The sequence below is a fragment of the Ranitomeya imitator genome, chromosome 4 (genome assembly GCF_032444005.1).
Source record: "Ranitomeya imitator isolate aRanImi1 chromosome 4, aRanImi1.pri, whole genome shotgun sequence".
NCBI classification, from domain to species: Eukaryota; Metazoa; Chordata; class Amphibia; order Anura; family Dendrobatidae; genus Ranitomeya; species Ranitomeya imitator.
In genome coordinates, this window is record NC_091285.1 from 455,792,128 (window position 1) to 455,864,216 (window position 72,089).

At 44.5% G+C, this 72,089-nt stretch overlaps 1 protein-coding gene across 2 annotated transcripts; it reads right to left on the bottom strand.

The window, feature by feature from the left end:
• Positions 1–3,710: 3,710 nt before the first annotated feature.
• On the bottom strand, positions 3,711–56,133 carry LOC138676468 (neuronal acetylcholine receptor subunit alpha-5). 2 transcript variants are annotated; one of them, XM_069765798.1, is made up of 7 exons: positions 55,812–56,133; positions 54,181–54,221; positions 32,908–33,065; positions 29,943–29,987; positions 27,745–27,854; positions 22,777–23,608; positions 3,711–4,023 (listed from the first exon to the last, which is right to left on the bottom strand). In XM_069765798.1, the coding sequence occupies exons 4-7, from the start codon at positions 29,967–29,969 to the stop codon at positions 3,850–3,852; spliced, it is 1,143 nt and encodes a 380-aa protein (XP_069621899.1). In that variant the 5' UTR covers positions 29,970–29,987; positions 32,908–33,065; positions 54,181–54,221; positions 55,812–56,133; the 3' UTR covers positions 3,711–3,849. The 2 variants fall into 2 exon arrangements, with proteins under 2 accessions (XP_069621899.1, XP_069621898.1); XM_069765797.1 differs by lacking the exon at positions 54,181–54,221 and having other exon boundaries at positions 55,812–56,116.
• Positions 56,134–72,089: the final 15,956 nt, after the last annotated feature.

Here is a 72,089-nt window from a genome sequence, read left to right on the forward strand (position 1 = left end):
CCAAAATTTGCTTTTGTCAGTGAATGCTCCCTTTGCAGCAATTACAGCATTGCAGACCTTTGTCATTCTAGCAGTTAATTTGCTGAGATAATCTGGAGATATTTCACCCTATGCTGCCAGAAGCCCCTCCTACAAGTTGGTTTGGTTTGATGGGCACTTTTTAAGGTTCAGATCTGGTGATTGCACTGGCCACTCCATTACAGATAGAATACCAACTGCCTGCTTCTTCCCTAAATAGTTCTTGCATAATTTGGAGGTGTGCTTTGGGTCATTGTCCTGTTGTAGGATGAAATTGGCTCCAATCAAGCGCTGTCCACAGGGTATGGCATGGCGTTGCAAAATGGAATGATAGTCTTCCTTATACAAAATCCCTTTTACCTTGTACAAATCTCCCACTTTACCAGCACCAAAGTAACCCCAAACCATCACATTACCTCCACCATGCTTGACAGATGACGTCAGGCACTCTTCCAGCATCTTTTCAGTTGTTCTGCATCTCACAAATGTTCTTCTGTGTGATCCAAACACCTCAAACTTGGATTCGTCTGTCCATAACACTTTTTTCCATTCTTCCTCTGTCCAATGTCTGTGTTCTTTTGCCCATATTAATATTTTTCTTTTATTAGCCAGTCTCAGATGCGGCTTTTTCTTTGCCACTCTGCCCTGAAGGCCAGCATCCCGGAGTTGCCTCTTCACTGTAGACGTTGACACTGGCGTTTTGTGTGTATTATTTAATGAAGCTGCCAAATGAGGACCTGTGAGGCGTCGATTTCTCAAACTACAGACTCTAATGTACTTGTCTTGTTCCTCAGTTGTGCAGCGGGGCCTCCCACTTCTCTTTCTACTCTGGTTAGAGCCTGTTTGTGCTCTCCTCTGAAGGGAGTAGTACACACTGTTGCAGGAAATCTTCAGTTTCTCACATGGAATAGCCTTCATTTCTAAGAACAAGAATAGACTGTCGAGTTTCACATGAAAGTTATTTTTTTCTGGCCATTTTGAAAGTTTAACCCCTTTATGACCTTGGGATTTTTCGTTTTTCCGTGTTAATTTTTCACTCCCCTCCTTCCCAGAGCCATAACTTTTTTATTTTTCCGTCAATTTGGCAATGTTAGGGCTTATTTTTTGCGGGATGAGTTGTACTTTTGAACAACATCATTGGTTTTAGCATGTCATGTACTAGAAAACGGGAAAAAAATTCCAAGTGCGGTGAAATTGCAAAAAAAGGGCAGTCCCACACAGTTTTTTGTTTGGCTTTTTTGCTAGGTTCACTAAATGTTAAAACTGACCTGACATTATGATTCTCCAGGTCAGTATGAGTTCATAGACACCTAACATGACCAGGTTGTTTTTTACCTAAGTGGTGAAAAAAATTTCCAAACTTTGCTAAAAAAAAAAAAAAAATGCGCCATTTTCCGATACTTGTAGCGTCTCCATTTTTCATGATCTGGGGTCGCTTGAGGGCTTATTTTTTTGTGTGCCAAGATGACATTTTTAATGATAGCATTTTGGTGCAGATATGTTCTTTTTATCGCCCGTTATTGCATTTTAATGCAATGTCGCGGCAACCAAAAAACGTAATTCTGGCTTTTCGAATTTTTTTCTCACTACGCCGTTTAGCGATCAGGTTAATGCTTTTGTTTAATTGATAGATCGGGCGATTCTGAACGCGGCGATACCAAATATGTGTAGATTTGATTTTTTTTTAATTGACTTATTTTGATTGGAGCAAAAGGGGGGTCATTTAAACTTTTATATATTTTTTATTTCTTTCACATTTTTTTAACTTTTTTTTTTTACTTTTGCCATGCTTCAATAGCCTCCATGGGAGGCTAGAAGCAGGCACAGCACGATCGGCTCTGCTACATAGCAGCGATCTGCTGTTCGCCGCTATGTAGCAGAAAATCAGGTGTGCTGTGAGCACCGACCACAGGGTGGCGCTCACAGCTGCCGGGGATCAGTAACCATAGAGGTCTCAAGGACCTCTATGGTTACAATACTGAAGCATCGCCGTCCTCCGATCATGTGACGGGGGTCGGCGATGCCGTCATTTCCGGCCGCCCGGCCGGATGCGTTAGTTAAATGCTGCTGTCTGTGTTTGACAGCGGTATTTAACTTGTTAATAGGCGCGGGCAGATCACGATTCTGCCCGCGCCTATTATGGGCACATGTCAGCTGTTCAAAACAGCTGACATGTCCCGGCTTTGATGCGGGCTCACCGCCGGAGCCCGCATCAAAGCGAGGCTTCTGACCTCGGACGTACTATCCCGTCCGAGGTCAGAAAGGGGTTAATGGAACCAACAATTGTAATGCTCCAGGTTCTGAACAAGCTCAAAGGAAGGTCAGGTTTATAGGTTCTCTAATCAGCCAAACTGTTTTCAGCTGTGCTAACATACTTGCTCAAGGGTTTTCAAGGGTATTCTAACCATCCATTAGACTTCTTACAGTTAGCAAACTCAAAGTAATATAAGAACACTGGAGTGATGGTTATTGGAAATGGGCCTCTATACACCTATGAAGATATTGCATTACAAACCAGACGTTTACAGCTGGAATAGTCATTAACCACATTAACAATGTATAGAGTGTATTTCTGAATTATTTAATGTTAGCTTAATTGGAAAAAAAACTGTGGTTTCTATAAAAAATAAGGAAATTTCGAAGTGACCCTTGGAACGGTAGTGCAAGTCCATGTATAAGATAGAAGACAGCAAAAATGAGACTAAATGTGGGGAGTCCGCGTTCCTATAACCTGAGGTAAAGTAATATGGCATTAATTGTTTGAAATTTAACTCCCTCCACCATGAGAGGGTTCAAGTCTTGGCTGTGGAGATTGTCATTCTTAGTACATTCACAGTGGCAGAATTATGATTATGTCTGATGATTCATGATTTACATGAGGGGGTTTATATTGAAATTTTTGGATGAGATTTAGGATTTATATCACTACTCTCCCCCCTTGTTTACCAATTATTTTTCTTAATTACATTTCATTTATATTACTAGGTACCAAAATATGTGATTATATTTTGATTTGAAGTGCCATTATTATGATTTGGTGGACATTTTTATGTTAATTTATCCTTACAGATGTTGTCCTTGGTGGGATTTGAACCTAGGACCCCAGCGCTGAAAAGCAACAATGCTACCCACTGAGCCAGGTTGAGCTAAATTTAATTTAATCTACATGGTGGCCTTAAACCTTACACACCAAGACATTCACAGACTCTCAGACTCTCTTCTACCCCTGTCCTCCATATCTTCACTCCACAGCACGGATAGTGGCTCCTGTGCAACGAGCTGTTTTATGCCAATACCCTGCCATACAGGCTTTGAGCTCATTATACTACTTTCTTCAACCAATACCTGTGGTCAGTGTCGGACTGGGGTGCCAAGGGCCCAGCAGTAACCAAATCCAGGCCCCGATTTTTCAGGTTGATGCAAATGTGACATTATCCTCTATCGCAGATTTATATAACAATGAGCATCCTTTAGTAAAGAAGTAGTCACTTATGGTGGGATTGTCCCCCACTGACAGATGGCCATGGAAGTTCACATGCTAGGACAACAAACAGAGTCCTTGAAAGCAGTGAGGAATTATTAGACAAAAAATATTACAACTGACTTTTCTTTTTTCCTACCATCTCAAAGTTAAGCATTATGTAAATGTGCGAACGTTCCCCTATAATGAAACAGATATTTACAAAACAGTTGCAGCAAAATTGTAATAATTTTATTCAGGCTATCGAAATAAAAATATTTTCTTTCAAAGCATTCATTTTCAAAATATTCAATACAGCAGCAAATGAGACATACACATTCAATATTTTCAGATTTTTGCATTAAAATAGTCTATGTAGTCCTGTCCCCATGCATATTGCCAATATGTATAGGCACGATAATATTTGCCCACTTGTGTATAACAGGGATAAATAGAAATATAGACCCAATCACTGAAACTAGAAGAAAGGTCCATAAAAACATCCGGTCCAGAACCTGAGCAACAAACTTCCAGTCTTCAACAACCTGAAAAATTAACAAAAGCAATTGATGTGGTAAGCAGCTACATTATACAATTTACTAATATGTAAAAGGGTAAAATGCTGTTTGGATTTTGATATGAGTATATAAATTTATTGTGATGTTTCCATTCTGTTCTCTACCATTTAAAGCTTAAAAAGTTTCCCATCTCCAATATCATATCCCAAACCTGTAGTAGGTGTAGTAATATTAGCAAATATTTCATAGTATAGTTCTTCTAATTCACTATGCCGCTTACACCATGTATGGCATTGCAGTAGCTTAGGTATCCATGGTTAAGAAGACCACTTGTATAGTGACAGATAGTTGTTAGTGGTCGTAACCATGGATATCTAAGCTGCTGCAATGCCCTGCACATGGGATAAGCTATATAGCTAGTCAGAAGAGCTATACTACATTTCTATTTGGAGATATTTGCTAATATTATTATTATTACACCTACTGCATACTGTGATAAGATCTTGGAGATGTGAATACCCCTTTAAATAACATATATATGTACATTATTAACCTACCACGATCTATAAACTGGAGTACGAGTATGCAGTATTACATGCCATGTTGCAAGGCGATTCTCTCTAATGATACAAACAGTATCTATGACAGAAGACAAAACATAAAAGAAATATTCTCACTTTGTTAAAGGGGTTGTCCAGGCATGGGTATTTGATGACCTACAGTATGTGCAGGGTACGTCATCAATAGCAGTTCAGTGTAGGTCCAACACCTGCCTTTTCCACCAATCAGCGGTTTTTGTTCTGGTAGCCACTGGATGTAAACACTTTAAAGGGAACCTGTCACCAGGTTTGACCATTATGAGATACAGCCACCACCATTCAGACCTGATATATAGCATTCTATAATGCTGTATATTTGCCCTCAACCCGACCTGAAAGACAACAAAAATAGCTTTTAGTTTACTCACCTGGAGGGCAGTTGTATCCAAGGGGTGTTGCTGGTGTTGGTCTGGTGTCTCTCTTCTTCTTGTGATGCCATCCTTCTTATTCCTTCATGTGGATGACGCGTCAATAGGTCATCCACAATGCAAGAGGGACTGTGTGGATGACGTAGGGATGTGTCATCCACACAAAGCAAGAAGGAGGATGGCATCGCAAGAACAAGGGAGGCGCCGGACCAAGACGAGCGACACCCATCAGACCGGACCGCCCTCCAGGTGAGTATAATAAAAGCTGTTTTTCTTGTCTTTCAGGTCAAGTTGGGGGCAGATAGACAGCATTACAGAATGCTACATATCAGCCCTAAAAGGTGGTGGCCGTATCTCATATTTGTGAAATCTGTTGACAGGTTCTCTTTAAATGAAGCTGTTGAGCGCAGCTCCTTTTGTGGCAGTCGCTGCCAGCTGCTGCAGTACAGTTTCTATTCAAATGAACAACAGCAGTGTTGCAGAAGCCGGTAGTAACTGGCAGTGGCCGCTAACAGCTCCATTCAAAAAACAGTTGATCAATGGGGTTGCGGGGTGTTGAACCCCCAATGATCTTTTATTGATAATGTATCCTGTATATAGCAAGACAGCCCATTTAAGTTATGTAAAGTATGTCTATGGGGATTATGGAGAGACCCAGCTTAAGTATGCCCTAAACTGCCCTCAACATATTGGGAAACTATCATTCCAATTCTAAATACTCCTTCTGTCAGAAAACATGAAAAGGGGAAATTAGAATTAGAGAAACTTATCAGTCTCAGACAAAATGACAAAAGCTTAGCAAATATGAAAGACCAAGCAAAACAGACAAAAGATAGGATGTCATAAGGTTGTAGATAGTGATGAGCAAACTTGCATGGATAGGGTGTTATAGCAGCATGCCCATGTGCTAACCAAGTGTTATCGGTGTGCTCGAATAATATGATCAAGTCCCCACGCCTGCATGTCTTGTGACTGTTTGACAGTCATGACACATGCCGGGATTGCCGAACAAACAGCCTATCCCTGCATGTGTTGTGTCTGTTGAACAGCTGTGACACATGCAGCAGTGGGGACGCAAACATATTTTTCGAGCACGCAAAAGACACTTGATTAGCACGTGAGCATGTTGTTAACACCTTATCCAAGTATGTTCTCTCATCACTAGCTGTAGGCAAACAGAGAGGTTAATGGGATATCCGAGACTGTGAAAAACAAAAAATGTGCCTAACTACTAACAGGTAGGTCGTTGCCCCTTACCTGCCTGTTGTGCCCGTCGGCATTCATCATCGGCAAAGAGCGTATTCAGCTGCCTCTGCCGACGTCACGTGGGCAAAGCGGCAGCTTCTTTTCCGCTATGCTATGTTGACAGGGCGGGACTTCAACATCATTCTGATTGACAGATGAATTTCCACTGTCTAACTCGGGGAGCAGACTGTCAATCAGAATGACGTTGGAAGCCACGACCCCTTGACAGAGCAGGGTGGAAAAGAAGCCGCCGCTCTGACAACATGACGTCAGCAGAGGCAGCTTAATCTCTGGCAGGGGCAGTCTCTGACCACTCTATGCAGAAGAAGAACGGTGCCAGGCACAATAGGCAGGTAAGTAACAACTATCTGACTGTTAGTGCTTAGGCATAATTTTTGTTTTTCACAAAACAGGATAAACTGTAATATGAATGTATTATAAGTAGTGTTGAGCGATACCTTCCGATATCGGAAAGTATCGGTATCGGATAGGATCGGCCGATATTCAAAAAATATCGGATATCGCCGATACCGATACCCGATCCCAATGCAAGTCAATGGGACCAAAATATCGGAATTAAAATAAACCCTTTCTTTCCTTGTAGGTTCATTCTACTTGAAGGAAAACAACTAAGAATAATGCAGGACGTATTTGGGGAGGTGGCGGAGACATTAAAGTCATAGAGGTTTAGCCCAATCAAATAGAATAGCATGTTTTTTTTGTTTTTTTTTAAAGACGTTCGGAGTGACAAAGATATTGACTATGTAAATTTTTTTTTTATTTTGTCAGATATTGATGTTTCACTATTCCATGCCCTTCCCCTTCTTTTTTTTTACTTTTCCCACACTTTCATCTTCATCATCATCAGCATCTTTGACATCAACTTCTTCTTCACCTTATTCATCTTCTTCTTCATCCTTTACCTTTTTTTTTTTTATTACATTCTTCATATTCATTTTATTCAACTATTATTATTCTTCCTATTCTACATATTCATTTTATTCAACTGTTATTATTCTTCCTATTCTACTTCTTTATCATATTCCCATTTGTGACAGGCATTCCCGTAGTTGTTATCTATAAAAGTTGGAAGATTACACCTTCCGTTCTGCCAGTCACAAAAGTAACATTTGGTGTTCAGTTTGGCCTGCAGCATCAGGCTTTATCCAGGGGCACCACGAGGAGGAACGGACTCACCCCCATACACTGCTTAGTCTTCTTCTGCATATAATTTAGATAATATCTTTTGCTCTGATATTAAGTGTTATGCTTAATGTTCTTCTGCTCTTTGTTCTGCAGCCTCTTGTTCTTCTGCTTCTCGGTCTTCCATGTCGTCGTCTCCAGGGTCGTCGTCTCCAGTGTCGTCGTCTCCGCCGTCGTCGTCGTCCTCGGGGTGGTCTTTCTGGTCGTCGACGTTAGGGTCTTCAACTTGGAAATGTAGCAGAAGGTACAAGAAGGCTGAGAAAATGCCAAGAACCAGCTGATGGAACTAGAACTCGGATGGCTACCCGAAGGTTCAAGAGCCTATGGAACTACCGAGGACCAGCTGACGTTACTGGAACCTGGTTACTAAGCAGGAGGTACCCGTGCTAAAAAGCACTACCAAGGACCGCCTGACGTTGGCGGAACTCGGATACCCAGAAGGAGGCACCTAAGCCAAAGGCTCTGCCCGGAACCAGCTGACGGTACTGGAACCAGGATGGGGAGCAGAAGGTACAAGAGCAAAAGACACTGCCGAGAACCAGCTGACGGTACTGGAACCCGGATGGGTAGCCGAAGGTCCAAGAGCCAATGGAACTACCGAGGACCAGCTGACGTTACTGGAACCCGGTTACTAAGCAGGAGGTACCCGTGCCTGAAAGCACTACCAAGGACCACCTGATGTTGGTGGAACTTGGATACCCAGAAGGAGGCACCTAAGCCAAAGGCTCTGTCCGGAACCAGCTGACGGTACTGGAACCAGGATTGGGAGCAGAAGGTACAAGAGCAAAAGACACTGCCGAGAACCAGCTGACGGTGCTGGAACCAGGTGGTGGACCCGAAGGCCCACAGGAGAGGAGAGAACAGCTAGGCCGCGAGGCAGCCGCAGTTACCGAACCCCAACAGTCCTACAGGGGGAGCTGGGCCTACTGGCACTACAGAACCAGCCTTGACTACCAATTCATGCAGCCCACATAGGAAGCTCCTAAACTGGAGGCACCCTGGAGTTGGCTAACCCGACCGCAACACGACGGGGCAAGCATAGGCGTCTCAGCGAGTTTGACACAACCCGGAAACAGCTGACGGTGCTGAAACCAGGTTTGGCACGAGGGAGTACCTGTGACAAAAACACTGCCGAGAACCAGCTGGCGGTGCTGGAACCCGGATGCGTTGCCCCAGTGTGCAAGAGCCAATGGCACGACCGAGGACCAGCTGACGGTGCTGGAACCCGGTTACTAAGCTGTAGGTGCCCGCACTTAAAAGCACTACCGAGGACCGCCAGGCGTTGGCGGAACTCGGATACCCAGGAGGAGGCACCTAAGCCAAAGGGTCGGCCCGGAACCAGCTGACAGTGCTGGAACCAGGTGGTGGACCCGAAGGCCCACAGGAGAGGAGAGAACAGCTAGGCCGCGAGGCAGCCACAGTTACCGAACCCCAACAGTCCTACAGGGGGAGCTGGGCCTACTGGCACTACAGAACCAGCCTTGACTACCAATTCATGCAGCCCACATAGGAAGCTCCTAAACTGGAGGCACCCTGGAGTTGGCTAACCCGACTGCAACACGACGGGGCAAGCATAGGCGTCTCAGCGAGTTTGACACAACCCGGAAACAGCTGACGGTGCTGAAAGCAGGTTTGGCACGATGGAGTACCTGTGACAAAAAACTGCCGAGAACCAGCTGGCGGTGCTGGAACCCAGATGCGTTGCGTATTAAAGATTGTCTTCCTAGAGCCCCAACTAGCGGTGCTGGAGCAAAGGGTAAGCAGGGGGAGCAGAGTGTAGGCCGAAGCCTGCACTGGTGTCAGCTTTGTGTCTGCGTTGCGTTTGCAGGCAGGGCGGACGTACAGGCGCAACAAGCCAACCAATGATGTCAGAAGACGGGAAGCGCTACCAAGGGGGGTGCTGCGTATCATTAGAAAGGAAAGTCACACCTCAGGGACAGTGGAATGGTCTCAATGAGACACATTTTGTACGTGTTGAGTTCCACGTGGGCAAGTAGAAAAAGTCAGCCACCTTGTACAAATGCAGCATTACTGCTGTACAAGGTGGCTGTTATACATAGAAACACCTGGGGGTGGGGGACAGGCTCCCTTCAATTTCAGTTCATGTGCCTGTGTGGCGTTTGCAGGTCACGTTGCCGGCTACACAGCAGGGGAACAGCTGGCGGTGCTGAACCCCACTAACACATTGGCTGGTGTTTTTCTCTGTGCAGCTAGCAGTTCCGGGCAAAAACTAGCGGTGTTTGAGCCCAGGGGCAGCAGGAGGAGGAGAGGAGCAGAGTGTAGGCCGAAGCCTGCACTGGTGTCAGCTTTTGGTCAGTTGTGCCAGCGTGGCTTGTGCTGGACACGATGCCGGCTACACAGCAGGGGAACAGCTGGCGGTGCTGAACCCAACTAACACATTGGCGGGTGTTTTTCTCTGTGCAGCTAGCACTTCCAGGCTACAACTGGCGGTGTTATAGCCCAGGGTCAGCAGGAGGAGGAGAGGAGCAGAGTGTAGGCCGAAGCCTAGTTGAACCAATTTCAAAGGTAACCTTTAACCCCCCCTCAGGTGTTGCAAGGTACAAGAGCCACACCTTGTGCAGCATATATGCTTCACAAGTAAAAGGTTGCTCTATTACTTTTGCTCCTTGCACACGCTGAATAAAACACGTACACTATTTAGCCCATTATACTGTCAAACAGTAGTGGAGGCGTGACTTGTCTTTTTAAGGAGACGCAGCACAGGTGTCAAAATTTACACCTAGGTGCTGGGCGCAGCTTCCTGAGCGTTGTTATTTGCTGTACAGGAGTCTGCGCTCTTGTTATCCCTTGGCCATGCGCTGTGAGCGCTTCCTGTCTTCTGACCTCATTTCATGTCGGCCGTTGCGGTTAGCGATGGACATGAATCCCAGACCCACAGTGTGTTTTCAAAAAATCACACTGCGTGGCTGGGATTTGTGGCCTTGTGCAGTAAATATGTTTGCCGCTCACACATGTCCTTACACCTGCTTCAGACTGGGCGGCCTCATCTGATCCCTTATCGCATGCCGCGGCCATGAGGCCACCCAGTCTGAAGAAGGCGGAAGGAGTTGAGTGAACACAGGCAAACATATGCACTGCACATGCCCATCAATCACACCCTCGCTGTCCTAAAAAATAAGACACCGAGGGGCGTTGTTTCGAGCAGGGCAGACGCACAGGCGCAGCCAGCTAACCAATGATGTTAAAAGACGGGCAGCGCTACCAAGGGTGGTGCTGCGTATCATTAGAAAGGAAAGTCACACCTCAGGGACAGTGGAATGGTCTCAATGAGACACATTTAGTACGTGTTTATTTAAACGTGGGCAAGGAGAAAAAGTCAGCCACCTTGTACAAATGCAGCAGTACTGCTGTACAAGGTGGCTGTTATACATAGAAACACCTGGGGGGTGGGGGCTGGTTCCCTTTAATTTCAGTTCAGGTGCCTGCATGGCGTTTGCAGGACACGTTGCCAGCTACACAGCAGGGGAACAGCTGGCGGTGCTGAACCCCACTGACACATTGACTGGTGTTTTTCTCTGAGCAGCTAGCATGTCCGGGCAAAAACTGGCGGTGTTAGAGCCCAGGGTCAGCAGGAGGAGGAGAGGAGCAAAGTGTAGGCCGAAGCCTGCACTGGTGGCAGCTTTTGGTCTGTTGTGCCAGCGTGGCTTGTGCTGGACACGACGCCGGCTACACAGCAGGGGAACAGCTGGCGGTGCTGAACCCCACTAACACATTAGCTGTTGTTTTTCTCTGTGCAGCTAGCACTTCCAGGCTACAACTGGCGGTGTTATAGCCCAGGGTCAGCAGGAGGAGGAGAGGAGCAGAGTGTAGGCCGAAGCCTGCACTGGTGGCAGCTTTTGGTCTGTTGTGCCAGCATGGCTTGTGCTGGACACGATGCCGGCTACACAGCAGGGGAACAGCTGGCGGTGCTGAACCCCACTGACACAATGGTGGGTGTTTTTCTCTGTGCAGCCAGCACTTCCGGGCCCCAACTGGCGTAGTTAGAGCCCAGGGTCTGCAGGAGGAGCAGAGTGTAGGCTGAAGCCTAAATGAACCAATTTCAAAGGTAACCTTTAACCCACCCTCAGGTGTTACAATGTTGAAGAGCCACACCTTGTGCAGCAGTAAAACTACACAAGTTAAAGGTTGCTCTTTAAGTTTTGCTCATTGCACACGCAGAATGAAAGACGTACACAATTTAGCCCATTGAACAGTAGAACTGTATTGGAGGCGTGACTTGTCTTTTTAAGGAGACGCAGCACAGGTGCACATAAATAACGCCTTGGTGCTGGGCGCAGCCTCCTGAGCGTTGTTATTTGCTGTACAGGAGTCTGCGCTATTGTGATCCCTTGGCCATGCGCTGTGAGCGCTGCCTGTCTTCTCACCTCATTTCATGTTGGCCGGTGCGGTTAGCAATGGCCATGAATCCCAGACCCGCAGTGTGTTTTCAAAAAACCACACTGCGTGGCTGGGATTCGTGCCCTTGTGCAGTAAATATGTTTGCCACTCACACATGTCCTTACACCTGCTTCAGACTGGGCGGCCTCAGCTGATCCCTTATCGCCTACCACGGCCATGAGGCCGCACAGTCTGAAGAAGGCGGAAGGAGATGAGTTAAAACAGGTGAACATATGCACTGCACATGCCCATCAATCACACCCTCGCAGCCAAAATATATGAGACAACGAGGGGGGTTGTGTCGGGCAGGGCGGACGCACAGGCACAGGCAGCCAACCAATGATGTCAGAAGACGGGCAGCGCTACCAAGGGTGGTGCTGCGTACCATTAGAAAGGAAAGTCACACCTCAGGGACAGTGGAATGGTCTCAATGAGACACATTTTGTACGTGTTAAGTTCCACGTTGGCAATGAGAAAAAGTCAGCCACCTTGTACAAATACAGCATTACTGCTGTACAAGGTAGCTGTTATACATAGAAACACCTTGGGGTGGGTGGCAGGGTCCCTTTAATTTCAGTTCATGTGCCTGCGTGGCGTTTGCAGGTCACGTTGCCGGCTACACAGCAGGGGAACAGCTGGCGGTGCTGAACCCCACTAACACATTGGCTGGTGTTTTTCTCTGTGCAGCTAGCACTTCCGGGCAAAAACTAGCGGTGTTTGAGCCCAGGGGCAGCAGGAGGAGAAGAGGAGCAGAGTGTAGGCCGAAGCCTGCACTGGTGGCAGCTTTTGTTCTGTTGTGTCAGCGTGGCTTGTGCTGGACACGTTGCCGACTACACAGCAGGGGAACAGCTGGCGGTGCTGAACCCCACTGACACATCAGCTAGTGTTTTTTCTGTGTAGACAACACTTCCAGGTGGCATCTGACAGTGTTGAAACCCAGGGAATCAAAGAGGAGCAGAGTGTAGGCCGAAGCCTGCAGTGGAGCAAGTTGAAAGGGAACCTTTAACCCCCCCCCCCCCAGGCATTTGTTGCTGAAAGAGCCATCTTGTACAGCAGTAATACTGCACATGGAAAATCGTGGCTCCGAAAATTATGCTCCTTGCAAACGCTGAAGTACACACTCATATAATGTGTCCCCTCACACCGTCAAACCGTCCCGGAAGTGGGACTTTCCTTTGTAATGTGACACAGCACAGCCGTCATTCCAACCCCCTTGGTGCCGTGCGCCACCTCCTCAACGTTGTTTGGTTCTGTCAGGGAGCCCGCGCTGTAATGTTATCCCTTGGCCATGCACAGTTAGCGGTGCCCGTCTTCTGACATTTAGGTGTCAGGCTGGCAGTGCCTGTGCGTCTAAGCTGCCCGAGATCCAACCTCGCAGTGTCATCTAATGTAATCCCACTGCGGGCCTGGGATCCATGGGCATGCGCAGTGCATATCATCGCCTCTCACTCACCTCCTTCCTGCTTCTTCAGACCGTGGCATGCTATTAGGGATCAGCTGACGCCGCCTAGTCTGAAGAAGCGTGAAGAAGGGGAGTGAGAGGCTAGTATATGCACTGCGCATGGCCATGGATACCAGGCCCACTGTGGGATCACATTAGACGACACTGCGAGGTGGGATTTCGGGCAGCGTGGACGCACAGGCGCAGCCAGGACGACAACAAATGATGTCAGAGGACGGGCAGCGCAAACTGTGCATGGCCAAGGGATAACATAACAGCGCAGGGTCCAGGACGGAATCAAACAACGCTAAGGAGGCAGCGCACGGTGCCAAGGGGGTAGCAATGACGGCTGTGCTGCGTCACATTACAAAGGAAAGTCCCACCTCAGGGACAGTTTGACGGTGTGAGGGGACACATTACATGAGTGTGTAGTTCAGCGTTTGCAAGGAGCATAATTTCAAGAGCGACCTTTTCCTTGTGCAGTATTAGTGCTGCACAAGGTGGCTCTTTCAGTAACAAACGCCATGGGGGGGGGGACAGGTCCCCTTACATTTTAGTTGTGCCAGCGTGGCGGTCGCATGACACGTTGCCGGATACACAGCTGGGGATCAGCTGACGTTACTGAACCCCAATAACAGAGGAGCGACTGTTGACTGTGCAGACAGCACTTCCAGGCACCAACTGGCGGTGTTAGAGCCCAGGGACAGCAGGAGGAGCAGATTGGAGGTATTGCCGCACACACAGCTGGGGATCAGCTGACGTTACTGAACCCCAATAACAGAGGAGCGACTGTTGACTGTGCAGACAGCACTTCCAGGCACCAACTGGCGGTGTTAGAGCCCAGGGACAGCAGGAGGAGCAGAGGAACAGAGTGTAGGCCGAAGCCTGATTGGAGTAAGTTGAAAGGGAACCTTTAACCCCCCCCCCCAAGACGTTTGTAGCTGAAAGAGCCATCTTGTGCAGCACTAAGGATGCAAAAGGAAAAGGTTGCTCTTTTAATTATGCTCCTTGCAAACACAGAAGTAAACACTAAAAATGTGTCCCCTTATACCGTAAAACCGTCACGGAGGTGCGAATTTCCTTCGTAATGGGACACAGCACAGCTGTCATTCCTATCCCCTTGGTGCCATGCGCTCCCTCCTCAGCGTTGTTTTAAGCTGTCACGGAGCCTGCGCTGTTCTGTTATCCCTTGGCCATGCCCAATTAGCGCTGCCTGTCTTCTGACATAATTTGGTGTCAGGCTGTCAGTGCCTGTGCGTCCACGCTGCTCCAGATCCCACCTCGCAGTGTCGTCTAACGTAATCCCACTGCGGGCCTTGGATCCATGGGCATGCACAGTGCATATCCTCGACTCTCACTCCCCTCCTTCCCTCTTCTTCAGACTGTGCGGTGTCACGGCCATGGCATGCTATTAGGGATCAGCTGACGGTGCACAGTATAAAGAAGGCAGAGGGAGATGAGCGAGAGCCCGAGGGGAAGATATGCACTGCGCATGCCCATGGATCCAAGGCCCGCAGTGTGATTCAATCAGAAGACACTGCGAGGCGGGATCTCGGGCAGCGCGGCCGCACAGGCGCAGCCAGCCTGACACCGAATTATGTCAGAAGACAGGCAGCGCAGATAGGGCATGGCCAAGGGATAACAGAACAGCGCAGGCTCCGTGACAGCTTAAAACAACGTTGAGGAGGCAGCGCATGGCACCAAGGGGGTAGGAATGACGGCTGTGCTGCGTCACATTACGAAGCAAAGTCCCAGCTCCGGGACGGTATAACGGTATCAGTGAACACATTTTATAAGTGTTAAGTTCTGCGTGTGCAAGAAGCTAAAATAAAAGAGCTACCTTTTCCTTGTGCAGCATTACTGCTGCACAAGATGGCTCTTTCAGTAACAAACGCCGGGGGAAGGAGGGGGACAGGTTCCCTTACATTTAGGTTGTTGTGCCAGCGTGGCGGTCGCAGGACACATTGCCGGCTACACAGCTGGGGATCAGCAGACGTTACTGAAACCCAATAACACTGGGTCGTACGTTTTTACTGTGCAGCCTGCACTTCTGAGCCGCAACTGGCGGTGTTGGAGTCCAGGAATAGCAGTTCAGGTGGTAGAAAGATGAACACATCAGGAGACCTGGATGACACCCAATTACTTAATCAGGCAGAGGAGTGGCAAATTCCTGCGAGATCCAGGCCTGGTTCATTTTCAGGAAAGTAAGCCGGTCAACGTTATCGGAGGATAGTCGCATGCGACGGTCTGTTAGTACACCACCTGCGGCACTAAAGACACGTTCCGATAAGACACTAGCCGCAGGGCAAGCCAGCACCTCCAATGCATACTGGCTTAGCTCTGGCCATGTATCCAGCTTAGAGACCCAAAACTTGAACAGGGAAGAGCCGTCTGGGAGTACAGTAAGAGGGCAAGCCATGTAGTCTGTCACCATCTGACGGAACCGTTGCCTCCTGCTGACTGGAGCCGCCGGTGATGGTGTAGACATTTGGGGCGGGCACACAAAAGTGTGCCAGAGTTGTGCCATACTGGGCTTGCCTTGGGCAGAGGCACTGCTTCTGCTCCCTCTTTGGGCAGAGCCTCCCCCACTGCCTCGACGCACTGAGCTGCTTTGTAAAGCACTAGCAGCACTCCTCTCAGTTGGACTGGAGAAGATGATGGAATTCACCAGTGTGTCGTGGTACTCCCGCAATTTACGCTCCCGGGTCAACGCTGGGATGAGGTTTTGGACGTTGTCCCGGTAGCGAGGATCGAGGAGGGTGAACACCCAATAATCAGGCATGTTGAGAATGTGGTCGATGCGGTGGTCGTTTCTCAGGCACTGCAGCATGAAATCCACCATGTGCTGCAGACTGCCAACTGGCCCAGAAACGCTGTCCCCTGCTTGAGACATGATCTCTGCCCGCTCGTCATCACCCCACCCTCGCTGTACACACTGACCACTGGACAATTGTGTCGCTCCCTCCTCTGGACGGAGCTCTTCCTCCTCCATTGACTCCTCCTCATCCTCCTCACAAAGTGGCCCCTGCGTACCCCTTTGTGAGGAACCACGTGGCGCTGACTCTCCAGAAGCTGATGGAAAAGGTGACTCCTCATCCTCCACCTCTTCCACAACATCATCCCTTAACGCTTGCAAAGTTTGCTGAAGCAGGCAGATAAGGGGGACAGTCATGCTGACTAGTGCATCATCTGCACTTGCCATCCGCGTGGAATAATCAAAAGGACGCAAAACCTGGCAGACGTCCTTCATAGTGGCCCACTCTGTGGTTGTGAAGTCTGATCGGCGCTGACTGCGACTTCTTTGCGCCTGATGCAGCTGGTACTCCATAACTGCTTGCTGCTGCTCACACAACCGCTCCAACATATGTAACGTGGAATTCCACCGGATAGGTAGGTCACATATGATGCGGTGTTCCGGAAGGCGGAATCGGCGCTGCAGAGCAGCAATGCGGGATCTTGCCAAGCTGGAACGCCGCAAGTGAGCACACTCTAGGCGGACCTTGTGCAGCAGGGCATCAAGATCCGGATAGTCCCTCAGAAAACTCTGCACAATCAAATTGAGCACATGTGCCAGACATGGGATGTGAGTGAGGTTGCCAAGGGCCAAAGCTGCCACCAGATTTCGGCCATTGTCACACACTACCATGCCTGGCTGGAGATTCGCTGGCAGTAACCACACATCGTTCTCCTGCTTGATGGCATTCCAGAGCTCCTGCGCTGTGTGGCTTCAATTCCCCAATGAAACTAGTTTCAAGACGGCCTGCTGACGTTTGGCCACGGCTGTGCTCATGTCGGTCATAGGTAAACGTTCACGGGTCCATGTGGAGGTGGACTGTGACGGATCCTGCAGAGATAATTCTGAGGAACTTGTGTAAGAGGAGGAGTCAGTGCGTACAGACTGGATTCCTGCAATCCTTGGAGTGGGCAGGACACGTCCTGCGCCACTCGCACGATCTGTACCTGGCTCAACAACATTAACCTAATGGGCAGTGAGGGAAACGTATTGCCCCTGTCCATGCTGACTGGTCCACGCATCAGTGGTGAGGTGGACCTTGCTACTGACGGCGTTCAGTAGCGCATGTTTTATGTTTCCCTCAACATGCCTGTGCAGGGCAGGGACAGCTTGCCTGCTGAAGTAAAAGTGACTGGGCACCTTGTACTGTGGGACTGCCAATGCCATCAAGTCACGGAAGCTGTCAGTCTCCACCAGCCTGAATGAGAGCATTTCCAGGGACAACAGTTTGGCAATGCCTGCATTCAGAGCCTGTGCTCGGGGGTGGTTGGCCGAGAATGCCCGCCTTTTCTCCCATGCCTGTACAACCGATGGCTGTAGAGTAGACTGGGAGTGTGAGGATGACTGGGAAGGTGGTGCTGTGGGTGGAATTACACAAGGTCTCTGGACAACAGTGCCAGAGGTTCTTCCATGGCGATCCTGGGAGGAAGCCAAACCAGCTGTGCGTGAGCTGGAGGAAGAGGCAACACGAGCTGAAGAGGTGGTAGCTGCCGCTGTTGGTTGGCCTACATCTTCAGTGTGTTTCTGTAACTCCACCGCGTGCCTGGTCCGCACATGTTTCCACATATTTGTGGTATTGAGGTTGCTGACATTTTTCCCTCTTTTTACTTTCTGATGACACAGCTTGCATTTGACAAAACAAATGTCATCTGCAACTGTGTCAAAAAAGGACCAGGCACTGCAAGTCTTGGGAGCGCCCTTTTTGGCTTTGGAAAGAGACAGGCTCCTAACGGGTGCCAAAGTGGAGGCTACAGGCTCCGCAGTCTTCCCCCTCCCTCTCCCTCTTTGGCCCGTAAGGGGAATCTCTTCCTCAGAGCTGCTCCCACCACCTTCCTGTTTCTCACGCCACGATGGGTCAACGACCTCATCATCTCCACTACCCTCTGCCACCAACTGCTCCTCCTGGGTAGTCTCGGCAGCACAGTACGCACCAGAAAGCGGCACCTGAGTCTCATCATCAGATGCGTACTGCGCTGTGGTCACCGGAGGCACTGGCCCACCCGCCTCTTCAGAGTCAGAGAGACAAAGCTGTTGGGCATCACTGCACACTGCCTCTTCTTCCATTTCTCCAATGCTGCTTGGCTGGCCCCCTGTTTCCAAGCCAAGAGATTCAGAGAACAGAAGTAGAGACGGCTCCTGTCCTGGGCTCTCTGACTGCCTGGCCAATTTGGCAGGTGGTGAAGAGACAGATGGCTGCTCTCCAGTGCTCTGTGCCTGAGAGGATGTGGCACTAACTGAAGTCGATGCCGAGGCGTTAGCTGCCATCCACCCGACAACGGCTTCAATTTGGTCTACACGCAGCAGCGGTGCACGGCGCTCTCCGACAAAGCTGCGCATGAAGGACTGTTCCCTGCTGAAACTGAGTGACGACGAGTCACCGGTGCCCGCAGCAGGCACAGAATCACCACGTCCTCTCCCTGCTCCTCTCCCTGCTCCGCGCCCACGCCCACGTGCCTTACTCCCTGCCCTCTTCATCTTGGTTGACAGATAAAGATAAGCAGAAAAGTACTAAGGCCTTAGTGTGCTTATTCCTGAAATGCTCCTCCTAACAGGTGTAAGAAACACTAATGTTGTAAAGTGTGGACTAAACTTTATTATTTTTCAAATGTGGCCTACACAAGTGTTAAGTTGTGTTTGGTGAACTTTCCTTTTTTTTTTTTCTGCAGATCGGACTACAGAGCAAGTTTAACTCACACGGGGACCGTGCAGACAGCCGTAAACGGCGCTGCAAGGCCCAAAAAAACCCCTCTAGGTTATCCTATGTAGTGTTTTTCCACAATTTAGCTGGAGACAGGTGGAAAAACACTAATAGGAATTTTTAAAAAAAATTTTTAAACAGGCTGCACTATTTGAAAAAAAGGAAATTTTTTTTCAAGGTATGAGGCAGTAACGCACCCTGAGCTGAATCCAACTGGCTATGGCTGCACACAGACTACAGGGCGAGCTGCGCTCACACAGAGACCGTGCAGACAGCTGTAAACGGCGCTGCAAGGCCCAAAAAAACCCCTCTAGGTTATCCTATGTAGTGTTTTTCCACAATTTAGCTGGAGACGGGTGGAAAAACACTAATAGGAAATTTTTTTTTTAAATTTTAAACAGGCTGCACTATTTGAAAAAAAGGGAAATTTTTTTCAAGGTATGAGGCAGTAACGAACCCTGAGCTGAATCCAACCGGCTATGGCTGCACACAGACTACAGGGCGAGCTGGGCTCACACGGAGACCGTGCAGACAGCCGTAAACGGCGCTGCAAGGCCCAAAAACCCCCCTCTAGGTTATCCTATGTAGTGTTTTTCCACAATTTAGCTGGAGACGGGTGGAAAGACACTAATAGGAAATTTGAGAAAAAATGTGCAGCAGGCTGCACTATGAGCAAAAAAGGACAACTGTGTGAGGCAGTGTGAACCCCCCCTGAGCTGAATATAACTGGGTATATGGCTGCACACAGACTACAGAGTGAGCTGCACACACACACACACACACACACACAGAGACCTTGCAGAACGCTGTTAAAACAGCGCTGCAAGGCAAGAGCAAGGTGAACAGTGAAGAACACACAGCGTTTTGCAAAATTAGCCTTGGGAAAGGAAAATAAAGCAATTAGCTATCTCAACTGGCCCTCAGTTAGAACACAGCGTCCTGTCCCTAACTGAAATCACAGCAGAGTGAGCGCAAAATGGCGGCAGCGTTTTTTATAGTGCAGAGTGACATCATTTCAGCAGCCAATCACAGCCTTGCCAGTACTTACATGCCCACCATGCTAAACAGGATGTGCCCACACTTCCATTCATTCCTCATTGGCTGCTGCGTTCAGTTTGAATTCTGGGAACTTCCGATTCCGGTATCCGATACGCGGGAAGTATCGGAATTCGGTATCGGAATTCCGATACCGCAAATATTGGCCGATACCCGATACTTGCGGTATCGGAATGCTCAACACTAATTATAAGTTCTACAACATTCAAGGCCAATGTCTCTATGTTTTATCATAGATTTTTCAATTAATATTTGATTATCCCCCACAAGGGAGAATTTGTGTCCATAGATGACCTTGAGGGAAAATCGCTGGGTAAACATAAAAAATAATGTACTATACATATGAATATCCTGAACTGTAAGTATTCATACTGAGCTTTTATGCATTTATTTGGCAATGAGTGATTACAGCTAAGAAAGAACAAGGGAAAGTCTGCAGAGGGCATTCTAAAGCCATACATGAGTGCAGGATAGGTCGGCTCTATGTCTACTCGCTCCTCACATGATAAGTCAGTTTGTCTAACAGAAATGCACTGCAGAATATTGTATGATGTAGTAATGTAAAGTAGAGATCCAGTAACGCAGAGAGATCAGGCGGCTGCTAGGGAGAAGAGCCAAATGGAACACTTACAGTGCCTTGTGAAAGTATTCGGCCTCCTGGAACTTTTCAACCTTTTCCCACATATCATGCTTCAAACATAAAGATACCAAATGTAAATTTTTCGTGAAGGCTCAACAACAAATGGAACACAATTGTGAAGTTGAATGAAATGTATTGGTCATTTAAAATTTTTGTAGAAAATCAAAAACTGAAAAGTGGGGCGTGCAATATTATTTGGCCCCTTTACTTTCAGTGCAGCAAACTCACTCCAGAAGTTCATTGTGCATCTCTGAATGATCCAATGTTGCCCTAAATGCCTAATGATGATAAATATAATCCACCTGTGTGTAATCAAGTCTCCGTATAAATGCACCTGCTCTGTGATAGTCTCAGAGTTCTGTTTGAAGCACAGAGAACATCATGAAGACCAAGGAGCACAACAGGCAGATCCGTGATACTGTTGTGGAGAAGTTTAAAGCTGGATTTGGATACAAAATGATTTCCAAAACTTTAAACATCCAAAGGAGCACTGTGCAAGCGATCATATTGAAATGGAAGGAGTATGATACCACTGCTAATCTACCAAGACCTGGCCATCCCTCTAAACTTTAATCTCAAACAAGGAGAGGACTGATCAAAGATGCAGCCAAGAGGCCCATGATCACTCTGGATGAACTGCAGAGATCTACAGCTGAGGTGGGACAGTCTGTCCATAGGACAACAATCAGTCGTACACTGTACAAATCTGGCCTTTATGGAAGAGTGGAGAGAATAAAGCCATTTCTCAAAGATATCCATAAAAAGTATTGTTTAAAGTTTGCAACAAGCCACCTGGGAGACACACCAAACATGTGGTAGAAGGTGCTCTGGCCAGATGAAACCAAAATCGAACTTTTTGGCAAGAATGCCAAATGATGTTTGGTGTAAAGGCAGCACAGCTCATCACCCTGAACTCACCATCCCCACTGTCAAACATGGTAGTGGCAGCATCATGGTTTGGTCCTGCTTTTCTTCAGCAGGGACAGGGAAGTTGGTTAAAATTGATGGGAAGATAGATGAGCCAAATACAGGACCATTCTTGAAGAAAACCTGTTGGAGTCTGCAAAAGACCTGAGACTGGGACGGAGATTTGTCTTCCAACAAGACAATGATCCCAAACATAAAGCAAAATCTACAATGGAATGGTTCAAAAATAAATATATTCAGGTGTTGGAATGGCCAAGTCAAAGTCCAGACCGCAATCCAATCGAGAATCTGTGGAAAGAGCTGAAAACTGCTGTTCACAAACGATCTCCATGAAACCTCACTGAGCTTGAGCTGTTTGCCAAGGAAGAATGGGCAAGAATTTCAGTCTCTCGATGTACAAAACTGATAGATACATACCCCAAGCGACTTGCAGCTGTAATCGCAGCAAAAGGTGGTGCAACAAAGTATTAAGTTAAAGGGGCCGAATAATATTGCACACCGCACTTTTCAGTTTTTGAATTTCCACAAAAATTTAAAATAACCAATAAATTTCGTTCAACTTCACAATTGTGTGCCACTTGTTGATTCTTCACCAACAATTTACATTTGGTATCTTTATGTTTGAAGCATAATATGTGGAAAAAGGTTGAAAAGTTGCAGTGGGCCGAATACTTTCGCAAGGCACTGTATATGGGGAAGGAAGAGCCGTTGTTTGACAATCACACTGTTCACACATTGGTGGTGCATATCTAGACTATATGACATATTAGAGAGGATCTCAGTTTTATAAATCAATCTGAATCTGTTATAATGGATGATTTTATTAAAATGTAAGAAATATTTTCCTTTTTTGTTAAATAAAAAGGTAGGATTTAGTGTGTCTGCTATTTTCCTTTCATTGAATATAGCAAGTCTACAGAGGGCGCATGTACTGTACATTGTGCAGAAACTAAATCTTCAAAAAACAGTGGGAAAAAAGAATAATGGGAATTGTTGGTGATTTTATTCATTTTCATTTATTATATTGCTCTTATAATTGAATAAAAGTGTATCTGGTTAAAAAGAGGGTTGTCTTCGTAAAACATCGCCTTCAACTATTTGTCATTTACAGTCTTCAAACTACTTGTAATCTAGTGACAAAGTGTAAGGTAAGCTGTATAATTTCATATAATTTTATGGAAAGTATACAAACCTCACGCACTTCATGCTCCTTTACTACGTGACGTGTTATATAACGGATAGAATCCAAAGCCGCTTCCAGTGTGTTCCTAGACTTGCCTGGTCCATTCACTATACCGGTGTCTTCATTTCGTGTAAAGTACCTGTCAACATGGCTCCTCATACATAGCAGTTTAGGCAGTTTGTGAAGAAAGATCTTTCGGACCCATGGGGCCATTGCATTATGTGTTGAAGAAGAGCGATTGTGAATATTTATAGCAAAAACTGTTATAACAATTGATAAAGTCACAAATATCATGGTAAACACTAAGTATTCTCCAATTAGTGGGATAACTTTGGAGGATGATGGAATTATTTCTTCAATCACCAAAAGAAAAACAGTCAGAGACACAAGCACAGATGTGCAAAGAGAGATCTTTTCTCCTTCATTGGAAGGAAGATAAAAAACGAGAATTGTTAAAAAGGAAAGTCCAATACAAGGAATTATGAGGAAAAGAGTATAAAATAGAGGCAAACGTTTGATAATAAAAGAGTAGGTGATGAAGGGGTACCAACAGCAGCCATCTGTTCGGTTCCCCTTGTTTCCTGTAGCAGTAACTATTTCCCATTCTCCATTATCAAAGAAGTCTCTCTTGTCTACATGAAAGTCCTCAATGATGATATCGACTTGTGATCCATCATAAGTCCAAGAACCAAACTTCATGGAACAGTTTTGAAGGTCAAATGGGAAAAACGTTACATCAATTGTACAGGAACTTTTATAATTTGCAGGTGGGGTCCAGCTGATTGTGCCATCATATCTCACCACAGCTTTTGTCACAGAGCCTTCAAAACGGCCATCAGCGCTAAAATAGAAGACAAGGATCAACATTTTATTTTTATGCACATTTATCAGTTTTCACCAGTTATTTACTTTACAATTTTTTGCTATTTTTCTTTTCAGTTTTTGGGGGGTTTGTAAGAAGTGTTCTTAAAGCGGCTGTCTGTCAGAAAATCTACCGTATATATATATCGCACAGTTCTACATTTTTTTCAATGCACAGTGGGTAGGAGTTTTCATGAAATTATATCCACTTTGCTGGGACAGATAAATGCAGCAGATTTTGTGCACAAAAAAAACATAGTGGAAAAAAGTGCAGTATTTACATTTTATGTGAACATGGCCTTACAGTTCAATGTACCGTATATACTCGAGTATAAGCAGAGATTTTCAGCCCATTATTTTGGGCTGAAAGTCCCCCTCTCGGCTTATACTCAAGTCATACCCAGGGGTCGGCAGGGGAGGGGGAGCGGGGGCTATCTAAATATACTCACCTACTCCTGGCGCGGTCCCTGCAGGTCCCTGCTTCTTCCAGCGCTGCATATTCTTCATGTACTAAGCGGTCACATGGTACCGCTCATTACAGTAATGAATATGCGGCTCCACCTCCCATAGGGGTGGGGCCGCATATTCATTACTGTAATGAGCAGTAACGGTGACTGCTCAATACAGGAAGAAGCTGTGACGGTGGAAGAAGCAGGAACGTGCAGGGACCGCGCCAGCAGTAGGTGAGTATATGGGGAGGGGAGCGCTGTGGGATATTTACCGCTCCTCGTTCCGGTGCGGCTCCGTCTTCAGCGTCCTCTGGCTGTGACGCTCAGGTCAGTGCGCGCCCTCTGCGTGAACGTCACTGCTGAAGATGGAGCCACACCGGAACGAGGAGCAGGTAAACATTGAAAGTGCTGGGGGTCCTGAGCGCAGAGAGGTGAGTATGTGATTTTTTTTTTATGGGGCCATAACGCTTGTGCAGCACTATATGGGGCAAGTGACTGTATGGAGCATCTTATGGGGCCATAACGCTTGTGCAGCATTATATGGGGCAAGTGGCTGTATGGAGCATCTTATGGGGCCACAACGCTTGTGCAGCATTATATGGGGCAAATATCTCTATGGAGCATCTTATGGGGCCCTTATTACCCTTTATGCAGGATTATATGGGTCATATTTTAATATGGAGCATCTAATGGGGCCCATCAAACTTTATGGAGCATTATATGGGGCTCCTGATTCAATATGGATATTTAAAAACACTTAACCTACTGATGTTTCAATTAATTTTACTTTTATTGGTACCTATTTTTTCTTTTGAAATATACCGGTAGCTGCTGCATTTTCCACCCCAGGCTTATACTCGAGTCATTAAGTTTTCCCAGTTTTTTGTGGCAAAATTAGGGGGGTCGGCTTATACTCGAGTATATACGGTACTTTAATTATCCCGTTGAGGCAATCTGCGTTAACAAGTATAGACTTTTGCCTTGGACTCAATCAATTGGTCACAACAGTGAGAGGCTACAAAAAATAATTATCTTCTTCTGGTGGATATAATGCATCTGATATTCAGTACATTGATTTATCATTCTTCATCCAGAGTTAGCTAGAGTAAAATGTGTCAAATTCATTAAGAGGTGGATGCTTCCTTATTAATTTGCTGCATCTTTCGGCTACCCTGCAGCTTGCAAAAAATATTTTGCAGACTGATAGAATGTCCCACTGCTGGAAGCTTTAGTGATCACATAGGAACATGGTCAATTCATCAAACTGTTTCAAATGTCACAAAACTTTTGCGCAAGTTGTAGTTGCACAAAATTGTTTTGACTTCAGAGGTTATTACGTCAGTTCCAGCTCACTCCACCAACTTTTTGAATTGTGAAATGAGAAAGCCCGGAGAGAGCATAGACGGGTGTAGCCAACAAATTCCTCATAATTTATTCCACAAAAATGTCAAAACTTCAACAGAAAGGTACTCCAGTCCGTTTCTTAAATCTCTTTAAAACACCTTGAAAAGCCACAATTATATAAAAATCTGAAAATTAACTAAACCACAAAACACAGCTTGAAAAAAGGTGCAAGTCATTTGTTGCAAATCAAAATTATTACTGTTTTAGGCAGCCGCCTAATCTAAGAAGCATCATTGTCAGAATCTCCCTGTTCTCTCCAACAGCTACAGGACCTTTTCCCTGCAACCAGAAAAAATGTAAAACCTGTTCATTCATAATAACCATGGACAAGATAAAGATCCCCAACTCACATTAGGACTGCAAGATCTCAGGTACTTTCCACTGCATCATATCTAATGTTGGGTATTTAATTAAATGTACCAAGTGTCCAACTGGGGGTCTGTATGTAGGGGAGACAGGGCAAAAGCTTAGAACAAGGATGAGTTCTCATCGCCACACAAAAAAAGAAAAAATAATAGATCTATCTGTGACCAAACATTTTCATATCCCTGATCGCCGCACCATGGACATGAAATTACTAGTATTAAAAGGTAATTGGGAGTATAAACTTATGACAACCTTTGACACGCTCAGAGGAGGAATGAATGTGTCGAATAGATTTGTCTTTCGACATCAACTAAAGGTACCTTCACACATAACGATATTGTTAACGATATCGTTGCTATTTGTGACGTAGCAACGATATCGTTAATGAAATCGTTATGTGTGACAGCGACCAACGATCAGGCCCCTGCTGGGAGATCGTTGGTCGCTGAATAAAGTACAGAACTTTATTTCGTCGCTGGACTCCCTGGAGACATCGCTGGATCGGCGTGTGTGACACCGATCCAGCGATGTCTTCACTGGTAACCAGGGTAAACATCGGGTAACTAAGCGCAGGGCCGCGCTTAGTAACCCGATGTTTACCCTGGTTACCATGCTAAAAGTAAAAAAAAACAAACACTACATACTTACCTACAGCTGTCTGTCCTCCAGCGCTGTGCTCTGCTCTCCTCCTGTACTGGCTGTGAGCCGGAAAGCAGAGCGGTGACGTCACCGCTCTGCTTTCCGGCTCCCAGACAGTACAGGAGGAGAGCAGAGAAGCAGAGCGCAGCGCTGGAGGACAGACGGCTGTAGGTAAGTATGTACTGTTTGTTTTTTTTTACTTTTAGCATGGTAACCAGGGTAAACATCGGGTTACTAAGCGCGGCCCTGCGCTTAGTTACCCGATGTTTACCCTGGTTACCGGCATCGTTGGTCGCTGGAGAGCGGTCTGTGTGACAGCTCTCCAGCGACCAAACAGCGACGCTGCAGCGATTCGGATCGTTGTCTGTATCGCTGCAGCGTCGCTAAATGTAAAGGGGCCTTAAGGAATGTGCTCTTCAGACCATTTGGGGGCATCATAATCCTGAACCAGAACCCAATCACAGGACAATAAAACTTTCACACTCCTTATCTATCAACTGTTCCAAAATTTACAGCCACAACTGTTTATCCCTCTCCCATAATGATAGTTGTAAGGCTACGTTCACATTTGCGTTGTGCGGGGCTGCGTCGGCGACGCAACGCACAACACAAACAAGAACGCATGCAAAACGCATAGTTTTGCGACGCATGCGTCCTTTTTTTGCCGGATTTTGGAAAAATGCATCTTGCTGCGTCCTCTGCACCCTAACGCTTGCAGCAAAAAAGACGCATGCATCGCAAAACGCATGCAAACGCATGTCCATGTGCCCCCATGTTAAATATAGGGGCACATGGCGCATGCGTCGCCGCGGCTGCGCCCGACGCAGCCCGGCAGAACGCTAATGTGAACCTAGCCTAACTTGTCTTATCTATTGCATTATTTCTGTGCCCTGTTGTACATAAATATGTGACTGTTCAGATTTTGTGTTATTCTATGCCTGATGAAGTGACCTGAGTAGTCTCGAAAGCTTGCAATTTGTTACCATCTTTTCAGTTAGCCATTAATAGGTATCAACCACTGAGGACTCTCAAATCTTATTATCTTTCTTGTAACAAATCAAAAAGTCTAGCGAGGTTAGATAAATGTAATGATGAATTGGGCAAATAAGTGGATATTGTATTTAACATTTGTATTTGTTTTATTATTTTTAGCAGCTAATATCCTACCTGTGATATGGTAATGCTATCAACAAAACTGAAGAGCTGTATTTGTCTTTCTCTTTAATACTATATTTTACACTGTGTTTTATGCACTTACTTATCATAAAGAACAATATCGGGAATCCAGATAGAATCTGATGGCACACGTATTGAAGTTATCCCGGCAAACTCCTTTGGAGCCCATCTTAGTTTAACATCTACCCACTCCTGAAGAGAAAAGAAAGTATAAATATAGGCATCACTTTTATGATTTTATTGTGATATTTCATAATTTCTGGTTCTCTGCCCTCCTTTACATGTCATGATTAGCTTTTTTTTAGGGCTGCTGTAATCATTTACCACTATTGCTACTATTGCTACATGTAGCTCTGAAGGTTTTTTAAAATACCACTCACACAAAGCTGCAGTAATTCCAGGGAATGCAACGTTTTTTGTAAAAAAAACCCCCCAAACGAACAAAAACCCAAACAAAAAAGCAAAAACCAAACATATTTTCTTTCCAATAATGTATATAAACTATTAATATGGCCATACAGGTTGTAATCTGCTGATTAGAGAGATATCTCTATGTCTCATATCAGACGAGTTGTGGATGAATCATATTTTATCACTTTATATAAATGACCTCTTCCAGGCTCTGGGGAGTACTCTGCCTGGAAGATAACTCTGCCCCCAAAGATTATTTTACATGAAGGGGGAGTTACCGGTGTGCTGAGTGATGAATACCAGTGATACCAGTGTGATGTATAATTGCCATTGTCTGCTCTCCTGATCTCGCTGCAGAGCTGTGTGCGATTATAACTGACACATCTGCAGGTTCCTCTCAGCTTCATTCTATGCAGTCTATGGAGGCTTCTACTCATACATTTTATCAGATTTGAACAGCATCTCTAGAATACTGACACATTTTTGACCCATCTGTTTTGACAGAGTATATTCATTTAAAACTGTCCAAACCTGTCCTAAGAGATCCTCCGTGCTCTACAACATGACACGTTCCTATATTTTTCTTTGCTCTAGTTTGAGAGAAAAGTGATTTAACATATGGCATATTGGACTTCTGGGAAACAACTAGCTCAGCTACACACCATTGTTTGTGATGTAAACGTACATTGACTGTTGTAAAAATGTCCTCTCATCCTATTAACGCATCAGTTCTTTTTCTCATCCCCAAAATAAATGGGCTGATTCTAGTCAGTGTGCTAGATCGGTTTTTCAATCATTTTTGGACCTTGCGTCCATTCCTACCATCAGAGTATCAACCATTTGTCTCTTATGAGTAAAAACCTGATAAAGGTTTCCAAAAGTTCTCCTAGTAACCAGCCAGTGAAAAATGGACAATATATGATTTTTTTTTTGTGGCCCAATTTACTTGAATGGACGAGTTTGATCCACAAATCCCATCAAATTTGGACTTGTCTGAAATAGGAGGAGCTATGGAGGAGCTGGGCAGGATGTGGCATGTCCACACTTTCCTGTCCAATTCATTAATGGCGTTTTGTACACCAGAAATGCTACTTCAGTCCTAACAGGAGTCCAATTCTGGTTGCTGTGCATGTAGGCACCCACCACTTATAAGATGCCTCTCTTACATGGTGTGCACCACTTAATGGTTTTGGTGTCTTGTACTCCATGAAGACTGGCATAGTGCGAGTGTGCACCACGTCAGTCTTAATGAATTAGCAACAGAGACAACATTGGTTAAATTTTAAAAATGTAAATCTCACACTGTGAATGAGGTCTTTAAGGCTATGGCCACAAATAGCATTTTTGCTGCTTTTTTATGCAAACTTTAAGCTGTGTTTGACAGTACCAGCAAGCCTATGAGATTTCAGAAATCTCATGCACACACATTTTTTTCTTTTCCTCACTGATTTGAAAAACTGCTGCGTTTTTTAAACTGTCACTTCTTTCAGCGTTTTTTTACCCATAGGAAACAATGGGTAAGTGCAAAAAAACTGAAATGCAGCAAAAAAATACAGGCATCAGGTGCAAAAATCTTAAGGAAGTTGCATCATGCTTTTTGGGGAGGGCACTAAAATTTATCAGCATGCAGAGGAGACAACAAAAACTCAACTTGTAGCAGCTTCGAGCAGGTTTTGCCTGCAGAAAAAAAAGACACCGCAAAAACGCAATATGTGAACACAGCCTAATAAATATAAGCAGATCTAGATTTTTTTTTGGGATAAGGCTTCAAATATGTCTGTAGTGCACATAACGTCCTCACTTGGCCTCACTCCCCACAATAAAATGTAACCAGTTACTTCACATTTCATTGCCAAGATTAATACATACTTGTTTTAGCCAAACATTAGTTGTCATCAGTTGATTTTTCTCATCCTGTAAAGGAAAAGAAACATTGTATTAATTATTTGAAATTAAAATTTTACTATCAATACTGTTTTATTAACATACTAGATGGTGGCCCGATTCTAATGCATCAGTGTTGTGGAATATGTATGTAGATTATTTATGGAGATTTAAGAATAATGCAATGAATACACTGAATTTTCCGGGTAAAATATATTCTCTCCTTCACAGACTGTCCTCCATGTTATTCTCTCCCTCACAGACTGTCCTCCAAGTTATTCTCGCCCTCACAGCCCACGTAGTATATAGCAGAGCCCACATAGTATATAGCAGAGCCCACGTAGTATATAACACAGCCCACGTAGTATTTAACACAGCCACGTAGTATATAACACAGCCACATAGTATATTGCCCAGCCACATAGTATATAGCACAGCACCCGTAGTATATAGCACAGACACATAGTATATTGCCCAGCCACATAGTAAATAGCACAGCCCACATAGTATATTTCCCAGCCATGTAGTATATAGCACAGCCACATAATATATAGCACAGCCACATAGTATATAACAGAGCCCACGTAGTATATAGCAGAGCCACGTAGTATATAACACAGCCACATAGTATATTACCCAGCCACATAGTATATAGCACAGCACCCATAGAATATAGCACAGACACGTAGTATATTACCCAGCCACATAGTAAATAGCACAGCCACGTAGTATATTGCCCAGCCACGTAGTATATAGCACAACCACATAGTAAATAGCACAGCCCACATAGTATATTGCCCAGCCACGTAGTATATAGCACAGCCACGTAGTATATTGCCCAGCCACATAGTATATTGCTCAGCCACGTAGTATATTGCCCAGCCATGTAGTATATTGCTCAGTCACGTAGTATATTGCTCAGCCACGTAGTATATTGCCCAGCCATGTAGTATATTGCTCAGAAATGTAGTATATAGCACAGCCAACGCAGTATCTAACACAGCCCATGTAGTATATAGCAATGTGGGCACCATATCTCTGGTAAAAAAGAATTAAAATGAAACATAGTTATATACTCACATTCCGTCAGCCCCCGGATCCAGCCGAGGTGTTTACCGATGCTCCTCGCAACGTTCCGGTCCCAAGAGTGCATTGCGGTCTCATGAGATGATGACGTAGCGGTCTCGCAAGACCGCTGCGTCATCATCTATTGACACTGCAATGCATGGACCGGTCACCGGAGCATCGCGAGGAGTGGGAAAGGCCTGGGTTGGTTCCAGAAAATGAGTATATAATGATTTTAAATTTTTGTTATTATTTTTAACATTAGATCCCGCGCCAATGTCGCTGATTGGGTGCGACCAATCAGCGAAGCGTGATTTAAATCCCGTGCCAATGTCACTGATTGGTCGCGCTGGCTGGGTGCGAGCAATCAGCGAAGCGGTCTTTAAATCCTGCGGCAATGTCGCTGATTGGTCGCGCCGGCTGGGCGCGTACAATCAGTGAACCGGGATTTAAATCCCACGCCAATGTCGGTGATTGGTCGCGCTAGCTGGGCGCAAGCAATCAGCGAAGTGGGATTTAAATCCCACGCAAATGTCGGTGATTAGTCGCGCCAGCTGAGCACGAGCAACCAGCGAAGCGGGATTTAAATCAGCGAAAAGGTGGGACCGGAGCATCGCGAGCTGCAGGAAAAGCTGCTGTGGAGACGAGGTTAGGTGAGGATTTCACGATTTTTAATTTTTTAATTTTTTTTTAACATTATATCTTTTTACTATTGATGCTGCATAGGCAGCATCAATAGTAAAAAGTTTGTCACATAGGGTTAATAGCATTAACAGACTGCGTTAAACCGCGTTATGCCGTGGTGTAACGTAGTCGGTTTTGCGGACAGCTACAACGGTATGTGGGCGGCGGGCGCTGACTGGGGAGGGAGTATAGAGGGGGCACTGACTGCATGGGGAGTAGGGAGCGGTCAGACTGTGCCTGTCGCTCCCAAGAGTGCATTGCGGTCTCGCGAGACAGCACGTTATCTTCTCGCGAGACCGCAATGCATGGATCGGTCACCAGAGCGTCGCGAGGAGTGGGAAAGGCCTCGGCTGGATCCGGGGGGGCCAACAGAGGGTGAGTATATAATGATTTTTTATTTTTTTTATTATTTTTAACATTAGATATTTTTACTATTGATGCTGCATAGGCAGCATCAATAGTAAAAAGTTGGTCACACAGTGTTAATAGCAGCGTTAACAGAGTGCGTTACACCATGGCATAACGCAGTCGGTTAACGCTGCCATTAACCCTGTTTGAGCGCTGACTGGAGGGGAGTATGGTGCGGGCACTGGCTGTGGGGAGTAAGGAGCGGCCATTTTGCCGCCGGACTGTGCCCCTCGCTGATTGGTCATGGCTGTTTGCCGTGACCAATCAGCGACTTGGGATTTCTGTTACAGACAGATAGAAAGACAGACAGACAGACAGAAAGACAGAAGTGACCCTTAGACAATTATATAGTAGATGAAATGTTTGAGCGCGTGAAAAAAAAAATCTGGATATATATTTAGGTACAGACAAAAGTGTTGACTTTTTTTTAGACTAATGAAAGCAGTAATGATATAAATTCACAAAGTAAAATGTCATTTTAACAACGATAATATACAGCATGAAAGTAAATGGAAGCAATGGATAAATTATTAATGAGGCACGTGTGGCTTTGAAGTGTAAAATACTCCTGTGTTAAATTATTTAAACCAAGTTGCATGTAAGATCTTTAATACAAAGTCAGTGAAGGTGTCTGCTTTATTTTAATATACTCCTCTCTTTCATATCCAGATGATCAAATATTTCAGGGCCATAATTGCATTTGATTAAAATGCAAAAAAAAAGAGGAGAAGAAGAGATATCTGACATGTAATTTTATAAACCGCAATAGTAGAAAGAATATTACTATACATACTACATCCACGAGCTGTGTAATTGCAAGGCCAAACTTTACTTTCACAGTGTCATTTAAGTGCTCAACAGGACGGACCCACTTCTGGTAATCTTGTTGTTGAAATAAATATTTGAATAATCTGTCTTCACTTTTTGCTATGAACGACGGTTCGGAAATTCCTACAAAAAGAGGGAAAGAAAATAATATATGATTGAGAGATACGGTAAGTGTTGAATTGTTAGGCTATTTTCACACTTTGCAGATTCCACTGCGGATTTTTCCGCAGCAGAATTCCAAAATCCGCAGTGAAAACCCTTCGCGGTTTTTACTGCGGATTTATCGCGGTTTTTACTGCGGTTTCTTCTGCGGATTTTCATCTGCAGTTTTCTATTGGAGCAGGTGAAAATCCGCAGAAAAGAAGTGACATGCTGCGGAATGTATTCCGCAGCGTTTCCGCGCGGTTTTTTCCGCAGCATGTGCACTGCGTTTTTTGTTTCCCATAGGTTTACATTGTTCTGTAAACTCATGGTCAAATCCGCTGCGGATCCGCAGCAAAGTCCGCAAAGTGTGAATATAGCCTTACACTGCTATGGCTGCTGAATTTTGCTTGCTTTAGACTCAGCTATACAGCTGGTACAATATTATGGATGGCTCTCTGACTGGCACAATCTGATGGCTGATTATCTGCAGGTATTCTAGAAGGATTGTATGATGTACACTTCTTCATGGGCGTGCGTGCAGTAATAGCTGTAAGGCCACATTCGCACGTTCAGTATTTGGTCAGTATTTTACCTCAGTATTTGTCAGCCAAAACCAGGAGTGGGTGATAAATACAGAAGTGGTGCATATGTTTCTATTATACTTTTCCTCTGATTGTTCCACTCCTGGTTTTGGCTTACACATACTGATGTAAAATACTGACCAAATACTGAAGTGTTCTATACACTTTTACTTTTCCACGGTTGATGCTCCTTAGGGCTCTTTCAGATGTCTGTGAATGCTGGTCCAATCTCTGATGGCAATGCATGGACTGACTGCCCGTTTCTCAACCTGAGCGTGACCGCTTCAAATATTTCAATGAGGTTGTCACGCTCAGTTCGGGAGACATGCTCTCAGTCCGTGCACTGCGTTTCGAGATCGGACTGATGTTCACGAAGATCTGAAAGGGCCCTTACTTCAATTGAAAGCAGTGACACTGCATGGCAGCATTATATGTGCTAAAATGAGTAGGCTAATTCTACAAAATCACCAAAAGAGATATCAAAATAAGGAAGGTCGCAGATGACTTCTATAAACTGCTCCTTAAAGAAACCCTTCCCCAGGGGTTTTATGATTAGTCAAAAAAGACAGAGGGACCTTTTTACTATTTCGGTCTAACAGAGATGAAATAATCAATCCAATGCAAATTTTAGGAATTTGCTAAACCCGGCAAAATGGAACAATTTGCAATTTGATTCATACAAATCGCCAAAAATGGTTGCTTCTATTTTACACATTGCAGAGGACTGCATCAGCCAGAGAAGGCTGTCATACACTTTGGTGAGGGCTTCTGCTTAATGCCTTGTAGTTATTACTTGACATGTAACTGCACAGCCAATCAGAAGGGACTACTACAGCCTGTATAAAAGCAAAGGCAGAGAATACAGCATTGCAGTATCCATTTTTATGTGAATCTACTTAGTGAAAGGATATTATAGCTCACAGCTTAGCCATAGAGAAGGTTATATAAAACACAGTGAATAAAACATTATAGTGTGTGACAGCACAGCAATGGAGAGTGGTTACCTTCTGTTTACCCATAGCCAATATGTCGAGGTCACTTTTACAATACAAAGATAAATCTTGTGTTAGGCTACGTTCACATTTGCATTGTGCGCCGCTGCGTCGGCGACGCAACGCACAACGCAAATAAAATCGCACCAAAACTCACGCAAAAATGCTGCGTTTTGCGACGCATGCGTCGTTTTTTGCCGAAATTTGGACGCAAGAAAAATGCAACTTGTTGCGTTTTCTGTGCCCGACGCTTGTGGCAAAAAAAACGCATGCGTCGCACAACGCAGCACAACGCATGTCCATGCATCCCCCATGTTAAATATAGGGGCGCATGACGCATGCGTCGCCGCTGCGTCGCCCGATGCAAACACGCAAAACGCTAATGTGAACGTAGCCTTAAAGAGCTTGAAAGGGATTGAATGCAGTCATTGCAGACTTCTAAGTGTTGCACACGACTTTTTGAAGGCAATTGGAATACTTGTGATTTGCATCAAATTGTTGCACTGTGAATCAAATTTGGGGGACATTCACAAAGATTCACCCATCTCTAAAGTCTAACACTCAATCTAACATAGTTTGATAGGTTTGGTGAATCCTTGACCTACATTAAACTCAATTTCCAATTTTATACCAGCTCTTGGGTGCTATACTTTAAAACAGTATCCTTTGCCAAAAATCTGGTGCATGTAAGTAAGAAATCTGGTGTCTCTTACAGCTTGAAAAAAATGGTGGCCTCATTCCTAGACACTCTTACAAAGTGATGTATTTCTTTTCAGAGTGTCCATAATGTTGGTGTGTGGCCTGATCTGTGCAAGAACAAAAGACTTGTGTAGGGAGAGAACTGCATAAGCATCTCTATCTAAACCTGACATTGATCAGTTAGCTGAACTAATAGCTGTAGGACAGTCCATGATGTCCCTGTTCTGTGTGCGTGTATACAGTATGTGTGTGTGTGTGTGTGTATGCAGCAGGGATGTGTGTGGCAATGCTGAAGAAGTGTGTGTATGTGTGCAGAATAGTTGTATATGCCTATGTGTGGTTGGGGCAGGATGTATGCAGCTGAGGTGTGTGTGTGAGTGTCACAGGTGGATTATAATGAGGGCAATCTGAACTACCGCCAGGGGGCCAAGGCTCCAAAAGAGCCAATGGCCAGATTGACCTCAATATAATAATTTGTGTGCCACCATCAACAGCGCATATCTCCAGACAGGGAGCTTTCCTGAAGTTACATTGCCAACAATACAAAATGGCAGCGCAGCTCCAGGAGAGCTCTTGTCACCTTTTCTGGGACATGCTTCAGCCTCGCTGACGTGATGACGTGACATGTATTAACTGTATTCATTTTCCACAAGAAAAAGTGTAACTGTAAAAAATTGTATGGAGAGGTAAGTATTAAAAACATATTTTTTCAATAAAATGAGTGAAATAGGGGTGAGACAAAGAAAATGATAATGAATAGAGGTTGGGGGTGGGAGACAGGAAATTATAATGAATTGAGGGTGGGGAAAAGGAGAGAGGATATGACATAATGAACTGGGGGAATGAGGAGAGCAGGACTTGCACAGTGGTTGAGGATTCAGGGCAAGAACTGAATTGGGAGAAAGAGTAAAATGGCTAATTATTGTTAATGGGGAGCACAGTAGTGAATTATCAATTTACATTTGGAATGGTGGCTTGCATAATAAATAATTATATTTTAACCCCTTGATCTTTTTTTTTTGGTTTTGCATTTTCTTTTTTCGCTCCCCTCCATCCCAGAGCCATAAATTGTTTATATTTCTGTCAATTTAGCCATGTGAGGGCTTATTTTTTTCGGGATGAGTTGTACTTTTGAACAACATCATTGCTTTTATCATGTCATACTAGAAAACGGGAAAAAAATTCCAAGTGCAGTGAAATTGAAAAAAAAGTGCAATCCCACACAGGTTTTTTGTTTGGCTCTTTTGCTAGGTTCGCTAAATGCTAAAACTAACCTGCCATTATGATTCTCCAGGTCATTACGAGTTTATAGACACCAAACATGTCTAGGTTCTTTTTTGTCTAAGTAGTGAAAAAAGATTCCAAACTTTGCTCTAAAAAAAAGAGAAAAAAATTCGACAATTTTCCGATACCCGTAGCGTCTCCATTTTTCGTGATCTTGGGTTGGGTGAGGGCTTATTTTTGTGTGCTGAGCTGATGTTTTTAGTGATACCATTTTGGCATAGATATGATCTTTTGATTGCCCGTTATTGCCTTTTAATGCAATGTCGCAGCGACCAAAATACGTAATTCTTGCGTTTTGATTTCTTTTATTGCTACGCCATTTAGCGATCAGGTTAATCCTTTTTTTATTGATAGATTGGGCAATTCTGAACATGTTGATATCAAATATGTTGGTTTGATTTTTTTTTATTGTTTTATCTTGAATGGGGCAAAGGGGGGGGGGTGATTGGAACTTTTATATATTTTTTTCATATTTTTAAAAACATTTTTTTTACTTTTGGCATGCTTCAATAGCCTCCATGGGAGGCTAAAAGCTGCCACAACTTGATCGGCTCATGTACATAGAGGCGATGCTCAGATCGCCTCTATATAGCTGAATTGCTGCGCTGGCCACAGGGTGATGCTCACAGCAATCCGGCATCAACAACCATAGAGGCCTCTGGTTATCATGCCGATGCACCGATGACCCCCTATCACTTGACGGGGGTCACCAGTTCGCGTATTTCCGTCCCGGTGGCCGGAAGCACACATTAAATGCCACTGTCAGAGTTTGACAGCAGCATTTTAATAGTGAATAGTTACTAATAGTTACTATTGAGGGAAGTGGGTGCCTGTCTGTTTTCAGCGGCGCAGTGTGGAGGATTCCTTATTCAGGACACATACGTGTACTTGTATGTGACCTTTTTTATTTTCAGGGTCTTGATGATAAGTGTGGCAAACTCTGCTGTGCAGTGACTGAATCACATCATTAGGATATTGACATGAAGGTTGACAAGATGAAGAAGAAACAGGCAGTAATCAGACAAGACATCAGCGGTAAATTACTGGATGTAACTATTTACCGTATGTGTAATCTACAGAAGTGCACTAGAGCACTGTGCATTAATCACATGACCTATCACATGATCTTTGCAGAAAATAATGTGTCATGTCACATAATACTTCTAGTCCTGGGAGGGTTGCCCTCTAAACTGCCCAAGGCCCTGACAACTCTTCATCTACCTCTGGTGAGTGAGCATCAGTGCTCTGTATGTGTACTTATGCAACATACCAACATACCCTTGCAGCGGTGACAGCCAGGGTTCGCCGGAGGGGTGAGGGGTGTTTTTTATTTTTATTCTTTATTTTTTACATGAATATGGATCCCAGGGCCTGAAGGAGAGTTTCCTCTTCTTCAGACCCTGAGAACCATACGCACCGCACACGCCGAAAATGACTGGGAACTTATAGGAACTTCCGATTCCGATTTCGCAAAAATATCGGAACACGGTATCGGAATTCCGATACAGCAAATATCGGCCGATACCCGATACTTGCAGTATCGGAATGCTCAACACTAGTTGTGTGTATATGTACTTTGCAGAGTTGTCAGTGTATGTGATATGAATGCAATGTGTGTATAACGCACATGTCACATAAAAACGCTAACAGGAGCTTGCTAGTTAATATCTCCCCCATATACTTCTTTAGTGTGCAAGTTAGTGGTATCCTCCACTCCACTTTTGTACTTCACCAGGGGAGTTTTAATTAGAAGACAACATGTTTTTTATTAACTGATATCTAAGTCTGGGCTTCATCTGAATGCAAGTTACATCCTATAATCTAAATTGATACACTGCAGATGTTTTATTTCAGATTCATGGGACAGTTGCAGAACTTTCTACAAAAGAGTGAACTCACTGTAAGGTATCCTCACATGTTGTGTATTTGCTGTGGATTTTGTTGCAGAAAATTCTGCCACTGACCCGTTCATTTAAAAGAACCAAATTCAGATGAACTGAGCCACATTTCATTTATAAAAGTTTCTACAAGAAAATCCACAGCATATATTATTAAATATGTATCTTAAAATTTTGCTACTCATCCCATAAAAATCAAGCCTTCTTACAGCTATGTCATATAGCGAAGGTATGGTATGTGGAATGCAAAGATGAAAAATGGAAAAAAAAAATCGCTGTTAATGGGAAACTGTCAGCAAGTTCATGGTATGTAATCTGAAGACAGCATTGGGTAGAGCCTGAGAGACTGATTTCAGGGTGGTGTCACTTATTAGGCTGTGCACTGTTATTTCAATATAATGAGTGTTTTAGCAGCAGGAGAATATCACTGCATGACTATCTGCCTGCATGCATCCTAGTCTAACTCCACCTCCAGCACTGATTAGCATTTCAATGTCAATATACAATGTACATAATGTAGACAGCCTGGTGTGGGAGGGTTCAGCTTTCGGAGCTCTGCTACATGTTACATCTAAAAACTCTGATAATTCACAAGTGCTACACAGAGTAAACTAATTGACACATCACTGAATTCGGGGTCTCTTTTCCTACTGAGCCCTTCCACCAGCTGCTGACACCTAGAACAGCTGATTGGCAGGGGTGCCGGGTGTCACACTCCCACCAATCAGACATTAATGACCTTATCCTAAGGATAGGTCATCAATGTTAAAGGAGTGGACCACCTCTTTAAACAGTTTTCTTAATAAATTATTATATGTATTGTATCAGCAGTCTGACCTTTTGCCACAGATACAGGGGCTTTTATTAACAGTAAGTGTGGCAAGTATGGCTCAGGTTTTCATAGAATTGAGATCTGGGGAGTTTCCTGGCCGTGGACCCAACGTTTCACAGTTTTGTTTAGCGAGCTACTTAATTATCACTTTTGCCTTGTGTCATGGTTTTCTTATCATGCTGGAAAAAGCATTATTCATAATCAAATTGATTTCTATCATTGGGAGAGGATGCTCTTGGATGATGTTTATTCATTACAGTGTTTTCAGGCAACATTGTGAATGAATCTTTTCCTTTGGATGAAAAGCAACCCCACACATGAATTGTCTCAGGTTGCTTTACTGTTGGCATGACACAGGGCTCATGGTAGCGGTCATTTGTTCTTCTAAGGACAATCATTCTTCCAGATGTCCTAAACAGTCTGTAGGGGGCTTCATCAGGAAAATAACTTTACCTCAGTCCTCTGATGTCCAATCTCTATATTTTCTGTAGAATGCCAGTGTGTTCTTGATGTTTTTTATTAAGAGACATGGCTTCTTTGCTGCCATTCTTGACACCAGGCCTGACTCCAAAAGCTTTCACCTCAATGTACATATCGATGAACTGACACCTGCCTGCTGCCATTCCTGAGCAAGGTCTAAACTAGTGTTGAACCGATCCTGTAGATAAATCATCTTTAGGAGATGGTTCTGGCACTTGCTAGACTTTATCGGGCACCCTGAAGCCTTTTTCACAGCAAATGAATCTCTCTCTTTGAAGGTCTTGATAATCCAATATATGATTTAGGAACAATCATATTAGCGGCAATGTCCTTGCCTGTAAAGCCCCTTCGAAGTAATGCAATGATTGCTGCATGTGCTTCCTTGGCGATAACCATGGTTAGCAAAAGAAAATAATTATTTCAAGCACCAGCCCCCTTTTAAAGCCACTAGTCTACTTTTGTTCAATCAGCATGATATAGTGATATCTGTAGCCATGTCCTCATTAACATTTTCTCCTAAAAAGATTACGGACATCATGGAATCAGGTGACTTTGTGGCAGGGCTAAAAGTCAGCGTAAATGTTTATTTAGTGGTTAAGTTAATCATGGCATAGAATGACTTTGATGAGATGAACTGCCAAAAATTGCACTCTTCAAATCAATCTAGTAGTGGTAAATTGCCACTATAATTTGTGAAAAACAAATTTGTGCCACTCTCAAATCTTTTTGCTATGACTTTACCCTTCAAATCCTTCCAACTGGGGATGTAATTAGTAATTAGTGATTGGCGAGTGTACTCGTTGCTCGGGTTTTCCCGAGCATGCTCGGGTGACCTCGGAGATTTAGTTTTCATCCTGGCAGCTGCATGATTTACAGCTACTAGCCTGCTTGATTACATGTGGGGATTCCGTAGCAACCAGGCAACCTCCACATGTACGTAAGCTGGCTACTAGCTGTAAATCATTCAGCTGCCATGATAAAAACTAATTCTCCTAGCACTAAAAAATACTCGTAGGTCACCCGAGCGTGCTCAGGAAAACCCAAGCAACGAGTACACTCGCTCATCACTACTCGTAATAATAGAAGGCTCAGGGCGCTGGCATTCAAGTGCTAGCTGAGGAAGTTTGCCCTTATTTAGCTGCCAGAATACTGACATGGATACCACATGAGGGTGCTGCTAATGATTTTTCTCAATTCTACTATCTACTTCTATGCCTATAAGTAGTATAACTGTCAATCCCTGTAATTCATTACTGATCTTTACTAGTCAAGCTTTAGATTGCTCCTGTTGTGCCATGATCATCCCTTCCAAATTGTGCCCCTATATTTCTGTGGAAGTATCCATGAAACTCATTCCCCTATGAGAAACTGTAACTGTTATGCGTGCCTTCCTAAGCTGTTCGAGTTTGCTAGCACTAATGTGTAAACTTCAATTTCAAATATAATTTATGTTTTATACTTTTGCTATAAAAAAAAAAACCTTTGCTGGTGAAGGAAAGGAGAGAAATTTAATTTTCTGCAGTCTTTGCAAGGTAAAACTTGTAGAGTAATGACTACAGAGTGCTAAGTTACATTTTAGCAGTTGCTTCGCTATTTCATATTAGCATACATATCTCCAAACCAAAGATATATTTTGAAGGCCACTTCCATGTTTTGTATAAATAATACTGATCAGAGCAGTCAGTTAGGATGGTAATAGCTTCTCATTCTTCAACTCAATTAAGATGCATTTGTGCCTGGCTTAGTAAACAGCACAAGAAATTGAATTAAGACCTGAAGCATAGGCTGCAGATGGACTTTAATAGACTAATTCTGAAATTTCATTTCAATGTCTAGAGTCAAACAAGATGAGAAGAGGAAAAATCGTTAAGGTTTCATCCAGAAAATGCAGATGATTTTTATCCAGTTTTCATCCATCTGTCCGTTTTTCAATGTGTTTATGAAGTCCGTGTGCGATCTGTTTTCATAAATCCACATGAAAAATGAGCATGATCAAATACAGCTTCCTAATAGAAATGTATCCCTAAAAATCAGATGTCACATCCAAGCCTTAGAAGTCAATTTTTTATTTCACGGACATTCGGACCAAGAGAAAAATGGTTTATATGAACAGCACTATTGAATAACATAGTGCATGGACAATACCCTACCCTATCAAAAATTGGACAGTACACATCCAAATTATAAGCTCTTTTGTATGAGCCCTAAAGCATAGTGTTACCAATAACATATAGGAAGAGAAACTATTTTTCTCTCATTTTGCAATGGCCATGATATCCAGCAAAATATTTCCTGCATATTATTAACCCAAAATACACATACTTAAAACTGTTTCAGTGCAAATTTAGTTAAAGTCATATGATAGAGATTTTTCTACTTTAACATTGGAGTTCCATTGGTGGGAAAATAATGTAAATAAGAGCAAATCATTAAAACAAAATCAGAAAATGTTATATTTGACTAATACAAAAATACAAAAAGATACTACTCAAACATCACCTTTTATGATATTAATTACCTTTACATGTAAATCCATACCATACAAAAAGACATATGTATATGTTAATGAAAGCACTAAAGCTAAAATGGAAAAACTTCATAGAGTGCCAAATTGAAAATAAAAGAACCAGTACACAGTACTGTACAAAGGCGTAAAGAAGCACTCCCATCAAAATTGTTATCTTATTAATATCTTGCAATTATCATATCATATTGCACTGTGTACATACAATTGCTAATTTAGCCTTTCTACCCAGTTAATTCTTCTCCTTTCCATTAGGTCTATGACATCACGTAATTAAACACTGATTCTCTGAATCATTCTACACTCTATGTAGAAACAGGAGGTCAATATTCTTGTATGAGTCATAAGTCACTACAAAAGTCCTTGGCAGGAGTGAGGAGCAGAGCAGCTGGGTCAGGAGTTGAAGATGGGAATGATGAATGCAGGGACAAGAGACTTCCTGCTTCTACATGGAGCAAAGAGAACAATTACATAGGTAGAAGGACAAAATGAGCAATTGTAAATACACCGTGCTCTATAATGTGATGAATTCAATATATTGAGAGGACAAAAACTGAAAAGAGTGATTATTTCAGGAATGTATGGAAAAATGCTGCAAAATAATAATGCTTTTAAAAACAGATGTGTAAATAATTTATTTTTATCAAATAATAAAATGCAAAGCGATGAACAAACAAGAAATTCAAATCTAATCAATACTTGATCACTATTTGCCTTCAAAACAGCGTCGATATTCCTAGGTACACTCAAACGCACATTTTAAAGGAACTCAGTAGGAAGTTTCTTCCCTTCTGAAGATCACTACATATTGTACATTGCAGATCTTCCATTTAGCCTGTGTGTTTTTGTCCCATAATACATGGATTTGGTTTCCTTTGGTGCTGAAAAGGTTAATAACTATTTATATGCTGGTCAGAAACATGCCACTCCATTTCAGCTACTTCTTATCTGATGGTTAACTCTTCCTATAAAACATGGTCAGACCCTCTCTTCCTTGCCAGTGAAAGCTCTGCTTCCTTGCTCTTAGGAGAGGTTGTGCTCAATAGGAGTTAATTGTTGCTATTGGAGATTTGTCTTCCTGTGCTTTATGCTTAAGCTAAGTGTTTTGGAGATAAGTTGTTGTATAGGAATTCTGTTGTATATGTGTGTTTATCTCCTGGTCTTAGTTTTTTCCTCTCTGTCCCTATCCTCCTTAATATTGTTGATAGGTGCTTTTGTATGATAGAGGGTTTGTGTTATCCCTATTTTGTCTTGTGTGGCTTGTTCACATTACATTTCTGTCCCAAGATCCATGGGGTTGGGGAGGAAACAACCCAGGGATTAACAGGAGCATAGGGAAGTTGGAAACTCGGGCCTCTCTACCATCAATGGTACCGCTGAGAAGAGGGAAAGTTAGGTTCCCAGATCTAGAGACAATTTGAGGTCCTCCCTCCACTGCCTAAGACTGTTACAGCGTTACCCTTTTGGGACTTCTTAATCTTCCTTATCTTGAAGTTAATTCTTATTGACATAACCTCAATGGTCATTGGATTAATGTCCTGCTGCACAATAAATTTGGAGTCAATCGATGCCTTCCTGATGGAATTGCATAATGGATAAATCTGCCTGTATTTCTCCACATTGAAGACTGTAGTCACAGTTTTCAACCAAGAAAATGTAGAAGATAAAAGACATGCTTATTTTTTTTTTCAAAACAGCTCAGAACTGTCAGTAACCAGTGGGACACAGCTACACCCGTCTACTGTCCAGAAATAGTCTTCATGAAAGGATTGCAGCCAAAAACCTTACCTTTGACATGGAAGCAAAACCCAAGTGACTCAAGTATGACCAAAAATATATGAACAGGGCTGCAGAAAAAAATAGTAAGTCCTCTGGATTGATGGGTCAAAATTGGAAATATTTAACTGCAACAGAAGACAGTTTATTCACTGAATTCATGGAGAGTGCTACAATAATGAATGTCTGCAGGCAACAGTGGATCATGATGGAGATTACTTGCAAATTTGGGGCTGGCTTTCAGTGAATATAGGTGGGGATTTGGTCTGGATTAATGGTATCCTCAATGCTGAGATATAAAGGCAGATAGTTATCTGTCTATACAATATCAAACAATACCATCAGGGAAGCATCTGATGGGCTCCAAATTTATTCAGCAGCGAGACAATTATCACAAACATGCAGCTAATGTCATTAAGAATTGCCTTCAGCATAAAGAAGAACATGGATTCTTGAAAGTGATGATATGATAAGCTGAGAGCACTTATCTCAACATCATATGGTATCTTTGGTATTAAATGAAGAGACAGAAGGAGCTGACTGTATCCACAGAAGATCTGTAGCTCTCCAAGATGTTTGAAAAAATCTCAGATTGTAATCTTGCGTGCAGGACCCTCATTTCTCTTGGTATCTGTTGAACTACACTGTACAGTTGCTCATTTTGCTCTTCTAACAAATTAATTCTTATGCTTTCTATTGAGTTCTATGACCTCATGTGATTAAAAGCTTACTAGCTGAATCCTTCTAAGCTCTATATAGAAACAGGAGGTCAATTTTCTCTGCACAAGTCATCAGTCACTGTAAAAAGTCCCTGGCAGGGGGGAGGAGGGTGCAGCTGGGTCAGGAATTGAGGAGTGGGGATGATTTATGCAGGAACAAGAGCCTTTCTTTTTCTACGTAAATCAGAAAAAAGAGGACAATTAGCTGGGTAGAAAGTGAAAATGAACAATCGTAAGTACACAGTGCTATATAATATGATGATTGCAGTATATTAAGAGGATAAAAACTTTGATTGGAGTGCTGCTTTAACAGCCTTTCTGCCAAGTTCCTTCAAAAACTGTGTGCAGGTATCAGAGAATGAAAAGGAATTCCAGCTCAACGAGGCAGTGAAAAGTAAAAACTTGGTACTTTATTCACTTCATTGATATCATGACTAAGGGTACCTTGTCACCTGAAACGCGTAGATAGTGTGTTTTTTATCTTCATTGTGCTGATGTTTTATCCTCTGCTTCCTATATGAAGTGAATAAAGTACCAAGTTTTTACTTTTCACTGCCTCGTTGAGCTGGAATTCCTTTTCATTTTCTGGTTCTCTCACGCCTTGACACAGCGTTTCCGTGCTCCGAGCCCCCTGGGATCTTCACTATGGTGAGCTGGATTTCTCTTTTTGTTACTGTGCAGGTATCAGAGGCATAGCTGAGGTTTTGGTTCAGGGGGAGGCAAAACTTCTCAGTTGGCTCTAACCAGGTAACCTTAACTACAACTGGGTGACGCACCGTAATAGTGGAGAAGCTCAGCCATATGGTCAGTGGTAGATCACAGTCCTAAGGAACATATAAGAGATTATAGCACAGTTAGATAGTGACTAACAGCTGACATTCTTTCTGATGTAATTGTTCACTTTTCCCATCTTTTCCATCTGGCCCAGATTGACATGATAACTTCTTCCAGCCACAACTCGGCCGCAGAGATTATATGAAAGACAATCGTATACAAGATTTCTCTCGTGCATCACCCTTACTCTGGAACCCTCTACCCCAACATATCAGACGCTCACCTACCATCGAAACCTTCAAAAAGAGCCTGAAGACCCACCTCTCCCGACAAGCCTACAACCTGCAGTAACCACCGATCCACCAAACCGCTGCACGACAAGCTCTATCCTTACCTACTGTATCCTCACCCATCCCTTGTAGATTGTGAGCCCACATGGGCAGCGTCCTCTCTCCTCCTGTACCAGTTATGACTTGTATTGTTTAAGATTATTGTACTTGTTTTTTTTATGCATACCCCTCCCCACATGTAAAGCGCTATGGAATAAATGGCGCTATAATAATAATAAATAATAATAATCTATCCTCCTCGTCTCCCTGCTGCTTGGAGCACCCGCTCATCTCCTGACAGCGGGGTGCCAGGTAATGATGTCATCACGCTCGATTTCAGTTTCTGCATCATGGACGTCAGCCATTGAGAGGGGGAATAATGAGAGAGGGAGCGTAATGCTCCCACTCACATCAATGTAACCAACTGTTGAACTTGCGATGTTGGGCAGGAGGGAGCTACTGCTGGCACTGGACCTCCCCGCCTGCTCAGGAGCCCCATAACGGCCGCGTGGCAGTTCAGGGAGATCAATTCTTCCTGCTCTGCTGAAGTGAGTAATTGTATGGGCGCACTGTGCATGCCGATGCAGTTACAGTAGTGTAGCTCTGGTTGGACCCCCTCAGAGCATGTGGCCCGGGGCGACTGCCCCTTCCCTTCTGGCCCTCGATAGCTATGCTACTGTCAAGTATTCCTATAGGAAGTCATGTTTTTATGCTTTTTTCAAGGTAATGCATGGTCACGCTAAACTTTATTTTGATTTAAATTTATCTTCTGTTCATTCACTTTGCATTTTGTTAATTGATAAAAAATAAACTATTAACAGTTCTACAACCATAATTCCCAAAGAATTGTGAAGCTGTGCAAAAACTTAAAGAAAACAAGAATGTGATGGTTTGTAAATGTCTCATAGCCATATTTTATTAGGCAGTACATAAAACATATATCAGAAGTTAAAAGTTAGGCATTTTTCCATTAAATTTGAAAAAAAATGAACTCATTTAGAAATTGATGTCAGCTACTCACTTCAAAAAACATTGTGACAGGGTTATCAAAAGGCTTGAAGACTAAGTGGTACAAATAATAAACAGCTAGAAGGTCCAAGATTCAACAACTACATCTAAAAATTGAGGAAAAAATTCAGAAAAATGTTCCAAAACAAGAAATTGCAAAGACTTTGAACGGCCCACCATCTACAGCAGATCAAAAGATCCTTGTGCAAAAGGGACATGGCCAACGGTCAATGTTGGATGCTTGTGATCTATGGGCGGTACTGAATTAAAAACAAACATTATCAGGTCATGTAAATCACTGCATGGGCTCAGGAATAGTTCATGGTGCAATCCATGGATGCAAGTTGAAGGTCTGTCATGCAAAGAAAAATCCATATATCAACACAATTAAGAAATGTTTCTCAAGTTCAATTAAATTGAACTGAGATGAAATAGAAAATTATTCTGTGATCAAATTAATCACAATTTATGGAATAAAAAAGACCATGTCCTGCAAACTGAAGTGTAAAGGAACCATTCAACTTGTTATCAGCATACAGTTCAAAAGTCTCTTCTCTGATGGTATGGGGTTACATTAGTGCCTATAGCGTGGGCAGTTTACACATCTGGAAGGGCACTGCAAAGGCTGACCATTATAAAGGTTTAGAATTACATCTGCTCCCATGCAAACACTATCTATTTCAGAGAAGGCCTTACCTATTTCAGCAAGACAATGCTAAACCACATATTGCATCCATCACAACAGCATGGATTCACAGAAGAGTTTGGGTTATGAACTGGCCATCTGTAGTCCAGACTAGGGTTGAGCGAAACGGGTCGGCCACTTTCAGAAGTCGCCGACTTTTGGCAAAGTGGGGTTTCATGAAACCCGACCCGACCCCTGTGGGGGGTCGGCCATGAAGTCGGCGATCTTCTGAATGTGGTATCGGAATTCCGATCCCGATTTCCGATATGTTTGCAATATCGGAAATCGGTATCGGAATCCATATTTAATGTAAAATAAAGAATTAAAATAAAAAATATCGCTATACTTACCCTCTGACGCGCCCTGGTACTAACCGGGAACCTTCCTTCCTTCGAATCAGCGCTTGCAGGACGTCGCGGCTTGTGATTGGTCGCGCGGCCGCCCATGTGACCGCTCGCGCGACCAATCACAAGCCGCGACGTCAAAGCGACGTCACGCAAGGTCCTGCAAGCGCTGATTCTTAGGAAGGAAGGCTGCCGGAAAGAAGCAGGGCGCGTCCGAGGGTGAGTATATTCCTATTAGGTATATACTCACCCTCGGACGCGCCCTGCTTCTTTCCGGCAGCCTTCCTTCCTAAGAATCAGCGCTTGCAGGACCTTGCGTGACGTCGCGGTGACGTCGCGGCTTGTGATTGGTCGCGCGAGCGGTCACATGGGCGGCCGCGTGACCAATCACAAGCCGCGACGTCACCGCGACGTCACCGCAAGGTCCTGGAAGCGCTGATTCGAAGGAAGGAAGGTTCCCGGTTAGTACCAGGGTGCGTCAGAGGGTAAGTATAGCGATATTTTTTATTTTAATTCTTTATTTTACACTTAAATATGGATCCCAGGGCCTGAAGGAGAGTTTCCGCTCCTTCAGACCCTGGGAACCATTGGAAACCCAATGCACTGCATTGGGTTTCGAGTTTCGGCCGACCCCAACCCCGACTTTTTTATAGGATCGGCCGATTTCACTCGACCTGACTTTTGAAAAAGTCGGGTTTCGTGAAACCCGACCCGATCCTATAAAAGTAAAGGTCGCTCAACCCTAGTCCAGACGTTTCACCATAAAAAAGATTTGTTATGTTCTGAAATAAAAGATCAGGCAAAAAAGAACCCAGGCCTATTAAGCAGCTTGCATCCTACAAAAGCCAAAAATGAAACGACAGTCCTTTTTCAAAACTCTATCAATTGGTCTCCTCACTTCCCAGACATTTACAGACTCTTGTAAAAAGAAGATGAGATGCTACATAAAGCCCTGTCCAACTTTTTTTTAGATATTTTGCTACCATCAATTCCTAAATAAGTTTTTTATTTTTTAATTAAATGGAATAATGTCTAAGGATAAACCTCTGATCTGTGTTTTATGTTTTGCTGTGAATTAAATATGGTTATAAGAGAGCTCCAAATCATTGTATTCTTGCTTACATTTTACAAAGGGGACTAACTTTTTTTGAGTTGGGGGTTGTAATTTTTTAAAGCATTCTTACTTTGCAGCATTTTTTCAAGATATGCGCAAAACTTTTGCGCAGTACTCTTTATCCCCATAAATCAAGCTAAAAAGTATAAGGAGTTATTAACACTGTAATCGATGTTGGTGGTGGTCACCGAATGGAAATACTCATTTGCAGAGCTGCTCCATCATCTGATAGCGGCCGAGTCATGGTACTGCACATCTGACTCCTATTCAAATCAACATGAGGCAGATTTGTAGTACCCTGCAATGGTCACTATCAGAAGATGGCTAGCTCTGCAAGTGAGTATTTCCGGCCAGCAGCCGCTGTTGCCGACACCAATAGCAGCTCATTGGTGGGTGGTGCCGAGTGTTGGGCCCCTAACCGATATTACATTGATGACCTTTTCAAAGGAAAGGTTGTCAATGCTAAAGTAGTGGACAACCTCTTTAACCCCTTAGCGACCGCCGATACGCCTTTTAACGGCGGCCGCTAAGAGTACTTAAACCACAGCGCCGTTAATTAACGGCGCTGTGGAAAAAGTAAATAGCGCCCCCCAGAGTCGGATTTTCTCTGGGGTCTCGGCTGCCGGGGGTAGCCGAGACCCCAGAGAACATGATTCGGGGGGGGTTTAACCCACCCCGCATTTGCGATCGCCGGTAATTAACCGTTTACCGGCGATCGCAAAAAAAAACGCGATCTCTTTTTAATTTCTCTATCCTCCGATGTGATCGCACATCGGAGGATAGAGAAAAGGGGTCCCAGGTAGCCCCCCAATACTTACCTATCTCTTCCGATGCTCCTCGTGGCTCCCGGTGGGCGCCGCCATCTTGAAAATGGCGGGCGCATGCGCAGTGCGCCCGCCGGCCGGCCCCGCGAGAATCTTTGGGGTCTCGGCTGCCGGGGGTAGACGAGACCCCAAAGAGCATGATCGGGGGTCGGTTTTAGCGACCCCTGTTTTGCGATTGCCGGTAATTAACTGTTTACCGGCGACCGCAAAAAAAAAAGTCAAAGTGTAATTCTCTGTCCTCTGATGTGATCGCACATCAGAGGACAGAGAAATAGGGGGATTCGGGGACCCTATCATACTCACTTGTGTCCCTGGATCCTCCTGCTGCTCCTCCTGGCCGCCGGCATCTTCTCGGCAAAAGGGTTAGGGGTAGGGTTAGGGGTAGGGTTAGGGCTAGGGTTAGGGGTAGGGTTAGGGCTAGGGTTAGGGCTAGGGTTAGGGGTAGGGTTAGGGCTAGGGGTAGGGTTAGGGCTAGGGGTAGGGTTAGGGCTAGGGTTAGGGCTAGGGTTAGGGGTAGGGTTAGGGCTAGGGGTAGGATTAGGGCTAGGGGTAGGGGGAGGGGTAGGGTTAGGGCTAGGGTTAGGGTTAGGACTAAATTTAGGGTTAGGGTTGGGGCTAAATTTAGAGTTAGGGTTGGCGCTAAATTTAGGGTTAGGCTTCTTTCACACTTACGTCGGTACGGGGCCGTCGCAATGCATCGGCCCGACATACCGACGCACGTTGTGAAAATTGTGCACAACGTGGGCAGCGGATGTAGTTTTTCAACGCATCCGCTGCCCAATCTATGTCCTGGGGAGGAGGGGGCGGAGTTACGGCCACGCATGCGCGGTCAGAAATGGCAGATGCGACGTACAAAAAAACGTTACATTGAACTTTTTTTGTGCTGACGGTCCGCCAAAACACTGATCCAGTGCACTACGGACGCGACGTGTGGCCATCCGTCACGATCCGTCGGCAATACAAGTCTATGGACAAAAAACGCATCCTGCGGGCACATTTGCAGGATCCGTTTCTTGTCCAAAATGACGGATTGCGACGGATGCCAAACGACGCAGGTGTGAAAGTAGCCTTAGGGCTAGGGTTAGGGTTGGGGCTAAAGTTAGGGTTAGAGTTGGGATTAGGGTTAGGGTTTGGATTAGGGTTGGTATTAGGGTTAGGGTTGGCATTAGGGTTACGCTTGGGATTAGGGTTAGGTTTGGGATTAGGGTTAAGGTTAGGTTTGTGATTAGGGGTGTATTGGGATTAGGGTTAGGTTTGAGGTTAGTGTTGAGATTAGGATTAGGGGTGTGTTGGATTTAGGGTTTTGATTAGGGTTATGGTTAGGGTTGACATTAGGGTTGTTTTGGGGTAAGGGTTGGGATTATCGTTAGAGTTAGTGATTAGGATTATGGATCGGGTTGGGATTAGGGTTAGGGGTGTGTTGGAGTTGGGTTGGAGCTAGAATTGGGGGGTTTCCACTGTTTAGGTACATCAGGAGGTCTCCAAACATGACAGCCAATTTTGCGCTCAAAAAGTCAAATGGTGCTCCCTCCCTTCTGAGCTCTGCCGTGTGCCCAAACAGTGGGTTACCCCCACATATTTGGCATCAGCATACTCGGGATAAATTGGACAACAACTTCTGGGGTCCAATTTCTCTTGTTACCCTTGTGAAAATAAAAACTTGGGGGCTACAAAATCCTTTTTGTGGAAAGATATATATATATATTTTTATGACTCTGCATTATAAACTTCTGTGAAGCACTTGGGCATTCAAAGTTCTCACCACACATCTATATAAGTTCCTTGGGGGGTCTAGTTTCCAAAACGGGGTCACTTGTGGGGGGTTACTACTGTTTAGGTATATCAGGGGCTCTGCAAACGCAACATAACGCCCACAGACCATTCTATCTAAGTCTGCATTCCAAAACGGCGCTCCTTCCCTTCCGAGCTCTGCCGTGCGCCCAAACAGTGGTTTACCCCCACATATGGGGCATCAGCGTACTCGGGATAAATTGTGCAACAACTATTGCAGTCCAATTTCTCCTGTTACCCTTGTGAAAATAAAAACTTGGGGGCTACAATATCTTTTTTGTGGAAAAAAAAATATTTTTTATTTTCACGACTCTGCATTCTAAACTTCTGTGAAGCACTTGGGCATTCAAAGTTCTCACCACACATCTAGATTAGTTCCATGGGGGGTCTAATTTCCAAAATGGGGTCACTTGTGGGGGGTTTCCACTGTTTAGGCACATCAGGGGCTCTCCAAACGCGACATGGCGTCCAATCTCAATTCCAGCCAATTCAACATTGAAAAAGTAAAACGGCACTCCTTCTCTTCCAAGCTCTGCGGTGCGCCCAAACAGTGGTTTACCCCCACATATTGGGTATCAGCGTACTCAGGAGAAATTGCACAACAACTTTTGTGGTCTAATTTCTCCTGTTACCCTTGTGAAAATAAAAATTTGTGGGCAAAAAGATCATTTTTGTAGAAAAAATGCGATTTTTTTTTTCACGGCTCTACATTATAAACTTCTGTGAAGCACATGGGGGTTCAAAGTGCTCACCACACATCTAGATAAGTTCCTTAAGGGGTCTAGTTTCCAAAATGGGGTCACTTGTGGGGGGTTTCTACTGTTTAGGCACATCAGGGGCTCTCCAAACGCGACATGGCGTCCAATCTCAATTCCAGCCAATTCTACATTGAAAAAGTAAAACGGCGCTCCTTCACTTCCAAGCTCTGCGGTGCGCCCAAACAGTGGTTTACCCTCACATATGGGGTATCGACGTATTCAGGAGAAATCGCACAACAACTTTTGTGGTCTAATTTCTCCTGTTACCCTTGTGAAAAAAGAATTTGTGGGCGAAAAGATCATTTTTGTGTAAACAAAAGCGATTTTTTATTTTCATGGCTCTACGTTATAAACTTCTGTGAAGCACTTGGGGGTTCAAAGTGCTCACCACACATCTAGATAAGTTCCTTAAGGGGTCTAGTTTCCAAAATGGTCTCACTTGTGGGGGGTTTCCACTGTTTAGGCACATCAGGGGCTCTCTAAACGTGACATGGTGTCCGATCTCAATTCCAGCCAATTCTGCATTGAAAAAGTCAAACGGCGCTCCTTCACTTCTAAGTTCTGCGGTGCGCCCAAAAAGTGGTTTACCCCCACATATGGGGTATTGGCGTATTCAGGAAAAATTGCATAACAAAATTTATGGTTACATTTCTGTTTTTACACTTGTGAAAATAAAAAAAATGGTTCTGAATTAAGATGTTTGCAAAAAAAGTTAAATGTTCATTTTTTCCTTCCACATTGTTTCAGTTCCTGTGAAGCACGTAAAGGGTTAATAAACTTCTTGAATGTGGTTTTGAGAACCTTGAGGGGTGTAGTTTTTAGAATGGTGTCACACTTCATTATTTTCTATCATATAGACCCCTCAAAATGACTTCAAATGTGATGTGGTCCCTAAAAAAAAATGGTGTTGTAAAAATGAGAAATTGCTGGTCAACTTTTAACCCTTATAACTCCCTAACAAAAAAAAATTTTGTTTCCAAAATTGTGCTGATGTAAAGTAGACATGTGGGAAATGTTATTTATTAACTATTTTTCGTGACATATCTCTCTGATTTAAGGGCATAAAAATACAAATTTTGAAAATTGCAAAATTTTAAAAATTTTCGCCATATTTCCGTTTTTTTCATAAATAATCGCAAGTAATATCGAAGAAATGTTACCACTAACATGAAGTACAATATGTCACGAAAAAACAGTCTCAGAATCAGCAGGATCCATTGAAGCGTTCCAGAGTTATAACCTCATAAAGTGGCAGTGGTCAGAATTGTAAAAATTGGCTCGGTCATTAAGTACCAAATTGGCTCTGTCACTAAGGGGTTAAGCAAAATATACGTCTCAGTGCAGGGTCAGTTTTCCCCCTTCTATTCTAGTTCTGTGTTGCAGTTCCATAACAAGCAGCTCATGTGATTGGCTGCAGTGGTGATACACAATGTTGATGTAACATCAACACTGCAGCCCAAACACAGAGATCGTAGTATATGTGGAGAGCCGCTGATGGGGAGTACCATGTACCTTGGCCATTTAACATACATGCAAGTGTTATGGTCCATCTTACCGAAAGTGGAAAAACCCTTAATGAAAGATAGCAAATGCAGACCAAATAACAATAAGACTTTCCACTACTAAATACACCTTAAGTACAAAGAATACATAATAGTACAGACACAACATGTAGAATGGACCTTTTGTTCAAGTGAGGAATTATTCTTAAATTCTGTGGAACCTAAAATAGAACAAAATATACAAAATTGAAAATATAGAAATAATTTAATTCAGGTCTCATTGATGTCTGCTGGTCTTTAATTTATTGAATAAGAGCCAAAACATAGTGTTACTGGTCCAGTTGTTAATAATAAGAGCCACTAATGACTTCCTTACAGCAAGAACAAATAAGGACAAATTAATTTCCATGTTACAACATAATGAATTCAGCACTTACACATTACACATAGATTAGATGAGATCTAGATGTCACACGCATACATGGAACGCATTCTGATTTCTATGTTTTGCTTAAATTCCTTTGACAGTGCAAAGATCAATACAGAGTAATTGGATTGTCAAATCAATAGTAAATTACACAATGTATTATCCTTGTTTTGTAAAGCCGCCATTTATCCCTGGGACTTAAACATTCATCGTGCCTGCAGAGCAGAAGTTATTAATGTCCCTGCAATGGGAAACTAGCTACGTATGCAAAATTTATTCTGCCAGAAATTAAACTGGCTTCTTTTCAACAAGGATTATTTATTCTTCAACCAGATGCCATTTTCACCTGGGCAACAGTTTAGTGACTGGGATCGGCCAATCATAATAATCAAAAAACTCATTGGCGATCTAAGCTTTAATCAGTAGGGTCCAGATGTAGCCACTAAAATACAAACCCTAAAATGTAACTGAATTGGGTAAAATGTGCCTAAAATTTAATTTTCTAAAAAAAAACAGCATATTGTATATTTTTAAAATAAATCATGATGGATTAAGGAACACAAAGCTGCCAGTGGTAGAAAATATCAGAATCTGGTGTTTAAAAATGGTGCATGTACAATACTTATGCATCGATCATGGTGTGACGTGCAAAATGGAGACATTTCAAACACTTTCAACTCCAAAAAAGTACAGTGTGTGACATTTCTATGCGTAAATCACGTGGCTGAGACAAACACGGAGACTTCCAAGAAAAAAGTAATTGTGTTTTTTCGTCCAATCAAAGGTTCGAAACAACTGTAGAATGTTTTTCTACATAAACTATACAATAAGTATAATAGTGTAATACAGATGAATATAATAATATAATATGTGTAATATAATAATATAATATGCAGTCTGAACACAATAGCAATATCGTATGTATAATATAATGATATAATATACATATATATGATATAATAACAACATAATGTAATATACAGTCTGAATATAATAACAATACAGTTGATACAAATAAATAACAATAATAACCTTAATTAATAAAAACTTCTGCTAAATATTTATTAGTGCTTAAAATTTGATGTAACTAAACAAGGAATAAATACCGGGACAACAAAGCATTAGAAGTAAAGCATTGCATGGTATAAAGCCCGCACCATTTCAATTGATTACTACATACTGAAGCAGTTCTTGCTCATGCGACAACTATAAATCACACCTATCACTACGATGTACCTCTTATTATTAGTGTTTGTTCATTTCCCACGTAGGAATTTTAGAATAGTGGGCTCTAATAGCCATTGGCAGGTGTCATGTTGTATGTGCCATAGGGAATTTATGTAATTTACCACTATTGAAAACACAAGTGAGAAAACGGACTTACCAAAAGCTTTTTTCAGCTCCCAGATGCTGAAGCACAGCCAGAGAAGGCACTTTCCCCACCACCCAATCATCTTCAGACATGAAAGGGTCCTGGTGTATCACAGAGGAATAGGGCTGACTGTACGTTCGCCTCTTGCTAGTAAGCATCGGTGATGTTCACTAAGACCTCAGCATCCATCCTGCGGCACTGGGATATACCGATTTCTGATTTGCTATTATGGATAACAAGTGTAAAATAATTCTCCCTGCCATGCATGAGCTACACAAACCAGCTGTGCCTGCCTTCTGCTAAATTCATTATGTGTCAATAAATGCAGAAGGATAAGGGGGATGGGATTAGATGTTCTTAGCCTCGGCTATGGTAGCTCAGGAGGCACATTTTTTTCTCTCCAGCTTTAAATCTTTGAGAAGGCAGAAAGCAGAGAACAGGACCATCCATATTACAAGACTGGCATGCTATAAATTTCAAGGCTGCGGTTTTACAACCTGATTCATTTTTAATGAAATCTGTGCTTCATTCCTCCTTTTCATTCACATTCACTACTCACTAGAAACTGAAAAACATGTTAACAAATCTTAGCTCAGAACATTATTGAGCTTTGCATAGAAAGCTTTCCAGGAGCTTTACACAATGCAAATAATCTTATGAGCAGATGTTAAATAAAAGCTTTCCTTCGAATACACTCGCTCATCAATATTGCATCCAGCTATAACCAACTAAAGGTACCGTCACACTCAGCGACGCTGCAGCGATATAGACAACGAGCCGATCGCTGAAGCGTCGCTGTTTAGGTCGCTGTAGAGACGTCAAACACGGCAACTCCAGAACGATGCAGGAGCGATCCAGTGACGTAACGGCGACTCACTTATCGTTCTCGCTGGTTGTTATCTCCATGTAAAAACGTTGCTGGCATCGTTGCTTTTGCTGTCAAACATGATGATACACGCCGACCTGACGACCAAATAAAGTTCTGGACTTCTAGCTCTGACCAGCGATGGCACAGCGGGATCTAGATCGCTGCTGCGTGTCAAACACAACGAGATCGCTATCCAGGACGCTGCAACGTCACGGATTGTTGTCGTTCTCGTTGTAAAGTTGCTGAGTGTGAAGGTACCTTAACATTATCTAAAATTATTATTATACATTTTTATAGTGCCATTTATTCCATGGTGCTTTACACATGAAAGTTGCAAATATAGATAAGTACAATAAACATGAGCAAAATAAGGCACACACAAGTACAGGAGGAGAGATGACCCTGCCCGCGAGGGCTCACAGTCTACAGGGGATGGGTGAGGATACACTAGGAGAGGGTAAAGCAGGTCGTGCAGTGGTTACTGCAGGTTGCAGGCTTGTCGGAAGAGGTGGGTCTTCAGGTTCTTTTTGAAGGTTTCCGTGGTAAAACAAATGCTTCTCAAAGGAGATGAGGGACTCAAAACCAGGGATTCAAGCTTCAGGAGGCTAATTTGCATATTCCAGGTGCCTTCTGGGAGAAGCGAAGTCTCCCTAAGCTAGAAGATCGTTGGGTACAGCCGGGACCAGCTGCTTCGAAAGCATCACCAAACCAGGGATTCAAGCTTCAGGAGGCTAATTTGCATATTCCAGGTGCCTTCTGGGAGAAGCGAAGTCTCCCTAAGCTAGAAGATCGTTGGGTACAGCCGGGACCAGCTGCTTCGAAAGCATCACCAAACCGCGCGCCTTAAGGCGCGCGAATTTTTGCCTGTAGGACATTATTGCAAGAGAGCTTGGCTGAGTAGATTACACAAGAAGGAAAACACACAGCAAGTCAGCAGGATCTAGGAGCAACATGGCAGATGTGACAACCTACATGGTGAGCTGCAGCATGTGCTACATGTTCACAGATCGACCAGAAGAAGAATCCAATTTCACCTGTCAGAAGTGTAGACTAGTGGCCCTTTTAGAAGAAAAGGTGCGGGGTCTGGAAGAAAGAATAGCAACTTTGAAACTCATCAAAGAGAATGAAGACTTTCTAGACAGAACAGAAGCATCTCTACTGGTCACAGAAGGTGCAAAAAGTGTCAGAGAACCTCCAAAAGCAGATGAGTGGAAGCATGTGACCAAAAGAAGCAAGAAGACCATGGAGAAATCACCAACCACACAACTGAAGAACCGATATCAAATCTTTGTAGAGGATGAAGATGGCACACCTAAGAATGAAGCAATACCAGCAAGCAAAAAAGAAAAGGGCACACAGCAACAAGTGACAGCAAAAAGTACAGCCAAGAAGCAACGAAGAGTGGTGGTGGTGGGAGACTCACTACTGAGAGGCACCGAAGCAGCCATCTGCAGACCGGACATAACTGCAAGAGAAGTATGCTGCCTTCCAGGTGCGATGATCCAGGATGTGACCGATAGGATACCAAAGCTCTTCAGCTCCAAGGACGTCCACCCATTTCTTCTGATACATGTTGGCACCAATGATACGGCAAGGAAGGACCTACCGACAATCTGCAAGGACTTTGAAGAGTTGGGGAAGAAAGTAAAGGAACTGGATGCACAGGTAGTTTTTTCTTCTATCCTTCCAGTAGACGGGCATGGCACCAGGAGATGGAACAGGATCCTTGATGCAAACAACTGGCTAAGACGATGGTGCAGACAACAAGGATTTGGATTCCTGGACCACGGTGTGAATTACTGGTATGATGGACTCCTCGCCAGAGACGGACTACACCTCAACAAACCTGGGAAACACACATTCGCCAGAAGACTCGCTACACTCATCAGGAGGGCGTTAAACTAGAAGAAGAGGGGACGGGAAGAAAAACATTAGACTCGAACAAAGACGACCCAGGAAAACATACTCAGAAGGGAGGTAAGAACATTTCTAAAACAATCCACATTGAGGAGATTGGAACAAAACAAAATCCTCTAAACTGCATGCTCGCAAACGCCAGAAGCCTGACAAACAAGATGGAAGAACTAGAAGCAGAAATATCTACAGGTAACTTTGACATAGTGGGAATAACCGAGACATGGTTAGATGAAAGCTATGACTGGGCAGTTAACTTACAGGGTTACAGTCTGTTTAGAAAGGATCGTAAAAATCGGAGAGGAGGAGGGGTTTGTCTCTATGTAAAGTCTTGTCTAAAGTCCACTTTAAGGGAGGATATTAGCGAAGGGAATGAGGATGTCGAGTCCATATGGGTTGAAATTCATGGAGGGAAAAATGGTAACAAAATTCTCATTGGGGTCTGTTACAAACCCCCAAATATAACAGAAAGCATGGAAAGTCTACTTCTAAAGCAGATAGATGAAGCTGCAACCCATAATGAGGTCCTGGTTATGGGGGACTTTAACTACCCGGATATTAACTGGGAAACAGAAACCTGTGAAACCCATAAAGGCAACAGGTTTCTGCTAATAACCAAGACAAATTATCTTTCACAATTGGTGCAGAATCCAACCAGAGGAGCAGCACTTTTAGACCTAATACTATCTAATAGACCTGACAGAATAACAAATCTGCAGGTGGTTGGGCATTTAGGAAATAGCGACCACAATATTGTGCAGTTTCACCTGTCTTTCACTAGGGGGACTTGTCAGGGAGTCACAAAAACATTGAACTTTAGGAAGGCAAAGTTTGAACAGCTTAGAGATGCCCTTAATCTGGTAGACTGGGACAATATCCTCAGAAATGAGAATACAGATAATAAATGGGAAATGTTTAAGAACATCCTAAATAGGCAGTGTAAGCGGTTTATACCTTGTGGGAATAAAAGGACTAGAAATAGGAAAAACCCAATGTGGCTAAACAAAGAAGTAAGACAGGCAATTAACAGTAAAAAGAAAGCATTTGCACTACTAAAGCAGGATGGCACCATTGAAGCTCTAAAAAACTATAGGGAGAAAAATACTTTATCTAAAAAACTAATTAAAGCTGCCAAAAAGGAAACAGAGAAGCACATTGCTAAGGAGAGTAAAACTAATCCCAAACTGTTCTTCAACTATATCAATAGTAAAAGAATAAAAACTGAAAATGTAGGCCCCTTAAAAAATAGTGAGGAAAGAATGGTTGTAGATGACGAGGAAAAAGCTAACATATTAAACACCTTCTTCTCCACGGTATTCACGGTGGAAAATGAAATGCTAGGTGAAATCCCAAGAAACAATGAAAACCCTATATTAAGGGTCACCAATCTAACCCAAGAAGAGGTGCGAAACCGGCTAAATAAGATTAAAATAGATAAATCTCCGGGTCCGGATGGCATACACCCACGAGTACTAAGAGAACTAAGTAATGTAATAGATAAACCATTATTTCTTATTTTTAGTGACTCTATAGCGACAGGGTCTGTTCCGCAGGACTGGCGCATAGCAAATGTGGTGCCAATATTCAAAAAGGGCTCTAAAAGTGAACCTGGAAATTATAGGCCAGTAAGTCTAACCTCTATTGTTGGTAAAATATTTGAAGGGTTTCTGAGGGATGTTATTCTGGATTATCTCAATGAGAATAACTGTTTAACTCCATATCAGCATGGGTTTATGAGAAATCGCTCCTGTCAAACCAATCTAATCAGTTTTTATGAAGAGGTAAGCTATAGACTGGACCACGGTGAGTCATTGGACGTGGTATATCTCGATTTTTCCAAAGCGTTTGATACCGTGCCGCACAAGAGGTTGGTACACAAAATGAGAATGCTTGGTCTGGGGGAAAATGTGTGTAAATGGGTTAGTAACTGGCTTAGTGATAGAAAGCAGAGGGTGGTTATAAATGGTATAGTCTCTAACTGGGTCGCTGTGACCAGTGGGGTACCGCAGGGGTCAGTATTGGGACCTGTTCTCTTCAACATATTCATTAATGATCTGGTAGAAGGTTTACACAGTAAAATATCAATATTTGCAGATGATACAAAACTATGTAAAGCAGTTAATACAAGAGAAGATAGTATTCTGCTACAGATGGATCTGGATAAGTTGGAAACTTGGGCTGAAAGGTGGCAGATGAGGTTTAACAATGATAAATGTAAGGTTATACACATGGGAAGAGGGAATCAATATCACCATTACACACTGAACGGGAAACCACTGGGTAAATCTGACAGGGAGAAGGACTTGGGGATCCTAGTTAATGATAAACTTACCTGGAGCAGCCAGTGCCAGGCAGCAGCTGCCAAGGCAAACAGGATCATGGGGTGCATTAAAAGAGGTCTGGATACACATGATGAGAGCATTATACTGCCTCTGTACAAATCCCTAGTTAGACCGCACATGGAGTACTGTGTCCAGTTTTGGGCACCAGTGCTCAGGAAGGATATAATGGAACTAGAGAGAGTACAAAGGAGGGCAACAAAATTAATAAAGGGGATGGGAGAACTACAATACCCAGATAGATTAGCGAAATTAGGATTATTTAGTCTAGAAAAAAGACGACTGAGGGGCGATCTAATAACCATGTATAAGTATATAAGGGGACAATACAAATATCTCGCTGAGGATCTGTTTATACCAAGGAAGGTGACGGGCACAAGGGGGCATTCTTTGCGTCTGGAGGAGAGAAGGTTTTTCCACCAACATAGAAGAGGATTCTTTACTGTTAGGGCAGTGAGAATCTGGAATTGCTTGCCTGAGGAGGTGGTGATGGCGAACTCAGTCGAGGGGTTCAAGAGAGGCCTGGATGTCTTCCTGGAGCAGAACAATATTGTATCATACAATTATTAGGTTCTGTAGAAGGACGTAGATCTGGGTATTTATTATGATGGAATATAGGCTGAACTGGATGGACAAATGTCTTTTTTCGGCCTTACTAACTATGTTACTATGTTACTATGTTAGATGTCCAAGACTAATCAATTAATGACCTATCCATAAGATATTTCATCATTATGAGTTTGTTGGGGTCCTACTTCTAGCACTTCCACTGATGAGGTGAAATCTGCTCAGGGAGCCCTGTCAGATATTTAGTGGATGCTGTCTGGTTCCGATACTGCCCCTTATCTACTATTCACATTATTGTTTGCTGCTGGGTACTGCACTTTATCTACTGTTAACTTTAATAGGAGATAAAGTTGCAGTACTTACTATATAATGTGCAGGGCTTCTTTGGTTGTGCTCCATGCTTTTCTTATATCTGGCCTATGCCAGAGCATATTTCATCTGATCAGTGGGAGTGCCAGGTGTTAAACCCCCATCAACCTCATATTGATGACCAAGCCAAGACTGTCCATCTGACCAACTGATGAAGAAGAAAAAGTTGTAGTGGTCTGTGGAGCGCTGAGATAAGGGATAATTACAGGGACAGCAATCTGGTTAGCAAACCTTTGTTAACCCTTCGATCTCCACAACGCATTTTGGTAGCACCTGATGAAGATAGTGTTATGCTATCGAAACGCTTTGTGGAGATCGAAGGGTTAATAAAGGTTTGTTGACCAGATTGCTGTCCCTATAATTATCCCTTATCTCAGCGCTCCACAGACCGCTACAACTTTTTCTCCTTCATCATTCTGTATCCTCCTCCTGAGGGTTTGCAGCAGGAGCAGCTACCAGCATAGTCAATTCCATTGAAAAGCTTAAGGACCTGCGGTGTCTGGGAAATGCTGGATCCACACTTCCCAGCTTAAGGACCTGTGGTGACGTGTATCCTGTTTCCTGATCACATGACCAGAACCCGGAGGTGCTGGCCAGCTGCGGCAGTGAACGGCAGTCTCCAACGATTCTCAGGGATCATCCCTTCAAGCGCAAACTGAGGTTGTGCAGGGAGGTCCTGGGACTAGGACCGGATCCCTGAATAGCGCACAGAAAGACTATGGCCTGGATGGTCTGTGTTGGGGAAGCAACCGTCCTTCGGTGGGTTTGGACTGACTAAGGTATGCCACCAGGCAAGTTGGTGATCCCTGTGAGGCAGCTTTCCCGGAGGAGTGGACTGACAAGGAGTCAGCAGGTGGAGCAGGAGCTCCCGTCAGGTACCTATACAGACTGTTGGTGCTTGTGATGTTCTATGAACTGTGTGGTCTCCCACAGTGACTGAACGGAGTGAGGTTCGGCGTGTTTATAGACCGCGACCCAGTGTCATATGTGCTGTGTGTGACTTGGGACATTGGTATAAAGCCGTAAATGAAGTGTTAATAGGGACACTGTCACCTGAATTTGGAGGGAACAATCTTCAGCCATAGGGGCGGGGTTTTCGAGTGTTTGATTCACCCTTTCCTTACCCGCTGGCTGCATGCTGACTGCAATATTGGATTGAAGTTCATTCTCTGTCCTCCATAGTACACACCTGCGCAAGGCAAGATTGCATTGTGCAGGCATGTACTACGGAGGACAGAGAATGAACTTCAATCCAATATTGCAGCCAGCATGCAGCCAGCGGGTAAGGAAAGGGTGAATCAAACACCCGAAAACCCCGCCTCTATGGCTGAAAATTGTTCCCTCCAAATTCAGGTGACAGAGTCCCTTTAAGATAAAGCTGCATGTTAAAATCACCAGTTGGTGCTTGTTGTGTTATGAAATGTAAATGTGAACTGTGCATAACCCGGTTTATGACACTTTAATAAACCGTATAGATTGTGCTTAAGGCCTCTTTTCCACTTGAGAGAAAAAAAACAGTCCGATTCACGGACCGAAAAAACGGATGCAACGTATGCAAGTGTCATGCGAGTGTCATGCGAGTGTCATTCGATTTTTTTATCGCAACATCCGTATGACATCCGTATTGCTGTCCGATTTTTACGCATGGGAGTCCTTTGAAAAGCCGATAATTCAGTGCAGTGTACAGTAAAATCACACTGACAGGTTAGATTAGAGTAGATATATACACATTGAATAGGTATATATACATATATATATGTCAGGGATATGTATATATATTTATATTTAATGCAGCGCTAGATAGCTTAAAAGCCGGTAATTCAATTGCCGGCTTTTGCTATCTCCTTCACAAACCCGACATGATATGAGACTTGGTTTACATACAGTAAACCATCTCATATCCCCTTTTTTTGCATATTCCACACTACTAATGTTAGTAGTGTGTATGTGCAAAATGTGGGCGCTCTAGCTATTAAATTTAAGATTTAAATCGCGGAAAAAATTGGTGTCGGCTCCCGCGCAATTTTCTCCGCCAGTGGTAAAGCCAGTGACTGAGGGCGGATATTAATAGCCTGGAGAGGGTCCATGGTTATTGCCCCCTCCCCGGCGAAAAACATCTGCCCCCAGCCACCCCAGAATGTCCCCGTGTAGCTGTGGGATATGGGGTAATGAAGGGTTAATGTCACCTTGTAAGGTGACATTAAGCCAGATTGATAATGGAGAGGCGTCAATTATGACACCTATCCATTATTAATCCAATAGTAGGAAATGGTTAAAAAACACACACATTATTACAAAGTATTTTAATGAAATAAAGACACAGGTTGTTGTAATATTTTATTATCCTGGTAATTCATCTGAAGACCCTTGTTCTGTAAAACAGGTAAAATAAAAAAACAACAATATCCCATACCTTCCGATGATCAGTCTCGTCCCACAATGTAAATCCATCTGAAGGGGTTAACTAATTTTACAAGCAGAAGCCTGCTAATGCAGCTGTGCTCCTGCCTGTAAAAACCCCATGGAATGAATGGAATGTTGGTCAATGACCTGTAGTTACCTTCAGTCGCGGTGATGCGCCCTCTGCTGGATGTCCTCATATGAACTCAAGCCTGGGAACTTTTCAGAATATTTTCCCACGCTCAAGTTCATATGAGGACATCCAGCAGAGGGCGCATCACCGCAACTGAAGGTAACTACAGGTCATTGACCTACATTCCATTCATTCCTCCGGGTTTTACAGCCAGGAGCACAGCTGCATCAGCAGAGCTCCTGGGTGTAAAATTAGTTAACCCCTTCAGATGGATTTACAGCGTGGGATGAGACTGATCATCGGAAGGTATGGTATATAGTTGATTTCTTATTTTTCCTTTTTTGCAGAATGAGGGTCTTCAGGTGGATTAAGAGTAGTGTTGAGCATTCCGATACCGCAAGTATCGGGTATCGGCCGATATTTGCGGTATCGGAATTCCGATACTGAATTCCGATACTTCCCGCGTATCGGATACCGGAATCGGAAGTTCCCAGAATTCAAATTGAACGCAGCAGCCAATGAGGAATGAATGAAAGTGTGGGCACATCCTGTTTAGCATGGTGGGCATGTAAGTACTGGCAAGGCTGGGATTGGCTGCTGAAATGATGTCACTCTGCACTATAAAAAAGCGCTGCCGCCATTTTGCGCTCACTCTGCTGTGATTTCAGTTAGGGACAGGACGCTGTGTTCTAACTGAGGGCCAGTTGAGCTAGCTAATTGCTTTATTTTCCTTTCCAAAGGCTAATTTAGCAAAACGCTGTGTGTTCTTCACTGTTCACCTTGCTCTTGCCTTGCAGCGCTGTTTTAACAGCGTTCTGCAAGGTCTCTGTGTGTGTGTGTGTGTGCAGCTCACTCTGTAGTCTGTGTGCAGCCATATACCCAGTTGTATTCAGCTCAGGGGGGGTTCACACTGCCTCACACAGTTGTTCTTTTTTGCTCTTAGTGCAGCCTGCTGCACATTTTTTCTCAAATTTCCTATTAGTGTTTTTCCACCAGTCTCCAGCTCTATTGTGGAAAAACACTACATAGGATAACCTAGAGGGGGGTTTTTGGGCCTTGCAGCGCCGTTTACGGCTGTCTGCACGGTCTCCGTGTGAGCCCAGCTCGCCCTGTAGTCTGTGTGCAGCCATAGCCGGTTGGATTCAGCTCAGGGTTCGTTACTGGCTCATACCTTGAGAAAAATTTTCCTTTTTTTCAAATAGTGCAGCCTGTTTAAAATTTGAAAAAAAAAATTCCTATTAGTGTCTTTCCACTCGTATCCAGCTAAATAGTGGAAAAACACTATATAGGATAACCTAGAGGAGGGTTTTTTGGCCTTGCAGCGCCGTTTATGGCTGTCTGCACGGTCTCCGTGTGAGCCCAGCTCGCCCTGTAGTCTGTGTGCAGCCATAGCCGGTTGGATTCAGCTCAGGGTTCGTTACTGGCTCATACCTTGAGAAAAATTTTCCTTTTTTTCAAATAGTGCAGCCTGTTTAAAATTTGAAAAAAAAAATTCCTATTAGTGTCTTTCCACTCGTATCCAGCTAAATAGTGGAAAAACACTATATAGGATAACCTAGAGGAGGGTTTTTTGGCCTTGCAGCGCCGTTTACGGCTGTCTGCACGGTCTCCGTGTGAGCCCAGCTCGCCCTGTAGTCTGTGTGCAGCCATAGCCGGTTGGATTCAGCTCAGGGTTCGTTACTGGCTCATACCTTGAGAAAAATTTTCCTTTTTTTCAAATAGTGCAGCCTGTTTAAAATTTGAAAAAAAAAAAAATTCCTATTAGTGTCTTTCCACCAGTCTCCAGCTCAATTGTGGAAAAACACTACATAGGATAACCTAGAGGTTTTTTTGGGGGCCTTGCAGCGCCGTTTACGGCTGTCTGCACGGTCTCTGTGTGAGCGCAGCTCGCCCTGTAGTCTGTGTGCAGCCATAGCCGGTTGGATTCAGCTCAGGGTGCGTTACTGCCTCATACCTTGAAAAACAATTTCCTTTTTTTCAAATAGTGCAGCCAGTTTAAAATTTGAAAAAAAAAATTCCTATTAGTGTCTTTCCACTTGTATCCAGCTAAATAGTGGAAAAACACTATATAGGATAACCTAGAGGAGGGTTTCTTGGCCTTGCAGCGCCGTTTACGGCTGTCTGCACGGTCTCCGTGTGATTTAAACTAGCTCTGTAGCCCGATCTGCACCAAAAAAAAGGTTAAGTTCACCAAACACAACTTACACTTGTGTAGGCCACATTTGAAAAATAATAAAGTTTAGTCCACAATTTACAACATTAGTGTTTCTTACACCTGTTAGGAGGAGCATTACAGGAATAAGCACACTAAGGCCTTAGTACTTTTCTGCTTATCTTTATCTGTCAACCAAGATGAAGAGGGCAGGGAGTAAGGCACGTGGGCGTGGGCGCGGAGCAGGGAGAGGAGCAGGGAGAGGACGTGGTGATTCTGTGCCTGCTGCGGGCGCCGGTGACTCGTCGTCACTCAGTTTCAGCAGGGAACAGTCCTTCATGCGCAGCTTTGTCGGAGAGCGCCGTGCACCGCTGCTGCGTGAAGACCAAATTGAAGCCGTTGTCGGGTGGATGGCAGCTAACGCCTCGGCATCGACTTCAGTTAGTGCCACATCCTCTCAGGCACAGAGCACTGGAGAGCAGCCATCTGTCTCTTCACCACCTGCCAAATTGGCCAGGCAGTCAGAGAGCCCAGGACAGGAGCCGTCTCTACTTCTGTTCTCTGAATCTCTTGGCTTGGAAACAGGGGGCCAGCCAAGCAGCATTGGAGAAATGGAAGAAGAGGCAGTGTGCAGTGATGCCCAAAAGCTTTATCTCTCTGACTCTGAAGAGGCAGGTGGGCCAGTGCCTCCGGTGACCACAGCGCAGTACGCATCTGATGATGAAACTCAGGTGCCGCTTTCTCGTGCGTACTGTGCTGCTGAGACTACCCAGGAGGAGCAGTTGGTGGCAGAGGGTAGTGGAGATGATGAGGTCCTTGACCCATCGTGGCGTGAGGAACAGGAAGGTGGTGGGAGCAGCTCAGAGGAAGAGCTTCCTCTTACGGGCCAAAGAGGGAGAGGGAGGGGGAAGACTGCGGAGCCTGTAGCCTCCACTTTGGCACCCGTTAGGAGCCTGTCTCTTTCCAAAGCCAAAAAGGGCGCTCCCAAGACTTGCAGTGCCTGGTCCTTTTTTGACACAGTTGCAGATGACATTTGTTTTGTCAAATGCAAGCTGTGTCATCATAAAGTAAAAAGAGGGAAAAATGTCAGCAACCTCAATACCACAAATATGTGGAAACATGTGCGGACCAGGCACGCGGTGGAGTTACAGAAACACACTGAAGATGTAGGCCAACCAACAGCGGCAGCTACCACCTCTTCAGCTCGTGTTGCCTCTTCCTCCAGCTCACGCACAGCTGGTTTGGCTTCCTCCCAGAGACCTTGTGTAATTCCACCCACAGCACCACCTTCCCAGTCATCCTCACACTCCCAGTCTACTCTACAGCCATCGGTAGTACAGGCATGGGAGAAAAGGCGGGCATTCTCGGCCAACCACCCCCGAGCACAGGCTCTGAATGCAGGCATTGCCAAACTGTTGTCCCTGGAAATGCTCTCGTTCAGGCTGGTGGAGACTGACAGCTTCCGTGACTTGATGGCATTGGCAGTCCCACAGTACAAGGTGCCCAGCCGCTTTTACTTCAGCAGGCAGGCTGTCCCTGCCCTGCACAGGCATGTTGAGGCAAACATAAAACATGCGCTACTGAACGCCGTCAGTAGCAAGGTCCACCTCACCACCGATGCGTGGACCAGTCAGCATGGACAGGGGCGATATGTTTCCCTCACTGCCCATTGGGTTAATGTTGTTGAGCCAGGTACAGATCGTGCGAGTGGCGCAGGACGTGTCCTGCCCACTCCAAGGATTGCAGGAATCCAGTCTGTACGCATCGACTCCTCCTCTTACACCAGTTCCTCTGATTCCTCTCTGCAGGATCCGTCACAGTCCACCCCCACATGGACCCGTGAACGTTTACCTATGACCGACATGAGCACAGCCGTGGCCAAACGTCAGCAGGCCGTCTTGAAACTAGTTTCATTGGGGCATCGAAGCCACACAGCGCAGGAGCTCTGGAATGCCATAAAGCAGGAGAGCGATGTGTGGTTACTGCCAGCGAATCTCCAGCCAGGCATGGTAGTGTGTGACAATGGCCGAAATCTGGTGGCAGCTTTGGCCCTTGGCAACCTCACTCACATCCCATGTCTGGCACATGTGCTCAATTTGGTTGTGCAGAGTTTTCTGAGGGACTATCCGGATCTTGATGCCCTGCTGCACAAGGTCCGCCTAGAGTGTGCTCACTTGCGGCGTTCCAGCTTGGCCAGATCCCGCATTGCTGCTCTGCAGCGCCGATTCCGCCTTCCGGAACACCGCATCATATGTGACCTACCTACCCGGTGGAATTCCACGTTACATATGTTGGAGCGGTTGTGTGAGCAGCAGCAAGCAGTTATGGAGTACCAGCTGCATCAGGCGCAAAGAAGTCGCAGTCAGCGCCGATCAGACTTCACAACCACAGAGTGGGCCACTATGAAGGACGTCTGCCAGGTTTTGCGTCCTTTTGATTATTCCACGCGGATGGCAAGTGCAGATGATGCACTAGTCAGCATGACTGTCCCCCTTATCTGCCTGCTTCAGCAAACTTTGCAAGGGTTAAGGGATGATGTGGTGGAAGAGGTGGAGGATGAGGAGTCACCTTTTCCATCAGCTTCTGGAGAGTCAGCGCCACGTGGTTCCTCACAAAGGGGTACGCAGGGGCCAATTTGTGAGGAGGATGAGGAGGAGTCAATGGAGGAGGAAGAGCTCCGTCCAGAGGAGGGAGCGACACAATTGTCCAGTGGTCAGTGTGTACAGCGAGGGTGGGGTGATGACGAGCGGGCAGAGATCATGTCTCAAGCAGGGGACAGCGTTTCTGGGCCGGTTGGCACTCTGCAGCACATGGTGGATTTCATGCTGCAGTGCCTGAGAAACGACCGCCGCATCGACCACATTCTCAACATGCCTGATTATTGGGTGTTCACCCTCCTCGATCCTCGCTACCGGGACAACGTCCAAAACCTCATCCCTGCGTTGACCCGGGAGCGTAAATTGCGGGAGTACCACGACACACTGGTGAATTCCATCATCTTCTCCTGTCCAACTGAGAGGAGTGCTGCTAGTGCTTTACAAAGCAGCTCAGTGCGTCGAGGCAGTGGGGGAGGCTCTGCCCAAAGAGGGAGCAGAAGCAGTGCCTCTGCCCAAGGCAAGCCCAGTATGGCACAACTCTGGCACACTTTTGTGTGCCCGCCCCAAATGTCTACACCATCACCGGCGGCTCCAGTCAGCAGGAGGCAACGGTTCCGTCAGATGGTGACAGACTACATGGCTTGCCCTCTTACTGTACTCCCAGACGGCTCTTCCCCGTTCAAGTTTTGGGTCTCTAAGCTGGATACATGGCCAGAGCTAAGCCAGTATGCATTGGAGGTGCTGGCTTGCCCTGCGGCTAGTGTCTTATCGGAACGTGTCTTTAGTGCCGCAGGTGGTGTACTAACAGACCGTCGCATGCGACTATCCTCCGATAACGTTGACCGGCTTACTTTCCTGAAAATGAACCAGGCCTGGATCTCGCAGGAATTTGCCACTCCTCTGCCTGATTAAGTAATTGGGTGTCATCCAGGTCTCCTGCTGTGTTCATCTTTCTACCACCTGAACTGCTATTCCTGGGCTCCAACACCGCCAGTTGCGGCTCAGAAGTGCAGGCTGCACAGTAAAAACATACGACCCAGTGTTATTGGGTTTCAGTAACGTCAGCTGATCCCCAGCTGTGTAGCCGGCAATGTGTCCTGCGACCGCCACGCTGGCACAACAACCTAAATGTAAGGGAACCTGTCCCCCCCCCCCCCGTCGTTTGTTACTGAAAGAGCCATCTTGTGCAGCAGTAATGCTGCACAAGGAAAAGGTAGCTCTTTTTTTTTAGCTCTTTGCACACGCAGAACTTAACACTTATAAAATGTGTTCACTGATACCGTTATACCGTCCCGGAGCTGGGACTTTCCTTCGTAATGTGACGCAGCACAGCCGTCATTCCTACCCCCTTGGTGCCATGCGCTGCCTCCTCAGCGTTGTTTTAAGCTGTCACGGAGCCTGCGCTGTTCTGTTATCCCTTGGGCATGCCCTATTTGTGCTGCCTGTCTTCTGACATAATTTGGTGTCAGGCTGGCTGCGCCTGTGCGGCCGCGGTGCCCGAGATCCCGCCTCGCAGTGTCTTCTGATTGAGTCACACTGCGGGCCTGGGATCCATGGGCATGCGCAGTGCATATCTTCCCCTCGGGCTCTCGCTCATTTCCCTCCGCCTTCTTTAGACTGTGCGCCGTCAGCTGATCCCTAGCATGCCACGGCCGTGACACCGCACAGTCTGAAGAAGAGGGAAGGAGGGGAGTGAGAGTCGAGGTTATGCACTGTGCATGCCCATGGTTCCAAGGCCCGCAGTGGGATTACGTTAGATGAGACTGCGAGGTGGGATCTGGAGCAGCGTGGACGCACAGGCACTGACAGCCTGACACCAAATTATGTCAGAAGACAGGCAGCGCTAATTGGGCATGGCCAAGGGCTAACAGAACAGCGCAGGCTCCGTGGCAGCTTAAAACAACGCTGAGGAGGCAGCGCACGGCATCAAGGGGATAGGAATGACAGCTGTGCTGTGTCCCATTACGAAGGAAATTCGCACCTCCGGAACGGTTTAACGGTATAAAGGGACACATTTTTAGTGTTTACTTCGGTGTTTGCAAGGAGCATAATTAAAAGAGCAACCTTTTCCTTTTGCATCCTTAGTGCTGCACAACATGGCTCTTTCAGCTACAAACGTCTTGGGGGGGGGGGGTTAAAGGTTTCCTTTCAACTTGCTCCAATCAGGCTTCGGCCTACACTCTGTTCCTCTGCTCCTCCTGCTGTCCCTGGGCTCTAACACCGCCAGTTGGTGCCTGGAAGTGCTGTGTGCACAGTCAACAGTCGCTCCTCTGTTATTGGGGTTCAGTAACGTCAGCTGATCCCCAGCTGTGTGTGCGGCAATACCTCCAATCTGCTCCTCCTGCTGTCCCTGGGCTCTAACACCGCCAGTTGGTGCCTGGAAGTGCTGTGTGCACAGTCAACAGTCGCTCCTCTGTTATTGGGGTTCAGTAACGTCAGCTGATCCCCAGCTGTGTATCCGGCAACGTGTCATGCGACCGCCACGCTGGCACAACTAAAATGTAAGGGGACCTGTCACCCCCCCCCCCTAGGCGTTTGTTACTGAAAGAGCCACCATGTGCAGCACTAATACTGCACAAGGGAAAGGTCGCTCTTGAAATTATGCTCCTTGCAAACGCTGAACTACACACTCATGTAATGTGTCCCCTCACACCGTCCAACCGTCCCGGAGGTGGGACTTTCCTTTGTAATGTGACGCAGCACAGCCGTCATTGCTACCCCCTTGGCACCGTGCGCTGCCTCCTTAGCGTTGTTTGATTCCGTCATGGACCCTGCGCTGTTATGTTATCCCTTGGCCATGCACAGTTTGCGCTGCCCGTCCTCTGACATCATTTGTTGTCGTCCTGGCTGCGCCTGTGCGTCCACGCTGCCCGAAATCACACCTCGCAGTGTCGTCTAATGTGATCCCACAGTGGGCCTGGTATCCATGGCCATGCGCAGTGCATATACTA

Excerpts from the sequence above, each read along its gene's own strand:
- LOC138676468 (XM_069765797.1), bottom strand. The coding sequence starts at position 55,881 with ATGATTGGGTGGTGGGGAAAGTGCCTTCTCTGGCTGTGCTTCAGCATC. Across the intron at positions 29,988-32,907 it reads TTACACAGCTCGTGGATGTA|GATGAGAAAAATCAACTGAT; the intron begins GTATGTATAGTA and ends TTTCCTTTACAG. Across the intron at positions 27,855-29,942 it reads CTAATGTTTGGCTAAAACAA|GAGTGGGTAGATGTTAAACT; the intron begins GTATGTATTAAT and ends TTTTCTCTTCAG.